Source organism: Neovison vison, chromosome 2, assembly GCF_020171115.1.
Source record: "Neovison vison isolate M4711 chromosome 2, ASM_NN_V1, whole genome shotgun sequence".
Lineage (NCBI taxonomy): Eukaryota > Metazoa > Chordata > Mammalia > Carnivora > Mustelidae > Neogale > Neogale vison.
The window spans coordinates 112,510,390-112,582,478 of record NC_058092.1 but is presented as its reverse complement, the minus strand read 5'-3'; positions in this window follow the sequence as shown (position 1 = coordinate 112,582,478).

Below are 72,089 nucleotides of genomic sequence, written 5' to 3'. Positions count from 1 at the left end.
TCTGGACAAAAATGCGCAGTCTGAAACACCCTGATCACCTCCATCCAGGCAGACACTAAAGTCAATGGTCCTGAGACAGAAAATTGAACCCGGCATGCCCCTAGGACACCATTAGAACCCAAGAATAGGTTTTCAGGCATCTGTCCTCAGATGGCTGTTCTCTAAAACCAAGTTATGATACAACATCTGTTCCCTGAGCCTTACAACAGAACATATCTTGTCCCCAGAAGGAAATACTCCCCATTCCAATGTCTCCATGGACATAAACCCACATTAGGACCCGACCGCAGGAGAGTACATTTCAATCAACCCCCTCTGTTGCTCGCCCAGAGCCAGCAGATCGAACCTGTCTTGTTACTAGGAGACAATTGGAATGGGAAGCGGGCTGCCCTGGCATCCATCCTTAGATGCCTGCTCTGGAGTCGCTCCATATGGGACATCCTGGAGCATTCCAACAGGTCTCAATTTTCCTGCAGAAAGAATCCTTCCTGTTTGGAGCATCTCACAACTCCCATCGTGGGAAAACCTACATGGCCTTGTGATAACCCCCCTTTTCAGGAAGAGGCAATCATGGCCAGAAACTCAAAACTGAGCCACCATCTGATCCTCTCCCAAACTTCAGATGCACGAGATCTCGATTCAGCACTGCAGAGCGTGCTCTGTTCGCTCCGAACCCTATGCCTAGCTTCTGTCCTCAGATTATTGTCCTCACACTCTTGGCCTACAGGCCCTCCAGTTTGGGAATTCCGGAGCCACAATGCAGCACTCTGCCTGCCCTCAAGAAGAAAAAAATTTGCCCTCTGGGGCTACCAAGAAACCCCAAATGAAGATCAAATTGCACGCCACTCGTCTGTACCCCAAATATACAGTCTACCCTGGGCACTAATGCCCTGTCTGACACAGCATGAGCCCGGACCTCCCGACATACACCCAGACAGCTGCCGCACCCTGAACATATTTGGACCCACCATGCCTTAGGTCCTCATCTCTTCCCAATCTCGGTTTTCATGTTTCAGAACCTAGACCTTATCTTCAATCACTGCCCAGGGGTGAATGTAATGCAGAAATCAGAACTCATCCTTCCCCATGGCAAGAAATATTGCGGATGTCATGTTGTCCAACATTCAGTGTAGGAGAAACCAGCGTGACACATGAGGCCCTGCCGACGCTTGAGGTCTTCGTTCGACACAAACACACATTGTGACCCTCAGTGTGAGCCCAGTCCTCAAGTAAGGAGTCTCAGTGACTGGACCAAGAGCCCGCTTATGGGGCTTGCCATGTCCCTAGACCCAATCCTTAACCAGAGTTCGGGCTGTCAAGTTGCCGTTCCCAGGGCTGTGCTCTGAATCCGACTTTGATGAGACAACAAAAGTTAAAAAGAAAAAAAAAAGTAAGGAAACACATCCCACAAAATGCACCCATACTCTTGGGATTGGGGCAGATCCCCAGAGAGGGACACTCGTCCATGGCCCTTTAGGCCACCTCGACATTCCACGGCCATCGTTGACAAAAAAGCCAGAGGCAAAAGCCTGAGCAAGCACCTCACACTTGCCCTTTGCTCATATCCCGAAGATGTCTCCTCACGGTCTGTAAAACGGGTCTGCAATACCTACGTCTCCAAACCTAAGCTGAGATTGTGTTTTCAGACTTCTGTCCCCACAGCCCTGACCCAACACCCTCCAGGCTGGGGCCTCTGGTGCCACAACTCAGGACTGTGCCTGTCCTCTCCAAAGGAATTCTGCCCATTCCATTGGCAACAACCCTACAAATTAGGAGAAACCTCCAAAGCCCCTGAGGCCATCCCAATAGTGTAGGCCTCCCAGGAAAAACAGGAATGATCTGACACTAGTGAACAACTGCCTCCACTCAGAACTATAGACAGATGTCCACAGAGAAGAAGATTGAACCAGACAGGACCATAGGCCCTAACTGGATCCATTGCTTTGGTTTCCAGGCATCTCTCATCAGAAGCCTGGTTTCCAATACTAGCATATGGGGGTTTCCTGACGCACCTATTAGAACATATGTCGTCTCCACGTGGGAAACTTGCTTTTTGGAGCTGTCTTAAAACCTCCGGCCAGGAGAATCCTTCAGGGCGCCAGCGCCACTACCCCATTCCAAGTCTCCATGGACACAAACCCACATTAGGGCCCATATGCAGAAGAGTCCATTTCAACTCAGCCCCCTTGGTTGCTCCCCCAGAGCCAGCATATCTTACCTGTCTTGTCACTAGTAGACAATTGGAATGTGAGCCGGGCTGCCCAGGCATCCATCCTTAGACCCTGCTCTGGAATCGTTATGTACGGGATGTCCTGGGGCCATCCAACAGATACTGACTGTCCTGCAGAAGGAATCCTTGTAGTTTGGAGCATCTCAGAACTCCCTTGTTGAAAACTCCATGGCCTTGTGATGCCCGGCCCCTTCATGAAGGGGTCATCATGGACAGGAATCCTATCCTGAGACTATGTCTGAGCCTCACCCTGATGTCAGATGCAAGGGATCTGCATTCAACTCTACAGAGAGTGCCTTCCATGCCCTCGCCCCAAAATCTAAGCCTAGCTTGTGTTCTCAGACTTCCATCCTCATACTCCTGGCCCAAAATGGCTCATGTTTGGCAATACTGGAGCCACAATGCAGCAATATAACTGCCCTCCAGAGGTGAAAAGTTGCCCTATGGGGCTACCCAGAAACCACAAATGAGGATCAACCTGCACGCCACTCTACTGTACCCCAGTTATACAGTCTGGGAATTAATGCCCTGACACAGGCTTATCCCAGACTTCCCGACCAACTCCCAGACAGCTGGCCTCACACTGAGCACAACGGACCCGCCATGGCCTTAGGTTGTTATCTCTTCCCAACCTCGTTTTTCAGGCTTCAGAACCTAGACCTTATCTCCAATCAATCCCCAGGGTTGAACGTGATGCAGAAATCAGAACTCATCCTTCCCCATGGCAAGAAATATTGCGGTTGGCATGTTGTCCAACATTTAGTGTAGGAGAAACCTTGCGGCACATGAGGCCCCGCCCATGCTTGTGGGCAGCATTGGGCACAAACACGCATTGTGACACTCAGCGTGAGCCCTGTCTTCAAGTAACGCCTCTCAGTGGCAGGAGCAAGAGCCCGCATATGGGGCTTATGATGCCCCTAGGCCCTGAATCTTAACCAGAGTTCATGATATCCAGTCACCTCTCCTCAGGGCTCTGTTCTAGAATCCCTCTTTTGACGGGAGACCTGGTTAGGATACAGAAAGGACTCCTACCATCCCAAGAATGACCCCTAACTCTTGGGATTGGGCCAAATCCACACAGCTTGGAGACTCATCCATGGCCCATGAGGCCAAACTGTCATTCCACGGCTATCGGTAACACAAAATCCAGAGACAAAAGCCTGAGCATGTGCCTCACACTCGCCCTTTGTTCATATCCTGAAGATGTTTCCTCATGGTCTGTAGATCGGGCCTGCCATACCTACGTCCTCAATCTTAAGGCGAATTTGTGTTTTCAGACTTCTGTCCCCATAGTCCGCGCCCATACACCCTCCAGGCTGGGGACCCTGGTACCACAAATCAGGACTTTGCCTGTTCTCTCCAAAGGAATTCTGCCCATTCCATTTGCCACAGCCATACAAATTAGGAGAGACCTCCAAAGTACCCGAGGCCATCCAAATAGTGTAGGCCGCCCAGGAAAAACAGAGGCAATCTGACACCAGCAGAGGTCTGCCTCCACTCAGACCCGTAGACAGATATCCATAAAGAAGAAGATTGAACTGGACAAACCCCTAGGCCGTAATCAGACCCATTGCTTTAGTTTCCAGGCATCTCTCCTCAGAGGCCTGGTTTCTAATACCAGCATATGGGGGTTTCCTGAGGCACCATCAGAGCAATTCTCATCTCCACATTGGAAACTTGCACATTGGAGCTGTGTAAAAACCTCAGGTTAGGAGAATCCTTCAGGGCCCCAGTGCCACCAACCCATTTCAAGGTCTGCATGGACAAAAACCCACATTGACACCCATTTTCAGGAGAGTCCATTACAACTCAACCCCCTCACTTCCTCTACAAGAGCCAACTGATCGAACCTGTCTTGTCACTAGGAGACAATTGGAATGCGAGGCGGGCTGCCAAGGCATACATCCTTAGAACTGTGCTCTGGAGTCCTTCCGCATGGGATGTCCTGGAGCACTCCAACAAGTCTCCATTGTCCTGCAGAAGGAATCCTTGCGGTTTGGAGCATCTCAAAACTCCCATCAGGGGAAAAACTCCATGGTCTCGTGTTGCTCTGTCCCCTTCATGAAAGGGCCATCATGGACAGAATGTCCAATCTGAACCAACATCTAATCCTCACCCTGACTTCAGATGCACGGGATCTTGATTCAGCTCTGCAGAGTGTGCCTGCCATGCCCTCGCCCCGAAACCTAAGCCTTTCTTGTGTTCTCAGACTTCTGTCCTCACACTCATGGCCGACAGGCCCTCCAGTTTGGGAATTCAGGAGACAAAGTGCAGCAGTCTGCCTGCGCTCCAGAAGAAAAATGTTGTTCTATGGGGCTACCTAGAAACCCCAAATGATTATCAAACTGTATGCCACTCGACTGTACCACAAGTATACAATTTACCTTGGGCACTAATGCCCTGTCTGACACAGTCTGAGCACCAACCTCCTGACTGACACCCAGACAGCTGGCTGCACACTGAGCGTATTGGACCTTCCATGGCCTTATCTCGTCATCTCTTCCCAACCTAGCTTTTCAGGTTTCAGAACCTAGACCTTAACTCCAATCAAGGACCAGGGGTGAACGTGATGCAGAAATCAGAACTCATTCTTCCCCATGGCAAGAAACCCTGTGGTTGACATGTTGTCCACCGTTCAGTGGAGGAGAAACCAGTGTGTCCAATGAGACCCCACCCTTGCTTGAGAGCCGAGAGGGCACAAACACGCATTGTGACCCTCAGCGTGAGGCCTGTCCTCAAGTAAGGTCTTTCAGTGGCTGGACCAAGAGATGGCATATTGGGCTTGCCATCTCCCTAGGCCCCAATTTTCACCCAGAGGTCGGGTTGCCCAATTGCCCCTCCCAAGGCCTTTGCTCTAGAATTCCTCTTTTGGTGGGACACCTGAGATAACAAAACAGAAATGACTTTCCCATCCCACATATTGACCCCAAACTCTTGGGAATGGGATTAATGCACAGAGAGGGAGACATGCCCATGGACCATGAGGCCTCCCTGACATTCCACGGCCATCGTTGACACAAAATCCAGAGACAAAAGCCTTGGCAAGCACCTCACACTCGCCCTTTTTGCATATCCTGAAGAGTTCTCCTCACTGTCTGTATATCGGGCCTCCCATAACTATGTCCCCAAACCTAAGCCAAGTTTGTGTTTTCAGATGTCTGTGCCCACAGCCCTGGCCCACACGCCTTCCATGCTTGGGCCCCTGGAGCCACACCTCAAAACTGTGCCTTCCCTCTTCAAAGGAATTCTGCCCATTCCATTGGCCACAACCTTGCAAATTAAGAGAAACCTCCAAAGTCAGTGAGGCGATCCCAATAGTGTAGGCCACCCAGGACAACAGGGGCGATCTGACAACAGCTGTGCAACTACCTCCAATCAGAACTGTAGACAGATGTCCACATAGAAGAAGATTGAACCGGATAGGCCCCTAGGGACCTCCCACTACTGCAAGTCGCCCTGGTCAAACAGGGCATTCTGACACAAGCTGAGCAACTACATCCACACAGACACACAGACAGATGTCCAAAGAGACAGAAGACTGAACCAGACAGGCATCTAGACTTAATCTGAACTCTTGCTTTGGTTTCCAGGTGTCACTCCTCAGAGGCCTGGGTTCGAAGAACAGCATATGGGGAATTTTTGAGGCACCAAACAGAACCTCTTTCATCTCCACATGGGGAGCTTTCTTATTGGAGCTCTATCAAACCCTTCAGGTTAGGCAAATTCTGCAGGGCCCCTGAAACACCAGCACATTATAAGGTCTCCATGGACACAAACTCTCATTATGACCCATCCTCAGGAGAGTCCATTTGAACTCAGCCCCCTGGGTAGATTTCCCCAGAGCTAGGAGATCAACCATGTCTTGTTGCAAATAGGCAATGGGAATGCAAGGTATGCTGTACAGGCATCCATCCTTTGAACCCTGCTCTCCAGTCCGTCCATATGGGACATCCTGCAGCCATCCTACAGGACTCCACTGTCCCGCAGAAGGAAATCTTACGGTTTGGAGCAACTAAAAAACTGAGCGTGGGAAAACCCCCTTGGCCTCATGATGTCCCCGCTTCATGAAGGGGCCATCATGGACACAAACTCCATCATCATCCATCGTCTGATAATCACCCTGAATTCAGATGCAGGAGATCTCGATTCAGCTTCTGCAGAGTGAGCCTGTTGTGTCCTTGGCCCCAAACTTCACCCTAGCTTGTGTTTTCAGACTTCCGTCATCATACTCCTGGCCCACAAGCTCTGCCGTTTGGGAATTCTGGGGCCACAATGAAGCACTCTGCCATCCCACCAGAAAAAAAAAAAAAAAAAAAACCCTTGTCCATGGGGTTGCCCAGAAACCCCAAATGAGGATCAAACTGCTTGAATTAGGTCATCATCCCTTCCCAAAGTGGGTTTTCAGACATCAGAAGCTAAAACTTATCTCCAATCACTGCACAGGGGAGAACCTGATGCACAAGTCAGAACTCCTCCTTCCCCATGGCAGGAAACCTTGATGTTGGCAGTGAGTCAAACCTTCAGTGTAGGAGAAATTTTCATGGCCCATAAGATTATGCCCATGCTTGAGGGATGCCTTAGGAACAAACACGCATTGTGACCCTCAGTGTGAGTCTCTTATTCAAGTAATGCCTCTCAGCGGCTGGACCAAGAGCCTGCATATGGAGCTTGCCATGCCCATAGGGACCCAGGTCTAACAAGATGGCAGGTATTCCAGTTGTCAGTACCGACTGCTCTACTCTAATATCTCTCTACTGGGGGGACATCTGTGGCAGAAAACAGTATTCTTCCCTTCCCACAGAATGACCCCAAACAATTGGGAGCTGGCAAATCACCAGAGAGGGAGACTCTTCCACAGCCCATGAGACAACACCTACATTAAATGGCCATTGTGGACACAACACCCAGAGACAAAAGCCTGAGCGACTGCCTCCCACTTGCCCTCCTTTCATATCCAGAAAAGCTCCCCTCAGGGACTGGAGATCAGGCCTGCCATAACCTTGGCCTCAAACCTGAGCCACGTTTGTGTTTTCGGACATCTGTCCCCACAGCCCTGGCCCACACAGCCTCAAGGCTGGGTCCAATGGAGCCACACCACAGGACTGTGCCTTTTCTTTCCTAGGAAACTGTGCCCATTTCATTGGCCACAACCCTACAGAATAGGAGAAACCTCAAAACCCCCGAAGACATCCCACTACTGTAAGCCACCCTGGACAAACAGGGGCAATCTGACACAAGCTGAGCAACTACCTCCATGCAGACTCGCAGACAGATATCCAAATAGACAGAATATTTAACCGAATAGGACCCTAGGCCCTAATCTGTACGCTTACTTTGGTTTCCAGGTGTCACTCCTCAGAGGCCTGGGTTCAAAGACCAGCATTTGTGGCTTTACTGAGGCACCAAACAGAACACCTCTCATCTCCACATGGGAAGCTTCCTTGTTGGAGCTGTGTCAAACCCTTCGGGTTGGAGAATCCTGCAGAGTCCCTGAGCCACCGCCACATTCCAAGATCTCCATGGTCATCAACCTACATTATGAACCATCCTCAGCAAAGTCCATTTAACTCAGCCCTTTGGGTATCTTGCCCAAGAGCCCACAGATTGAACCTGCCCTGTCCCGAGCAGCCAGTGGGAATGTGAGGTGGCGTTTCCAGGCATCCATGCTTAGACCCCTGCTCTCGAGTCTTTCCTCATGGGGCATCGTGGAACCACCCAATAGGACTCGACTGTCCTGCAGAAGGAAACCTTGAGGTTTGAAGAAGCTCACAACTCCCAGTGTAGGGAAACCTCCCTGGCTTCATGAAGCCCCCACTCCATTCAGGAAGGGGCCATCATGGACACAAACTCCAGCCTGAGGCAACGTCTCCTACTCGCCATGACCTCAGATGCAGGAGATCTCGATTCAGCCTCTGCAGAGTGTGCCTGCCGTGCTCTCGGCCCCAAACCTAACACTAGCTTGTGTTTTTCAGACTTCCTTCCTCACACTCCTGGCAAACAAACCCTCAGATTGGAAATTCCGGAAACACAATGCAGCCCTCTGCCTGCCCACCAAAGAAAAACGTTGCCTTATGGGGCTTTCCAGAAACCCCAAATGAGGATCAATCTGCTTGGGCCTTGACCGCACCCCGATTGGATAGGCTGCCTTGGGCACTAATGCTCTGTCTGACACAGCCTGAGGCCAGACGTCCCAAAAGACAAGGAGACAGCTGGCCACACACCTAGCACATTGGACACGCCATGGCCTTAGGCTGTCATCTCTTATCAACCTGAGTTATCAGATATCTCAACCTAGAAATTATATCAAATCCTCCACAGGGGGGTACCTGAAGCACAAATCAGAACTCCTCCTTCCCCATGGCTGTAAAGCTTGCTGGTGGCATGGAGTCACACCTTCAGGGTAGGGGAAACCTTCATGGCCCCTGAGGCCATGCTCAAACTTGAGTGACGCCTTGGGCAGAAACTCGCATTTTGACCTTCAGCGTGAGCCCCATGTCGAAGTAAGGCCTCTCAGGGCCTGGACCAAGATCCCCCATATGGGGCTTGCCTATCCTCTATGTTCCCAATCCTCACCAGAGTTCGAGTTTTCCAGTCGCCCGTACCTGTGGCTCTGCTCTGGAATCCCACTCTTGGAGAGACACCTGAGCCAGACAACAGGACTCCACCCTTCCACAAAATGACCCAAAACTCTTGGGAGCTGTGCCAAATTGTCAGAGAGGGAAATTCGTCCATAGCCCCTGAGGCCACCCCTACAATCCACGGCTATCCTGGACACAACATCCAGAGACAAAAGCCTGAGGGAACACCACCCACTCTCCCTTCTTTCATAAGCTGAGGAGCTCCCGTCTCGGTCTGTAGATCCAGCCTGCCATACCCTCGGCGCCACACCTAAGCCAAGTTTGTGTTTTCAGACCTCTGTGCCCATAGTCTGGACCCACACAACCTCCAAGCAAGGGCCTCTGAAGCCATACCGAAGGACTGTGCCTGTTCTCTCCAAAGAAACTGTGCCCAATCCATTGACCACAACGCTACAGGTTAGGAAAAACCTCCAAGGCCCCTGAGTCATTCCCAATAGTGTAGGCTTCCCTGGACAAAGAGGGGCACTCTGACACCAGCTGAGCCACTATCTCTGCTTATACACGTAGACAGTGTCTCCAGAGACAGAAGATTAAAACAGAGAGGCCCCTAGACCCTAATCTGAACCCTAGCTTTAGTTTCCAGGTGTCCCTCCTCAGAGGACTGGTTTCAATGACCAGCATATGGGGCTTTTCTGAGGCACCAAACCGAATCTCTCTCGTCTCCAAATGGGAATGTTTATTATTGGAGCTGTATAAAACCCTTTGGGTAGGCCAAATCTGCAGGGCCCCTGAACCACAAGCATATTCCAAGGTCTCCATGGACACAAACCCACATTATGACCCATCCTCAGGATTGTACATTTGAACTCAGCTCCCTGGGTAGCTTGTCCCAGAGGCAGCAGATCAAACATGTCTTGTCGCTAATAGCCAATGGGAATGCTAGGCATGCTGTACAGGCATCCATCCTTCGAACCCTGCTCTCCAATCCTTTCGTATGGGACATCCTAGAGCCATCCAACAGGACTCAACTATCCCTCAGAAGGAAACCATGTCATTTGGAGCAACTCACAAACTCAGTGTGGGAAATCTTCCTTGGCCTCATGAGGCCCCCGCTTCATGAAGGTGTCATCAGGGATACAAACTCCAGCCTCAGCCAACGTCTAATCCTCATCCTGACTTCAGGTGCAGGAGATTTTGATTCAGTCTCTGCAGAGTAAGCCTGCCATGTCCTTGGCCCCAAACCTCAGCCTAGCTTGTGTTTTCAGACTTCCGTCCTCACACTCCTTTCCCACAAGCTCTCCTGATTGGGAATTCTGGGGTCACAACGAAGCACTCTGCCTGCCCACCAGAAGAAAAAAATTGTCTATGACATTGCCCAGAAACCCCAAATAAGGATCAACCTGCTCGGCCCTCAGCAACATCCCAATTGCATATGCTACCCTAAGCACTAATGCTCTGTCTTACATAGCCTGAACCCAGACCATCTGACAGACACCAAGACAACTGGCCGCACACCCAGAACATCAGACCTGCCATGGTCTTAGGCCATTCATCCCTTCCCTTTGACCTGCGTGTCTTTCTTGAGTTATTTTCTGAGGCTGTGTCTGACTGTGCATTTTTTCTGGAGTGGCCTATGAATTTGGGGTGGGTTCAGGGGCCTTGCAGTTTTCTCCTAATCTGGCAGCTTTGGGAAACTGAGACGGGCAGAGTTTCCTCGGGAGAGCAGGCCCAGTGATGTGGTGTGGTCCTGGAGGTCCCATCTTGGAGTGCAAGTGGGTCAGGACTTTGGTTCCAAAGTCTTCAGACACAAACTCGTGTAAGAGTTAGGGGCGAGGTGATGGCAGGCCCGATCTGCAGACCCTGAGGGCAGCTCTTTGGAATTTGAAATTCGGAAGGCTGGGAGGCAGCAGCACAGGCTTTTCTGTCTGGATTTTTTGTCTAAGATGGCCACGGAATGGAGGGGTGGCCTCATGGGTCCATGTGAGATTCTACCCGGCACCCAAGAGTTTGGTTTCTTTTGGGAGGATGGGGGGAGTGTGGTTTTCCGTGTCAGGGATCCCATCCAAACAGGCATTCCATAAATAGGTTCTGGGTCTGGGAGCCTGGAAAACCCCAACAAGGCTTAGGATTTGGGCCTAGGTGCATGACAGGCCTGCTCTGGGGGGGTCTGGTCCAGCTCCCGAGGGGCCTTGTTGGAAAGGGGTCTCAGTCTGAGCGTCACAATGCCTGTTTGAGCCCAGATGCCCATCCTGAGTTGGAGGGGTCTCATGGTCCATGCACCTGGCTCCCACTCTAAGGGTAGAACAGCCATCTCAACATTCAGTTTTACTGCCATGGGGAAGGAAGAGTACTCTTTTGGGCTTCAGTGTGCCCCATGGGCAGGAATTTGAGCTATGTTCTGGGACAGGTACCTGAATACCCAGATGGCTTCGAAATGAGGTCCTTGGGTTGAGGAGGTACCCACCTGCAGGATATGGGGCCCACTGTCTGGGTGGCTGACAGGAGGTCAGGCTCGAGCTGTGTTTAACAGAGCATTCGTGCAGAGGGTGGCCTAAGATGTTGGGGTGCCATTGAGAGCTGTGCAACTGGATCCTCATGTGGGGTTTCTATGCAGACCCATAGGGCACTTCTTCTTTCTGGTTGGCAGGCATAAGGCTGCGTTGTGGCTCCAGAATCCCCAATATGGAGGGCTTGCAGGCGAGGAGGAAAACACAAGCTAGGGTGTTAAGCTCAGTGCCGAGCACATGGGCATTCCAATATACAGCGGTTGCTTCGAGATCTCAAGCACCTGGTGAGGGCAGATGTCTGATCACACTGGAGTTAGTATCCATGATGGCCAACGAATGGTGGATTGGCCTCAAGGAGCCTTGGAGGTTTTCCCAAGCTGGAGCTTGTGAGCTTCTCCAAACATCAAGGTGTCCTACAGCGGGACAGGAGAAGTCCACTTACAGGGCTCCAGGGTCCCCCATATGGAAGATCTGATACCAGAGTTCTGTGAATGGATTCCTGGGAAGCCAACCTCGCGTTACCATTGCAGCCGAGGAACAGGGAAGGCTTGATTCAATGACACTGACTCCAAGTTCCAAGTGATCTGCTTTGATGGAAGTTCTCAGTCTAACGGATCCCAATGCTGCTTGGTGTCCAGTGAGACCATAGAATGTGGTGGTGGTTCTCTGACCATGCAGAGTTTTCTATCCTGAGGATTAGACCCTGTACCCAGGACCCATGCTTCCTTCCCGGGACAGGAGGCGTTCTCTTGTATGGCTCACAGACCACAGGTTGGACCATATATTGAGTTTCCAGAACAGGCCTCTTGGGGAGAGGGGCCTCAAAATCTGAGCTAAGTTTCTGATGAGGTCCTAGGGGTATGGCAGGTTCAATCTTTGGACTCAGTGACATTGGCCTGCGTTTCTTCCTGGAGGTAGGTGCTGAGGCTGTGTCAGACTGTGCATTTTTTCCAGAGCAGCCTATGAAATTGGGGTGGACTCAGGGGCCTTGCAGTTTTCTCCTAACCTGGATGGTTTGGGAAACTGAGACGGGCAGAATTTCCTCAGGAGAGCAGGACCAATGATGTGGTGTGGTTCTGGAGGCCCCATCCTGGAATGCATGTGGGTCAGGAATTTGGGATCAAAGACTTCAGACAAAAACATGGGTAAGAGTTAGGGGCGAGGTGATGGCAGGCCCGATCTGTAGACCTTGAGGGCAGCTCCTCGGGTTTGAAATTCAGGTGGATGGGAGGGAGGAGCACAGGCCTTTCTGTCTAGATTGTGTGTCTAGGTTGGCCATGGAATGGAGGGGTAACCTCATGGCTCCATGGGTTATTCGTCCACTCTGGGAATTCTGCCTGGCACCCAAGTATTTGATGTCTTTCTGGGGAAGAGGAAAACGCTGTTTTCAAGCGCAGGTTTCCTGTCCAAACAGGGAATAGGGATGGGTTCTGGGTCCAGGCTCCTGGAAAACCGAACCAAGGCTTAAGATTTGGGCTTTTGGGCATGAGAGGCCCACTCTGTGGGCTCCTGGTCCACGTCCCGAATGACCTTGTTTGAAGAGGACCTCAGGCTGAGGGTCACAATGCCTGTTTGTGCCCAGCTGCCCATAAGGGGTGGGTGTGGTCTCATGGGACATGCCCTGGCTCCCAATCTGAGGGTTGGACAGCCATCTCAACATTAAGTTTTCCTGCCATGGGGAAGGAGAAGTACTCTTTGTGCTTCAGGGTTCCCATGGGCAGGAATTTGAGCTAAATTCTGGGACAGGAACCTGAATACCCAGGTTGGTTCGAGATGACGGCCATGGGCCAAAGCAGGACCTACCGGCAAGATATGGGGCCCGCTGTCTGGGTGGCTGACAGGAGGTCAGGGTTCGAGGTGTGTCAGACAGAGCATTCATGCAGAGGTTGGCCTATGATATTGGGGTGCAGTTGAGAGCCATCTACTGGATCCTCATGTGGGGTTTCTGTGCAGAACCTTAAGGCACTTCTTTCTGGTGAGCAGGCAGAAGGCTTCATTGTGGCTCCAGAATTCTCAATGTGGAAGGCTTGCAGGCAAGAAGTGTGAGGACAGAAGTCTGAAAACACAAGCTATGGTTAAGCTCAGTGCCGAGCACATGGCCATTCCAATGTACCGCGGTTGTTTCGAGATCTCTAGCACCTGAGTATGGGCGAGGTTCAGATGTCTGCTCATGCTAGAATTTGTATCCATGATGGCATACGAAAGGTGGGGTGGCCTCCAGAAGCCTTAGAGGTTTTCCCAAGTTGGAGCTTGTGAGCTGCTCCAAACATCAAGGTGTTCTACTGCGGGATATGGGTAGTCCACTTAGAGGGCTCCAGGGTACCCCATATGGAAAGATTCAATAGCAGAGCTCTCTGAATGGAGGTTTGGGAAGCCCACCTCACATTACCATTGCAGCCGAGGAATAGGGCAGGCTAGATTCGTTGTGTCTGGTTCCAGGTTCCTAGTGATCTGCGTTGATGATGCAGTCAGTCTAACGGGTTCTCAGCGTTCTCAGTCTAACGGGTCCCAATGCTGCTCGGTGTCCAGGGAAAACTTAGAATGGTGGTGGTGGTGGTGGTGGCCCTGGGTCCAGGTAGGTTTCTCCTACCTGATGGTTAGTCCCGGTTCCCAGGAGCCAGGTTTCCTTCTCAGGACAGGTGGGTTTCTCTTGTATGGCTCACGTACGACATGTTGTACCATATGGTGGTTTTCCAGAACAGACCTCTGGGTACAGAGGCCTGAAAACCTATGCTAGGCTTCCAGTGAGGTCCTGGGGCATGGCAGGTTCAAACTTCAGACTCACGGCCACTGAGCTGCATGTCTTTCTGGAGGTAAGTCTGAGTCTGTCAGACTGTGAATTTTTACCAGATTGGCCTAAGAAATTCGGGTGTCTCAGGTGCCTTGCAGGCTTATGCTGATCTGGAGGATTTGGGCAACTGAGACGGGCAGACTACCCTCGGGAGAGCAGACCGAGTGACGTGCTGTGGTTCTGGAGGCCCCATCCTGGAAGGCATGTGGATCAGGGATTTGGGACCAAAGTCTTCAGACACAAACTTGGGTAAGAGAGGAGAGGTGATCACAGTCCCGATCTGCAGACTCTGAGGGCAGATCCTTGGGATTTGAAATTCAGGCGGCTGGTAGGCAGGAGCACAGGCTTTTCTGTCTGGATTGTGTGTGTAGAATCACCACGGTATGGAGAGGTGGCCTCATGGGTCCATGGGATATTCTACCTCTCTGGGGATTCTGTCCAACACCCAAGAGTTAGGTGTCTTACTGGGGGAAGGGGAGAGTGTGGTTTTCCCTGTCAGGAGTCCCGTTCAAACAGGCATTCCACAGATGGGTTCTAAGTCTGGGAGCCTGGGTAACACCACCAAGGCTTCGGTTTTGGGCCTAGGGGCATGACAGGCCCTCTCTGTGGCTCCTGGTCCAGCTCCCGAGATGGCTCGTTGGAAAGGGGTCTCAGTCTGAGGGTCAAAATGCCTGTTTATGCCCAGCTGCCTATCCTCAGTGGGCATGGTCTTATGGGCTTGGCTCCCACTCTGCTGGTTGGACAGCCATCTCAACATTCAGTTTTCCTGCCATTTGAAAGGAGGAATACTTTTTTGGTCTTCAGGTCCCCCATGGGCAGGAATTTGAGCTAAGTTCTGGGACAGGAAACTGAATACCCAGGTTGGTTTGATATGATGGCCTCGGGTCAAGGCTGGACCCACCTGCAGGATATGGGGCCCTCTATCTGGGTGACTGACAGGAGGTCGGGCATCGGGCTGTGTCAGAGCATTTATGCAGAGAGCGACCTAGGATATTGGGGTGCTCTTGAGGGCCATGCAGGAGGATCCTCATGGGGGTTTCTGCGAAGACCCATAGTGCATTTCTTCTTTCTGGTAGGCAGGCAGAAGGCTGTGTTGTGGCTCCAGAATTTCTAATATGGAGGGCTTGTAGGCAAGAAGTGTGAGGACGGAAGTCTGAAAACACAAGCCACAGATAAGCTCAGTACCGAGCACATGACCGTTCCAATATGCCACAGTTGTTTCGAGATCTCCAGCACCTCAGTTTGGGCGAGTGTCGGATATCTGCTCACACTGGAGTTTGTATCCATGATGGTCAACGAATTATGGGGTGTCCTCAAGAAGCCTTGGAGGTTTTCCCAAGCAGGACCTTGTGAGCTGCTCCAAACAGCAAGGTGTCCTACTTTGGGACAGAGGAAGTCCGCTTAGAGGGCTCCAGGAAAGATTTGATAGCAGAGCTCTCTGAATGGAGGCCTGGGAAGCCTTCCTTGCATTACCATTGCAGCTGAGGAACAGGGCAGGCTTGATCTGCTGGTTCTGGTTCCAATTTCTAAGTGATCTATGTTGACGGATGTTCTCAGCCTAATGGTTCACAATGCTGCTTGGTGTTCAGGGAGACCTAAGAATGTGGTGGTGGATCTGCGGCCATGCAGGATTCTCCTACCTGAGGGTTAGACCCAGTTCCCAGGAGCCAGGTTTCCTTCTCGGTACAGGAGGGGTTATCTTGTAAGGATCAGGGACCACATGTCGGACCATATGTTGAATTTCAAGAACAGGTCTCTGGGCACAGAGTGCTGAAAACTTAAACTAGGGTTCTGATGATGTTCTAGGGGCATGTCAGGTTCAACCATCAGACTCAGGGACTTTGACCTGCATGTCTTCCTGGAGGTAGGTGCTGAGGCTATGCCAGACTATGCATTTTTTCGAGAGTGGCCTATGAAATTGGGGTGGGCTCAGAGGCCTTGCAGGTTTCTCCTAATCTGGAGAGTTTGGGCAACTGAGACAGGTAGAGTTTCCTCGGGAGAGCAGGCCCAGTGATGTGGCGTGGTTCTCGTGTCTCCATCCTGGAGGGCATGTGACTAAGGGCTCTGGGACCAAAGTCTTCAGACAAAAAATGGGGTAAGAGTTAGGGGCGAGGTGATGGCAGGCCCGATCTGAAGATCCTGAGGTCAACTCCTCAAGATTTGAAATTCGTGAGGCTGGGAGGCAGGAGCAAAGGCTTTTTTGTCTGGATTGTGTCTAGGATGGTCTCAGAATAGTGGAGTGTCCTCATGTGTCCATAGAAGATTCTTCCTATCTGGGGATTCTGCCCAGCACCCAAGAGTTTGGTGTCTTATTGGGGGAAGGAGAGAGCACAGTTTACCGTGTCAGGGTTCCTGTCAAAACAGGGATTCCAGAGATGGGTTCTGGGTCCTTGTCCATGGATAACCACACAAAGGCTTAGGATTTGTGCCTAGGGACATGACAAGCCGGCTCTGTGGGTTCCTGGTCCAGCTCACACGGGGACTTGTTGGAAATAGGTCTCAGGGTGAAGGTCACAATGCCTGTTTGTGCCAGATTCCCATCCTGAGTGGGCGTTGTCTCTTGTTCCATGGACCTGGGTCCTAATCTGAAGGCTGGACAACCATCTCAACGTTTAGTTTTCATGCCATGGGGAAGGAGGAGTACTCTTTTCTGCTTCAGGTTCCACCATGCCCAGGAATTTGTGCTATGATCTGGGACAGGTACCTGAATACCCAGGTTGGTCGAGGACTCAGGTCAAGGTAGGTCACACCTGCAGGATATAGGGCTTCTATCTGGGTGGCTGCCAGGAGGTCGGGGCTCAGGCTGTGTCAGACAGAGCATTAGTGCACAGGGTGGCCTATGATATTGGGGTGCCATAGAGAGCCGTGCAGGTGGATCCTAATGTGGGGTTTCTGCACAGACTGATAGGGCACTTCTTCTTTCTGGTGGGCAGGCAGAAGGCTGCATTTTGGCTCCTAAATTCCCAATATGGAGGGCTTGCAGGCAAGGAGTGTGAGGACAGAAGTCTGAAAACACAAGGTACAGTTAAGCTTATTGGCAAGCAAATGGCTGTTCCAATGTGTAGCAGTTGTTTTGAGATCTCCAGCACCTGAGTATGGGCAAGGGTCAGATGTTGGCTCACGATGGTGTTTGTATCTATGATGGCCAACGAACAAAATATCCAGCACCTGAGTAGGGATGGATGTCAGATGTTTGTTCACACTGGAGTTTGTGTCTATGATGACCCAAAAATGAAGGACTGGCATCAAGAGGCCATGGAGAATTCCCCATGCTGATGCATGTGTGATGCTCCAAATAGCAAGGTTGTTTTTTCTACTGGACAAATGGAGTCTGGTTTGTTTGCTTCAGGGTCCCCCATGTGAAAAGTAAGGGTAGCAGAACTCTTCTGCATGGATGATGGAAAGCATACCTCCATTGACCAATGCAGCTAAGGAACATGGCAGGATCGTTCTGGTGGCTCTGGGGCGAAATATCAAGGTCTTCAGTTTACATGGAATCTCTTGCAGATGGGTCACAATGCTGGTTTGTTACCAGGTAGATCTTAGAATGTGTTGGTGGCTAAGGTGCCATGCAGGATTCTCCTACCATGGGGTTTAATACAGGTCAAAGAGCATGGTTTCCTCTGGGGACAGGAGCTGTATTGTTGTGTGGCTCAGGGACTACATGTTGTATCATAAGTTTGTATTCCAGAATAGGCCGCTGAAGTCAGATGCCTGGCAATCTAATCAAGGGTTCCAAAGAGGTCCTAGGGGCATGACAGGTTCAATCTTCAGACTCAAGACAGTTGTCTTGTGTACCTGCTTGGATGTAGATGATCAGGGTGTTTCAGACTGTGCATTTGCATCCACAGAAGCCTCCAATATTGTGGTGGGCTCAGGGGCTTTGCAGATTTCTAATAATCTGGAGGGTTTTGGCAACTGTGATGGTCAACGTTTCCTTGGGGATGGCAGGCACAGTCCTGTGGTTTGGATCCAGAGACTGCATCCTGGAGGGCATGTGAGCCATGATTTTGGGAGAGGAGTCTGCAAACACAAATTCGGGTTAGGGTTAGTGGTGAGGTTTTCACAGGGCAATGCATAGACCTGGAGGACTGCTCGTCAGGAACAGTAATTTGGGTGACTTGAAGGCAGAAACACAGGCTTTTTTATCTGGATTGTGTTTCCAGGATGGCCTCGGAATGCAGGTGTTGTCTCATGGGTCCATGGGAGATTTTTCCTCTCTAAGGATACTGGCGGTTCCCAAAAGATTGATGGCTTTTCAGGGTGGGAAGAGTGCTGTTTTCCATCTTAGGGTTGCCCCAAAACAGGGATTCCAGAGACGGGCTCTGGGTCTTGGCGAATGGAAAATCCAACCAAGTGTTAGGATTTGGGCCTAGGGGCTTACCAGGCCTGCAACGTGGGATCCTGGTGGTGCACTGAGAGGGCTTGTTTGAAAGCATGCTCAGGCTGAGGGTCATAATGCCCTCAGTTTGTGCCCAGGGAGGACCTCGGGAGTGGGCGTGGTCCCATTGCCCATGTGCTGGCTCCCACCCTGAGGGATGGACACACATTCCAATGGCCAGGTTTCCAGCCATGGGGAATGAGTAGTTCTCTATTGGGCTTCAGGTTTCCTTATTGGAAGGGATTCTAGCAAAGGTCTGAGGACAGATGCCTGAATACCATGAATGGGTAGAGATGACAGATTTGGGCCATGGCCTTTCTCAAAGGCTGGATACGGGCCCCGCTCTACGTGTGGTTGACACGAGGTCTGGGCTCAGGCTGTCAGACACAGCACTAGTGGCCATGGCAGCCTATATATCGGGGTTCCCTCAAGGACCGTGCAGATTGATCCTCATGTGGGGCTTCTAGGCAGACTCTCCAAGCACTTCTTTCTATGGGCCAGGCAAAATGCTGCGTTTTGGCTCAAGAATTCCATATCAAGAGGGCTTGGGGACAAGTAGGGTGAGAATGCAATTGTAAACACCAGCTACGCTTAAATTCAGTGCCAAGTGGAAGTCAGTTCCAATGTGCAGCGACTTATATGAGATATACAGCACCTGAGTAAGGGCAGATGTCAGATGTTGGCTCACACTCGAGTTTGTGTCTATGATGAACAACAAATGGAGGGGTGGCTTCAAGAGGCCATGGAAGATTACCTACGATTAGGATTGTGAGATTCTCCAAACAAGGTTTCCTTCTAATGGATAGGATGGATCTGGTTTGTTTCCTCCAGGGTTCCTCATGTGGAAAGTTTGGCTAGTAGAGCCCTCCTGCGTGGATGACTAGAAATTAGCATCCAATGTCCACTGCAGCTGAGGAACATGACAGGTTCGTTTTGGTGGTTCTTGGGCCAAGTATCAAGTCCTTGAGTTGACATGGAATCTCTTGCAGAGGTGTTCCAATACTGGTTTGTTAACAAAGGTCTTAGAATGTGCTAGTGTCTAAGGGGCCATGAAGGGTTCTCCTACCCTTAGGGTTTGGCACAGGTAAGAGCAGTTTCCTCCTTGGGAGAGGAGATGTTCTGTTTTTTAGCTCAGGGTACATATGTTGTATCCTAACTTGGTATTCAAGAACAGGCCTCTGAGTACAGATGCTTTACACCTAATCTAGGGTTTCAATGATGTCCTAGGAGCACGTCAGTTTCAATTTTCTAAGGACCATTGACTTGGGTGTCTGTCTGGATGTAGGTGATCAGGGTGTTTCAGACTGTGCCTTTGCATCCAGAGCCAATTCTAATATTGGGGTGGGCTCAGGGGCCTTGCAGGTTTCTCCTAATCTGGAGGCTTTGAGCAACTGTGATGGGCACAGTTTCCTTGGGTATGGCAGGCCCAGTCCTGTGGTGTGGCTCCAGAGACCATGTTCTGGAGGGCATGAGAGCCATGGTTTTGGGAGGGAAGTCTGCAAACACTAATTTGGGTTAGAGTTAGTGGCGAGGTGATCGGAGTTCCAATGCATAGACCTAGAAGGCAGCACGTCAGGGACTATAATTGGGGTGACTAGAAGGCTGTAGCACAGGTTTTTCTATCTGGATTGTGTGTCTTGGATGGGCTCGGAATGTAGGTGTGGTCTCATGGTTCAATGGGAGACTTTTCCTCTCTTTAGGATCCTGGTGGTTCTCCATAGATTGGTAGCTTTTTCGGAGAAGAAAAGAGTGCTCTTTTCCATATTAGGGGTGCCCCAAATCAGGGATTCCAGAAAAGGCCTCTGGGTCTGGGCACCTGGAATATCCCACCAAGGGTTAGGATTTGGGCCTAGGGGTGATCCAGGCCTGCAGTACAGGATGCTAGTGGTGCAACTGAGAGTGCTTTTTTGAAAGCTTGCTCAAGGTGAGGGTCACAATGCCTCTTAGTGCCTAGGGTGGCTCTCAGGAGTGGGTGTGGTCTCATTGGCTATACAGGTGGCTCCCACTTTGAGGGTTGGAAACCCATCCTAACAGCCAGGCTTTCTGCCATGGAAAGAGGAGTTCTCTATTGTGCTTCAGGTACCCCCATTGACAGGGTTTCCAGAAAAGGTCAGGGGAAAGGTGCCTGAACACCAAGATGTGTAGAGATGACGGACTTGTGCTATGGCCAGTCTCACATGTTGGTAATGGGGCCCACCCTCTTGGTGGCTGACACTATGTCGGGGCTCATGCTCTGTCAGACCCAGCACTAGTGGCCAGGGCAGTCTATAAATCGGGGTTCCCTTGAGGGATGAGCATCTTTATCCTCATGTGGGATTTCTGGGAAGACTAACCAGGCACCTCTTCTTTCTATGGGGAAGTCATAATGCTGCATTGTGGCTCCAGAATTCCCTAACATGAGGTCTAGGGGACTAGTAGGCTGAGGATAGATTTGTAAAAATAAGCTAGGGCTCAGTTCAGTCCCAAATGGAAAGCAGTTCCAATGTGCAGCGGCTTATTCCACATATCCAGCAGCCGATTAAAAGCAGATGTCAGATATTTGCTCACACTGTACTTTGTGTCTATGATGACTGACAAATGCAGGGGTGGCATCAAGAGGCCATGGAGGATTTCCCACGCCAAAGCTTGTGAGATGCTCCAAACAGCAAGGTTTCTTTCTATAGGACAGTTGGAGTCTTGTTTGTTTGCTCCAGGGTCCCCCATGTGGAAAGTATGGGTAGCAGAGCTCTCCCACATGGATGCCTGGAAAGCACAACTCCATTGACCTTTGCAGCTTAGGAATATGACAGGTTCGTTCTGGTGGTTCTGGGACGAAGTACCCAGGCCTTGAGTTGACCAGAAACTCTTGAAGTTTGGTCACAATTCTGGTTTGTTATGAGGGAGTTCTTAGAATGTTCTGGTGGCTAAATTACCATGCAGGATTCTCGCACACTGAGGGTTTGGCACAGGTCAAAGAACACGGTTTCCTTCTTTGGAAAAGAGATGTTCTGTTGTGGGGCCCAGGGAAAAAGTGATGTATCCTAACTTGGTATTCCAGAACAGGCCCCTGAGGACAGATGCCTAAAATCCTAATCTATGGTTCTAATAAAGACCTAGGGGCATGTCAGGTTCAATCTTCTGACTCAGGAATATTGAATTGGCTGTCTGCCTCGATGTAGGTGATCTGTTGTTTCAGACTGCGCATTTGCATTCAGAATGGATGCCAATATTGGGGTTGGCTCAGGGGCCTTGCAGGTTTCTCCTAATCTGGAAGGTTTGGGCAACTGTGATGGGTAGAGTTTCCTTGGTGATGGCAGCACAGTCCTGTGGTGTGGCTCCAGAAACACCATCCAGTTGGCCAATTGATCCATGTTTTTTGGAGAGAAATCTGCAAACACAAATTCAGGATTGCGTTAGTGGTGTGGTGGTCACAGGCCCAATGTGTAGACCTGTAGGGAAGCTCCTCAGGAACTGTAACTGGGGTGATGGGAAGGCGGTAGCACAGACTTTTCTATCAGTATTGTGTGTCTAGGATGGCCTTGGAATGCAGGTGTGGTCTCATGAGTCCATGGGACCTTTTCCTCTCTAAGGATCCTGAAGGGTCCCCATAGTTTGATGGCATTTTCAGAGAAAGGAAGATTGCAGTTTTCCACCTTAGGGGGTGCCCCAAAACAGGGATTCCAGAGGTGGGCTCTGGGTTTGGACGCCTGGAAAATCCCACTAAGTGTTAGGATTTGGGCCTAGGGGCATAACGGAACTGTAATGCAGGACCCTGGTGGTGTAACTGAGAGGGATTGTTAGAAAGCATGCTCAGGCTGAGGGTCACAATGCCAGTTTGTGCCCAGAGCGGCCCTCAGAAGTGGGCGTGGTCTCAGTGGCCAGGTAGCTGGATCCGACTTTGAGGGTTGGACACACATCCCAACAGCCAGTTTTCCTGCCATGGGGAAGGAAGAGTTCTCTATTGTGCTTCAGCTTCCCTCATTGGCAGGGATTCCAGCAAAGGTCCGGGGACAGGTGCCTGAATACAAAGGATGGTTAGAGATGATGGAAGTGTGCCATTGCTGGACCAACATGCTAGATAGGCAGCCCGCTCTCTGGGTGGTTGACACTAGGTCAGGGCTCAGGCTCTGACAGGCACAGCACTAGTGGCCAGGGCAGCCTATATATCGGGGTTCCTTTGAGGGCCGAGCAGATTGATCCTCATTTGGCGTTTCTGGGCAGACTCACCAGGAACTTCTTCTTTCTATGGGGTAGGCAGAATGCTGCACTGTGGCTTCAGAATTCCCTATCAAGAGGCTTTAGGGACCGGTATGGTGAGGATAGAATAGTAAACACAGGCTATGGTTCAATTCCGTGCCAAACAGAAGGCAGTTCCAATGTGCAGTGGCTAATTCTAGATACCCAGCACCTGATTAAGTTCGGATATTAGATGTTTGCTCACACTGGAGTTTGTGTTTATGATGACCAACAAAAGGAAGGGTGGCGTCATGAAGCCATTGGAGGATTTCCCATGATGAGCTTGTGAGTTGCTCCAAACAGAAAGGTTTCCTTCTACTGGACAGGTGAAGTCTGGTTTGTTTTTTCCAGGGTCCTCCATGTGGAAAGTTTGGTTAGCAGAGCTCTCCCGCATGGATGTCTGGAAAGCACACCTCCATTGACCATTGCAGCTGAGGAATATGGCAGGTTCATTCTGGTGGCTCTGGGGCAAAAGACCAAGGCCTTGTTTGAAATGGAATCTCTTGCAGATGGGTCACAATGATGGCTTGTTACCAGGGAGTTCTTAGAATGTGCTAGTGGCCAAGGTGTGGGGCAGGATTCTCCTACCCTGAGGGTTTGTCACAGGTCGAAGAGCACGATTTCCTTCTCGGGACAGGAAATGTTCTGTTGTGTAGTCCAGGTACAACATGTTGTATCTTAAGTTGGTATTCCAAAACAGGTCTCTGAGGACAGATGCCTAAAATCTTAATCTAGGGTTCCAAGAGGTCCTAGGGGCATGTCAGATTCAATCTTGTGACTCAGGACCATTGACATGGTTGTCTGCCTGGATGTAGGTTATCAGGGTGTTTCAGACGGTACATTTTCTTCTAGACCAGCTGCCAATATTGGGGTAGGTTCAGGGGCCTTGCAGGTTTCTCCTTATCTGGAAGGTTTGGGCAACTCTGACGTGCACAGTTTCTTTGGGAATGGCAGTACAGTCCTGTCGTGTGGCTCCAGAGACCCCATCCTGAAGGGCATATGAGTTATGGTTTTGGAGAGAAATCTGTAAACACAAATTCAGGTTAGGGTTAGTAAAGTGGAGGTGGCAGACCCAATGAAAAGACATGGAGGGCAGCTTGTCAGGAACTGTAATTAGGGTGATGGGGAGGTGGTAGCACTGGCTTTTCTATCTGGATTGTGTATCCAGGATGGCCTCTAGATGTGGTCTTATGGGTCCATGGGAGACATTTCCTCTCTAAGAATCCTGGTGGCTCTCCATAGTTTGGTGGCTTATTCGGTGAAGGAAGAGTGTAATTCTCCATGTTAGGGGTGTCCCTATACAGGGATTCCAGAGCTGGGCTCTGGGTCTTGGTGCCTGGAAAATCCCACCAAGGGTTAAGATTTGAGGATAGGTGCATACGAGGCCTGCAATGAAGGATCCTGGTGGTGCAACTGAGTGGGCTTGTTTGAAAGCATGCTCAGGCTGAGGATCACAATGCCTGTTTGTGCCCAGGGCAGCCTTCATTTTGTGTGTGGTCTCATTGGCCATGGAGCTGGCTCCCACTTTGAGGGTTGGACACCCATCCCAACAGACAGATCTCCTGCCATTGGGAAGAAGGAGTTCTCTATTGTGCTTCAGGTTCCCCCTATGGCAGGGATGTCAGCAAAGGTCAGGGGACAGGTGCCTGAATACCAAGGATGGGTAGAGATGACGGACATGGACTATGGCTGGTCCGACATGCTTGATATGTGCACCGCTCTCAGTGTGGCTGACACTAGGTCTGGGCTCAAGGTCTGTCAGACATAGCACTAGTGGCCAGGGAAGCCAATATATCGGGGTTCCCTTGAGAGCCGAGCAAATTGATCCTCATGTGGGGTTTCTGAGCAGACTCACCAGGAACTTTTCTTTCTAGGGGGAAGACCAGAATGCTGCATTGTGGCTCCAGAATTCCCTATCAAGAGGGCTTAGGGTCCATTCAGGTAAGGATTGAATTGTAAACACAAGCTATAGTTCAATTCAGTGCCAAGCAGAAGGCAGTTCCAATGTGAAGTGGCTTATTCGAGATATCCAGCACCTGAGTAAGGCAGAATCAGATGTTTGCTCACACTGGAGTTTCTGTCTATGATGACCATCAATTAGAGGGGTGGCGTCAAGAGGCCATGGAGAATTTCCCAAGCTGAGGCTTGTAAGATGCTCCAAACCGCATGGCTTCCTTCTATTGGACAGGTGGAGTCTGGTTTGTTTGCTCCAGGCTCCTCCATGTGAAAAGATTTGGTAGCAGAGCTCTCCCACATGGATGCCTAAAAAGCATACCTCCATTGACCATTGCAGCTGAGGAACATGGCAGGATCATTCTGGTGGCTCTGGGGCAAAGTACCAAGGCCTTGAGTTGACATGGAATCTCTTACAGATGGTCCGCATGCTGGTTTGTTACCAGGGAGATCGTAGAATATGCTGGTGTCTAAGGTGTCATGCAAGACTCTCCTACCCTGAGGGTTTGGCAAAGGTCGAAATGCATGGTTTCCTTCTGGGGACAGGAGACATTCTGTTGTGGGGCTCAGGGACCACCTGTTGTATCATAAGTTGGTATTCCAAAACAGGCCTCTGAGGACAGATGTTTGCGAACTGAATCTAGGGTTCCAATGAGGTCCTAGGGGCATATCAGGTTCAATCTTCTGAACTGAATGCCTCTAGGAATTCAATGGTACCCTTGTTGAGATTTTCAGGCGCCTGTCCCCAGAGGCCTGTTCTCCAATAGCACGTTATATTCCAACATGTGGTCCCTGAGCCACACAACAGAACCCCTCCTGTCCCCTGAAGGATACCTTGCTCTTGGTAGCTGTGTCCAAGACTCACTGTAGGAGAATCCTGCATGACCCCTGACCACCCCAACATTCTAACATCTCAATGGATACAAACCAGCACTGTGATCCAACAGTATGAAGCACCATGTCAACTCAGGCTGCTTGGAACTTCGCACAAGAGTCACCAGATCGGGGACGCCTGGGTGGCTCAGTGGGTTAAGCCACTGCCTTCGGCTCGGGTCATGATCGAGTCCCACGTCGGGCTCCTTGCTCGGCAGGGAGCCTGCTTCTCCCTTTGCCTCTGCCTGCCTCTCTGTCTGCCTGTGCTCACTTGCTCTCTCTCCCTCTGTCTCTGACAAATAAATAAATAAAATCTTTAAAAAAATAAAAGAGTCACCAGATCGAAACTGTCATATTCCTCAGCTGCAATTTTCGATGGAGATGTGCTTTCCAGGAATCCACGTGGGACAGCTCTGCTACCCAAACTTTGCATATGGGGGACACAGGAGCAAACAAACCAGACAACCCCTGCCCAGTAAAAGGAAACTTTGCTGTTTGGAGAATCTCATAAGCCCCACCGTGGGAAATCCTCCATGGACTCGAGATGCCACCCCTCCATTTGGCCGTCTTCATAGACACACACTCCAGTGTGAACAAACATCTGACCTCCGCCTTAACTGCTGGATATCTCGAATCAGCTACTGCATGCTGGAACTGCCTCCTGCTTGGAACTGAATTGAACCATACCTTGCGTTTATAATTCCATACTCACCCTCCTGGTCCCCAAACCCTCTTGATAGGGAACTCTGGATCCATAATGCAGCATTCTGACTACCCCACAGAAAGAAGAAGTACCTGGTGAGTCTGCCCAGAAACCCCACATGAGGATCCACCTGCATGGCCATCAACAGCACCCTAATATCATATGCCGCCATGGGCACTCAGGCTCAGTCTGACAGCCTGAGCCACGACAACCAGAGAAACACACAGACAGAGGGCCCCTTATTCAGCAGGTGGGTCCTACCGTGAGCCAAAGCCATCATCTCTAGTCAACATGGATATTCAGGCATCTGTCCCCAGACTGTAGTTCAAATCCCTGCCTATGGGGGAATCTGAAACACAAGAGTACTCCTCATTCCTGATGGCAGGAAACCTGGCTGTTGAGATGTGTGTCCAACCTTGAGAGTGGGAACAAGCTGCCTGGCCCATGAGACCACAGACACTCTTGGGAGCCGCCCTGGGCACAAACAGGCATTGTGACCCTTAGCATGAGCCTGCTTTCATACAAACACCCTCAGTAGCTGGAACAGGAGCCCACAGAGTGGAACAGCCGGGTCCCTAGGTCAAGATGCTCACCATCGTGTGTGTTTTCCTGGTGCCCAGACACATAACCTGTCTCTGGAATCCCTGTTTTGGGGGTCCCCTGAGACGGAAAACAACAGTCTTCCCTTCTCCCAGAGAAACCAAACACTTGGGAGCTTGGCAGAATCTCCAGAGATGAAGATACTCCCATGGCCTAATGAAGATATCCCTACCTTTTGCAACTGTCCTAGACACACAATCCCAACAGAAAATTCTGCGCTACCACTACCATGACACCTTAATTTTAGTACACTATAAGCTGCCCTCAGGGCATGCAGAATTGGCCTGCGATCACCTTGGCCCTCCCCTAAACCCAGTTCGCCTTTGCAGAGTTCTGTCCGCAAAACCCTGGCACACATGCCTTCCAGGATGGGGCCTCTGGTCCCACACTGGAAAAGTATACCTACTCTCCTGAAGGAATCTGCTCTTCACTGTTGCCCAAACCCTTAAAATAAGGAGCAAAATACAAAGCCCCTGAGCCCACCTGAATTTTGAAGAGCAAAATTCAGGACCAAATGTGCTTTCTGACACACCATGAGCACCTGCCTCCAGCAGACATCCAAGTCAAAGGCATTGAGTCAGAAGACTGAACCTGGAATGCCTCTCAGAATTCATTAATACCCTAGTTGATATTTTCAGGCATCTGTCCCCAGAGGCTTGTACTTTAACACCAACTTATAATCCAAAATGTGGTCCCTGAGCCACACAACAGAACCCCTCCTGTTCCAGAAGGATACCTTGTTCTTGGTAGCTGTGTCCAAGACTCAGTGTAGGAGAATCCTGCATGGATCCCTGACCACCCCAACATTCTAACATCTCCATGGATACAAACCAGCATTGTGATCCAACACCATGAAACTCCAGGTCAGCTCAGGCCGCCTGGAACTTCACCCCAGAGCCACCAATTGAAACTGTCATTTACCTCAGTTGCATTTGTCAACGGAGGTGTGCTTTCCAGGCATCCATGAGGGAGAGCTCTGCTGCACAAACTTTCCATATGAGGGACCCTGGAGCAAACAAACCAGACTCCCCCGTCGAGTAGAAGGAAAACTTGCTGTTTGGAGCATCTCACAAGCCCCAGCGTAGGAAATCCTCCATGTCCTCCTGATGTCACCACTACATTTGGTGGTCATCCTAGACACAAACAACAGTAAGAACAAACATCTGACATCCGCCCTAACACAGGTGCTGGAATCTCGAATCAGCCACTGAACACTGGAACTGCCTTTGCTTGGCACTGAATTCAACCATAGCTTGTGTTTACCATTCCAACCTCATCTTCCTGGTCCCCAATTCCTCCTTATAGGGAACTCTGGGGACACAACACAGTTTTATGCCTACCCCACAAAAGGAAGATGTGCCTGCTGAGTCTGCACAGAAACCCCACATGAGGATCCACCTGCATGGTCATTGACGGCACCCTAATATCATAGGCCGCCATGAACACTCGGGCCCTGTCTGACACTGCCTGAGTCACGACCTCCAGTCAGGCACAAGGATAGTGGGCCCCATAACCTGCTGATGGGTCCTGCCTTGCCCCGAATCCATCACTTCTACTCAACCTAGATATTCAGGCATCTATCTCCAGACCATAGATCAAATCCCTGAATACGGGGTATCCAGATGCACAAGAGTACTCCTCCTTCCTGATGGCAGGAAACCTGGCTGTTGAGATGTGTGCCCAATCCTCAGAGTGGCAACCAGCTGCATGGCCAATGAGACCATGGCCACTCATGGTAGCCACCCTGGTCACAAACAGGCATTGTGACCCGCAGCATGATCCTGCTTTCAAACAAATCCCTTATTAGTTGGACCAGGAGCCCACAGAGTGGGCCTGCCAGGTCCCCAGGACCAAATCCTCATGCTTGTTCATGTTTGCCAGGTGCCCAGACCTAGAACCTCTCTCTGGAATCCCTCTTTTGGGGGTCCTCTGAGACGGAAAGCTGCAGTCTCCCCTTCCTCCAGAGACACCAAACACTTGGGAGCCGGGTAGAATCCCCAGTGACCAAGAATCTCCCATGGCCCCATGAAGCCAACCCTGCATTTTGCGAACATCCTGGACACAGTCCAGACAGAAAAACCTGCGCTATTGCTTTCATGACATCTTAATTGCAGAACACTATGAGCTGCCCTTAGGGCCTGCTGATCGGTCTTGTGAACACCTCTGCCCTCACTCTAATGCTAGTTTGCATTTGCAATTTCTGTCCCCAAAGCCCTGGCCCACACGCCATCCAGGATGGGGTCTCTGGTCCCAAACTGGACGAGTGTGCCTAGGCTCCTGAAGGTAAGTGTCCTTCACTGTTGCCCAAACCCTTAAGATTAGGAGCAATCTAATTTCAAATCAGAGCCCACCTCAATTTCAAAGAACGCTCTGGGCCCAAATGGCATTCTGACACACAATGAGCCCCTGCCCCCAGGCAGACATCCAAGTCAAAGGCTCTGAGTCAGAAGATTGAACCTGACATGGCTCTAGGACTTTATAGATACCCTAGCTTAGGTTTTCAGACACCCGTCCTGAGAGTCCTGTTTTCCAATACCAATTTATATTACAACATGTAGTCCTTGAGCCACACAACAGAACCCCTGCTGTCCCCAGAAAGATACCTTGATCTTGGTAGCTGTGTTCAAGAATCAGTGTTGGGGAATCCTGCATGGCCCCTGACCACCCCAACATTCTTACATCTCCCTGGATACAAACCAGCATTGAGATCCAACAGCATGAAATTCCATGTCATCTCAGCCCCTAGAACTTCGTCCCAGAGCCACCAGATCGAACCTGCCTTGTTCCTGAGCTGCAATGGTCAATGGAGGTGTGCTTTCCAGGAATCTATGCGGGAGAGCTCTGTTACCAAAACTTTCCATATGCGGGAAACTTGAGCAAACAAACCAGACTCCCCCTGTCCAGTAGAAGGAAACTTTTCTGTTTAGAGAATCTCACAAGCCGCAGCCTTGGAAAACCATCATGGCCTCTTGACGCCACCCCACCATTTGTCCATCCTCATAGACACAAACTCCAATGTGAGCAAAAATCTGACATCCGCCCTTACTCAGTTGTGGGATGTCTCAAATCAGCCATGCACACTGGAACTGCCTTCTGCTTGGCCTTAAATTTAACCATAGCTTGTGTTCACAATTCCATCCTCACCCTCCTGGTCCCTAAGCCCTCTTTGTAGGAAATTCTGGAGCCACAACGTAGCATTCTGCCTGCCCCATAGAAAGAAGAAGTGCTCGGTGAGTCTACCCAGAACCCGCACATGAGGATCCACCTGCATGGGCATCAGCGACACCCTAATATCATAGGCTGCCATGGGCATTAAACATCTGTCTGACACAGCCTGAGCCACGACCTCCAGTCAGCCATGCAGACAGTGGGCCCCATATCCTGCAGGTGGGACCTGCCATGGCCCAAAACCATCATCTCTGCTCTACCTGGTTATTCAGGCATCTATGTCCAGACCATAGCTCAAATCCCTGCCTGTGGGGGAACCTGAAGCACAAGAGTTCTCCTCCTTTCTGGTGACAGGAAATCTGGACTGTGAGATGGGTGTCCAACCCTCAGAGTGGGAACCAGGTGCTTGGGCCTTGAGATCACAGTCACACATGGGAGCAGCCCTGGGCACAAACAGGCATTGTGACCCTCAGCATGAGCCTGCTTTCCTACAAACGCCATCGGTAGCTGAACCAGGAGTCCACAGAGCAGGCCTGCCAGGCACCTGTCCCGAGAGGCCTGTTCTCCCATACCATCTTATGTAACAATATGGGATCCCTGAGCCCCACAACACACCCTTCCTGTCCCCAGAAGTATACCTTGCTTTTGGTAGCTGTGTCCAAGACTCAGTGTAGGAGAACCCGGCATGGCCCCTCACCTCCAGCATCTCCCTGGAAACAAACCAGCAATGTGATCCAACAGCATGAAACTCCATGTCAACTCAGGCAGCTTGGAACTTTGCTCCAGAGCCACCAGATCGAACCTGCCATGTTCCTTGGCTGCAGTGGTCAATGGAGTTTTGCTTTTCAGGTATCCATGCGGGAGAGCTCTGCTACCCAAACTTTCCATATGAGGGACACTGATGCAAACAAACCAGACTACCCCTGTCAATTAGAAGGAAAACTTGCTGTTTGGAGCATCACACAAGACCCAAGGTGGGAAATCCAACCATGGCCTCGTGATGCCATCCCTCCATTTGGAGGCCATTGTAGACACAAACTCCAGTGTGAACAAAGTTCTGTTATGTGCCCTAACACAGGTGCTGGAATCTCGAATCAGCCACTGAACACTGGAACTGCCTTCGCTTGGCACTGAATTGAACCGTAGCTTGTGTTTACCATTCCAACCTCACCCTCCTGGTGCACAATCCCTCTTGATAGGAAACTCTAGGGACACAACACAGTTTTCTGCCTACCTTACAGAAGAAGAAGTGCCTGGTGAGCCTGCATGAAAACCCACATGAGGATCCACCTGCATGGCTATCGACAGGACCCTAATATCTTTGGCCGCCATGGGCACTGAGGCTCTGTCTGACACAGCATCAGCCACGACCCTCAGTAAGCCAGGAAGACAGTGGGCTCCATATCCTGCAGGTAAGATCTGCCATGGCCTAAAGCCATCACATCTACTCAAACTGGATGTTCAGGCATCTCTCCCCAGACCATAGCTCAAATCCCTGCCTATGGGGGAAACTGAAGCACAGGTGTACTCTTCCTTCCAGATGACAAGAATCTTGGCTGTTGAGATGAATATCCAACACTCATAGTGGGAACCAGCTGCATGGCCGATGAGACCATGGTCACTCATGGGAGCTGCCGTGGGCACAAACAGACTTTATGACCCTCACCGTGAGCCTGCTTTCAAATAAAATCCCTCAGTAGCTGGACCAAGAGCCTGCAGAGCAGGCCTACCAGGTCCCTAGGGCCCAATCCTCACCCTCGTTCATGTTTTCCAGGCGCCCAGACCCAGAACCTGTCTCTGGAATCCCTCTTTTGGCGGTCCCCTGAGACAGAAATCAGCAGTCTTCCCTTCCCACAGAGACACCAAACTCTTGGGAACTGTGCAGAATCCCCAGAGACGAGGAATCTCTCATGGACCCGTGAAGACACCCCTACATTTTGTGACCATCCTGGACACACAATCCAGACAGAAAAGCCTGTGCTACTGCCTCCATGACATCTTAATTTCAGTACAATATGAGCTGCCTCAGGGCCTGCAGATCGGACCTGTGATCCAGTCGGCCCTCACCTAACCCTAGTTTGTGTTTGCAGATTTTTGTCCCCAAAGCCCAGGCCCACATGCACTCCAGAATGGGGTCTGTGGAGCCACACCGGACAAGTGTGCCTACCCTCCCAAAGGAAATTCTGCCCTTCACTGTTGCCAAAACCCTCAAGTTTAGGAGCAAAGTGCAAAGCCCCAGAGCCCATCTCAATTCCAAGGAAAACTCTGGACCCAAATGTGCATTCTGACACACAATGAGCACCTGTCTCCAGGCAGACATCCAAGTCAAAAGCCCTGTGCCAGAAGATTGAACCTGACATGCGTCTAGGACTTCACTGATACCCGAGATTAGGTTTTCAGGTGCCTATGCCCAGGGGCCTGTTACCCAATACCAACTTGTATTCCAACATGTGGTCCCTGAGACAAACAACAGAACCCCTCCGGTCCCCAGAAAGATATGTTGCTTTTGGTTGCTGAGTTCAAGACTCATGTAGGAGGATTCTGCATGGGCCCCTACCACCCCAACATTCTAATGTCCCCTACATACAAAGCAGCACTGTGATCCAACAGCATGAAACCCCATGTCAACTGAGGCCTCTTGGAGCTTCGTCCCAGAGGCACCAGGTCGAATATGCCATGTTCCTCAGTCTCAATGGTCAATGGAGTTTTTCTTTTCAGGCATCCATTCGGGAGAGCTCTGCTACCGAAACTTTCCATTTGGGGGACCCTGGAGCAAACAAACCACACACCCCCCATCCAGTAGAACTAAACCTTGCTGTTTGGAGCATCTCACAAGCCCCACCGTGGGAAATTCTCCATAGCCTCTTGATGCCACCCCTCCATTTGGCGGTCATCAGAGACAAAAACTACAGTGTGAGCAAACATCTGACATCCACCCTTAGTCAGGTGCTGGATATCTCGAATCATCCACTGCACGCTGGAACTGCCTCCTGCTTGGAACTGAATTGTACCATACCTTGCGTTTATAATTCCATCCTCACCCTCCTGGTCTCCAAACCCTCTTGATAGGGAATTTTGGAGCCACAACTCATCATTCTGCCTACCCCACAGAAAGAAGATGTGCCTGCTGAGTCTGCCCGAAACCCCACATGAGGATCCACCTGCCCGGCCCTCGATGGCACCCTAATATCATAGGCCGCCATGGGCACTCAGGCTCTGTCTGACACAGCCTGAGTCATGAAGTCCAGACAGCCATGCAGACAATGGGCCGATATCCTGCAGGTGGGCCCTGCCATAGACTGAAACCATCATCTCTACTCAACATGGGTATTCAGGCATCTTTACCAGACCATAGCTCAAATCCCTGCCTATGGGGGACCCTGAAGCACAAGAGTACTCCTTATTCCCGATGGCAGGAAACCTGGATGTTGAGATGGGTGTCCAACTCTAAGAGTGGGAACCAGCTACATGGCCCATGAGACCATGGTCACTCATGGGAGATGCCCTGGGCAAAAACAGGCATTGTGACCCTCTGAGTGAGCCTGTTTTCAAACAAACGCCTTGGGGAGCTGGACCAGGAGCCTGCAGAGCGGGCCTGCAGGTCCCTAGGGCCAAATGCTCACGATCGTTTGTGTTTTCCTGGTGCCCTGACCAAGAACCTGTTTCTGGAATCTCTTCTATTGAGTCCCCTTAGACGGAAAACAGCAGTTTTCCCTTCTCTCAGAGACAAAAAAACTCTTGGGAGCTGGGTAGAATCCCCAGAGATGAAGAATCTCCCATGGCCTAATGAGGTCATCCCTATCTTTTCCGAGTGTCCTGGAAAAACAATCCCGAAACAAAAGCCTCCACTTCTACGTCCATGACACCTTAATTTCACTACTCTATGAGCTACCCTCAGGGCCTGCAGATTGGGCCCGTGATCACCTCAGCCCTCACCCTAACCCTAGTTCACCTTTGCAGATTTCTGTCCCAAAAGTGCCTGCCCCACATGCCCTCGAAGATGGGGCCTCTGGGGCCATGCCAGACAACTGTGCCTACCCTCCCAAAGGAAATTGCCCTTCACTATTGCACAAACCCTGAAGATTAGAAGCGATCTACAAAGCCCCTGAGCTGGGGCAACCCAGACGGAACAACTCCAGAGCAGAGTTCTAAGGATGGATGCCTGGGCAGCCAAACTCTCATTCCAATTGTCTCCTAGCGACAAGACAAGTTCGATCTGCTGCTTCTGGGGAGCAACTGTGGGACTGAGTTGAAAAGGACTCTCCTGTGGATGGGTCATAATGTGGTTTTGTCTCAAAGGATACCTTGGAATGAGGCAGAGGCACCAGGGCCCTGAAGGATTCTCTTAACTGGAGGTTTTGACACAGCTCCAATGAGCATGGTTCCCATGTGGAGACAAGAATTGTTCTAATGGGTTCCTCAGGAAATCCCCATATGCTGGTATTGGAAACCAGGCCTCTTACGAGAGATGCCTGGATACCAAAGCAATGGATCCAATTGGGGCCTAGGGGTTTGTCTTGTTCAATCTTCTTCTCTGTGGACATTTGTCTATGGGTCTGAGTGGAGGTAGTTCCTCAGCTTGTGTCAGATCGCCCCTGTTTGTCCCAGGTGGCCTACGCTTTGGGATGGCCTTGTGGATGTTGGAGGTTTCTCCTAATTTGTACGGCTGTGGCAAATGGAATGGGAAGAATTCCCTTGGAGAGAACAGGCACAGTCCTGAGGTGTGGCTCCAGGGGGTTTACCCTGGAGGATGTGTAGTCCAGGGCTGTGGGTACAGAAGTTTGAAAACACAAACTCGGCTAAGGCTTGGGAGCAAAGATATGGCAGGCCCGATCTACAGACCTTGAGGATGACTCTTCGGCATATGAACAAAGGGCAAGGGTGAGGTGCTTGCTCAAGCGTTTGTCTCTGGATTTTGTGTCAGCAATGGCTGTGGAATGTCGGGGAGGCTTCATGGGTCGTGGACGAGTCTCCCTCTCTGTGGATTTGGCATCATCCCAAGAGTTTTGGGCCAATGTGTGGGATGGGAGGAGTCCTTTCTGTGTTTTTTACCTCAGCTGTTCCACCAAAAGAGGGATGCCAGAGCAGAGCCCTGGTGAGGTGCAACTGGACAACCTGAACTCTGGTTAAAAATTGGGGCCTAAGGACATGGCAAGCCCGATACACCATCTCTTTGTCCAGCCACTGAGAGGCCTTACTTGAGGACAGGATTCATGCTGAGGGTCACAATGTGTGTTTGTGCTCTCGTGGCGCTCAACATGATCCAGGGCTCATGGGCCACGCTGGTTTCTCCTATACTGAACTTTGGACAAGATGCCAACCACAATGTTTCTTGCCATGGGGAAGGAGTTCTGATTTCTGCATCATGTTCACCCCTGGGCAGTGATTGGAGTGAAGGTGTAGGTTCTGAAGCCTGAAAACCGAGGTTGGTAAGAGATGACAACCTAAGGCCATGGCCGGTCCAATGTGCTCAGTGTGCCACCAGCTGTCTTTGTGTCAGTCGGGAGGTCTGTGCTAAGGCATGACAGGTAGGGCTTTAGTGCCCAGAGTAGACTGTATAATTGGGATACAGTTGAGTTGCGTGCAGGTTCATAATCAATTGGGTTTTCTGTGTAGCCCCGTAAGGCAATGTTTTTCTTCTGCAGGACAGGCAGAATGCTGCACTGTGACTCCGGAATTCCCAAACTGGAGGTCTTGTGGGCCAGGAGTGTGAGGGCAGAATTCTGAGAACAGAAGAGAGGCTTAGGTTTTGGGGAGAGGGCATGGAAGGCACACTCTGCAGAGCTGAGTCGATATCTCATGCTTCTGAAGTCAGGGCGAGGATCAGACGTTGGCTCAGGTTGGAGTTTCTGTCCATGATGGCCCCTTCTTGAAGGGGTGGGGCATCACGTGGCCATGGAGATTTTCCCATATTTGGAGTTGTGAGATGCTCCAAACCGCAAGCATTCCTTCTGCGGGACAATTGAGACCTATTGAATGGCTGCAGGACGTCCCATACAGAACGACTCCAGATCACGGTTATAAGAATGGATGCCTGGGCAGCCCACCTCTCATTCCAATGGTCTCCTGTGACAAGACAGGTTTGATCGACTGTCTCTTGTGGAGAAAGTGAGGGGGTTGAGTTCATATGGACTCTCCTGAAAATGGGTCCTAATGTGGGTTTGTGTCCATGGAGACCTCGGAATGGAGCGGTGGCACCGGCGCCCTGAAGGATTCTCCCAACCGGAGGTTTTGAAACAGCTCTAACAAGCAAGTTTCCCATGTGGAGAAGAGATTTGTTCTGATTGGTACCTCCGGAAACCCCCATATCCTGGTATTGGATACCAGGCCTCTGAGGAGAGATGCCTGGAAACCAAAGCAATGGATCCGATTAGGGCCTACAGGCCTGTCCGGTTCAATCGTCTTCTCTGTGGACATCTGTATATGGGTCTGAGTGAAGGTATTCCTCAGCTGGTGTCAGATATCCCTGTTTGTCCCAGGCGGCCTACACTATTGGGATGGCCTCAGGGACTTTGGAGGTTTCTCCTAATTTGTACGGTTGTGGCCAATGGAATGGGCAGAATTCCCTTGGAGAGGACTGACACGGTCCTAAGTTTTGGCACCAGCCCCCCCAGCCTGGAGGTTGTGTTGGCCCTGTCAGTGGGGACAGTAGTCTGAAAACACAAATTCCTCCTAGGTTTGGGGATGTAGGTATGGCAGACCCGATGTACAGACCGAGAGGAAAATTCTTCAGGATATGAACAAAGAGCAAGCTTGAGGCACTTGCTCAGGCTTTTGCCTCTGGATTTTGTGTCAACGATGGCCGTGGAATGTCAGGGTGGCCTCATGGGCCATGGATGTGTCTTCCTCTCTGGGGATTTGGCCAGAACCCAAGAGTTTAGGTGCATTCTGTGGGATGGGAGGAGTCCGTTCTGTTTTTTTACCTCAGGTGTCTCACTAAAAGAGAGATTCCAGAGCAATGTCCTGGGAAGGGGTGACTTGACAACCCGAACTCTGATTCAGATTGGGGGCCTAAGGGTACAGCAATCCCCATATGCAAGCTCTTGGTCTAGCCACTGAGAGGCCTTACCTGTGGATAGGACTCACGCTGAGGGTCACAATACTTGTTTGAGCCCAACCCAGCCCTCAAGCATGGGTGGGGCCTCATGAGCCTAGCTGCTTTCTCCTACACTGAACATTGGACAAAATGACAACCACAAGGTTTCTAGCCATGGGGAAGGAGGAGTTCTGATTACTGCATCACGGTCACCACTGGGCAGTCACTGCAGATAAGGTCTTGGTTCTGAAACCTGAAAACCGAGGTTGGGAAGAAATGACGTCCTAAGCCATGGTGGGTACGATGTGCTCAGTGTGTGGCCAGCTGTTTGGGTGTCGGTCGGGAGGTCCAGGCTCAGGCTGTGTCAGACAGGGCATTAGTGCCCAGGGTAGACAGTATAATTAGGGTAGAGTCTAGTGGCGTGCAGGCTGATCATTTGGTGATTCTGAGTAGCCCCATAGGGCAAAGTTTTTCTTCTGGAGTGTAGGCAGAGTGCTGCATTGTGGATCCTGTATTGCCAAACTAGAGTGTTAGTGGGCCAGGAGTGTGAGGACGGAAGTCTGAGAACACAAGCTAGGCTTAGGTTTTGGGGTGAGGGCATGGCAGGCACACTCTGCAGAGCTGAATCGAGATCTTGTGCATCTGAAGTCAGGACGAGGATCAGACGTTGGCTCATGTTGGAGTTTCTGTCCATGATGGAAGGGGAGGTAAACCATGAGAGACTATGGACTCTGAAAAACAGTCTGATGGGTTTGAAGTGGCGGGGGGTGGGAGGTTGGGGGTACCAGGTGGTGGGTATTATAGAGGGCACGGCTTGCATGGAGCACTGGGTGTGGTGAAAAAATAATGAATACTGTTTTTTCTGAAAATAAATAAATTGGAAAAAAAATGGGGATGGGCATCACAAGGCCATGGAGGTTTTCCCACGATGGGAGTTGTGAGTTGTTCCAAACCATAAGGATTCTTTCTGCAGGACAATTGAGACCCGTTGGATGGCTCCAGGATGTCCCATATGGAACTACTCCAGAGCAGGGATCTAACGATGGATGCCTGGGCAGCCTGCCTTGCATTCCAAGTGTCTCCTAGCATCAAAACAGGTTTGATCTGCTGGCTCTGAGGGAGCAACCGAGGGTGCTGAGTGGAAATGGATTCACCTGCAGATGGGTCCTAATGTGGGTTTGTGTCCATGAATACCTGGGAATGGGGTGGTAGCACCAGGGCCCTAAGGATTCTCCTAACCGGAGATTTTGACAGCTCCAATGCACAAGTTTCCCATGTGGAGACAAGAAGTGTTCTGATGGGTGCCTCAGGAATCCCCCATATGCTGGTATTGGAAACCAGGCCTCTGAGGACAGAAGCCTGGAAACCAAAGCAATGGATCCGATTCGTGCCTAGGGGCCTGTTCTTTGCAATATTCTTCTCTGGGGACATCTGTCTACGGGTCTGAGTGGAGATAGGTGCACAGATGGTGTCAAATTGCCCATTTGTACTGGGCGGCTAACACTACTGGGAAGGCCTCGCGGACTTTGCAGGTTTCTCCTCATTTGTACGGTTGTGGCTAATGGAATGGGCTGAATTCCCTTGGAGAAGGCAGGCACAGTCCTGAGGTTTGGATTCAGGGGCCCCAGCCTGGAGGGTGTGTGGGCCAGGGCTGTGAGGACAGAAGTCTGGAAACAAAAACTTGGCTTATATTTGGGGACGTAAGTATGGCAGGCTCGATCTACAGACCGTGAGGAGAACTCTTTGGGACATGAGCAAAGGGTGAGTGTGAGGCACTTGCTCAGGCTTTTGGATTTTGTGTCACCAATGGCCATGGAATGTCCTGGTGGACTCATGGGCCATTGAGGAGTCTTCCTTTCTGGGGATTTGAACCGATCCCAAGACTTTGGGGTCATTCTGTGGGAAGGGAGGAGTTCGTTCTGCTTTTTTGTTTTGTTTTATTTTGTTTTGTTTTTTGTTTGTTTTTGTTTTTGTTTTTCCCCTCAGGTGTCTCACTAAAAGTAGGATTCAAGAGCAGAACACTGGGGAGGGGCATCTGGACAGCCCAATCTCTGGTTAAGAATGGGGGCCTAGGGGCTTGGGAAGCCCCATATGCTGTTTTTGGTCCAGCCACTGAGAGGCCTAACCTGAGGACAGGGCTCACGATGAGGGTCACAATGCGTGTTTGTGCCCAATGCTGCCTTCATGCATGGGTGGGGACTCATGAGCCACACTGGTATCTCCTACACTGCACTGGACAACATGCCAACCACAAGCTTTCGGGCCATGTGGAAGCAGGAGTTCTGATTTCTGCTTCACGTTCAACCCTTGGCAGAGATTGGAGATAAGGTATAGGTTCTGAAGCCTGAAAACCATGGTTGGAAAGAGATGATAACCTAAGTCCATGGCGGGTCCCATGTGCTTAGTGTGCGAACACCTGTCTGTGTGTTGGTCAGGAGGTCCGGGCTGAGGCTGTGTCAGATAGAGCATCAGTGTCCAGGGTAGACTATATAATTGGGATATAGTCAAGTGGCGTGCAGGCTGATCCTAATTTGGGGTTTCTGGGTAGCCCCAGAGGGCAACGTTTTTCTTCTGGAGGGCAGGCAGAGTGCTGTATTGTGGCTCCGGAATACCAAACTGGAGGGCTTGTGGGCCAGGAGTGTGAGGACGGAAGTCTGAGAACACAAGAGAGGCTTAGGTTCTGGGCGAGGGCTCTGAAGAGCTGAATCGAGATCCCATGCATCTGATGTCAGGGTAAGGATCAGACGTTCGTTCAGGTTGGAGTTTCTTTCCATGATGGCCCCTTCCTTAAGAGGGGTGGGGCAACATGAGGCCATGGAGTTTTTCCCTCGATGGGAGTTTTGAGATGCTCCAAACCTCAAGGATTCCTTCTGCGGGAGAATTAAGACCTGTTGGATGGCTTGAGGACGTCCCATATGGAATGACTCCAGATCAGGGTTCTAAAAACTGATGCCTGGGCAGCCTGCCTCACATTCCAATTGTCTCCTAGTGACAAGAGAAGTTTGATCTGCTAGCTCTTGGGGAGCAACCGAGAAGGCTAAGTTGAAATGGACTCTCCTGAAGATGGTTCATAATATGGGTTTGTTTCCATGGAGACCTTGGAATGGGGCAGTGGCACCGAGGCCCTGAAGTATTCTCCTAATAGGATTTGACACACCTCCAAAGAGCAAGTTTCCCATGTGGAGACGAGATTTTTTCTGATTGGTGCCTCAGGAATCCCCCATATGCTGCTATTGGAATCCAGTCCACTGAGGAGAGATGCCTGGAAACCAAAGCAAGGGATCCGATTAGAGCCTAGGAGCCTGTCTGGTTCAATCTTCTCACGGGGGACATCTGTCTATGTGTCTGCATGGAGTTAGTTGCTTAGCTGGTGTCAGATCGCCCCTGTTTGTCCTGGGTGGCCTACACTATTGGGATGGCCTCAGACACTTTGGAGGTTTCTCCTAATTTGTACGGTTTTGGCCAAAAAAACGGGCAGAATTCCCTTGGAGAGGGTAGGCACAGTGCTGGGGTGTCACTCTGGGGACCCCAGCCTGAAGCGTGTGTGGGCCAGGGCTGTGGAGACAGAAGTCTGAAAACACAAACTTGGCTTAGGTTATGTCGTAGGTATGGAAGTCCTGATGTATAGACCGTGAGGAGAACTCTTTGGGATATGAACAAAGAGCAAGTGTGAGGCACTTGCTCAGGCTTTTGTCTCTGGTATTTGTGTCACTGATGGCTGTGGAATGTCAGGGTGGCCTCAGGGGCCATGCATGAGTCCCCCTCTCTGGGGATTTTGCCCAATCCCAAGAGTTTGGGGTCATTCTGTAGGACGGGAGGAGTCCTTTCTGTTTTGTTTTGTTTTGTTTTACCTCAAGGGTCCCAACAAAAGAGGTATTCCCGAGGAAAACCCTGGGGAAGGGCGTCTGAAAAACCTGACCTCTGGTTAAGAATTGTGGCCTAGGGGCATGGCAAGCCCCATATGTGGGCTCTTGGTCTAGTCACTGAGGAACCTTACTTGAGGACAGGGCTGAGGGTCACACTGCATGTCTTTGCCCAACGGGTCCCTCAAGCATGGGCAGATCCTCATGGGTCCCACTGGTGTCTCCAAGACTGAACTTTGGACAAAATGCAAACTACAAGGTTTCTTGCCATGGGGAAGGAGCAGTTCTAATTTATTCATCACATTCACCCTTGGGCAGTGATTGGAGATAAGGTCTAGGTTCTGAATCCTGAAAACCGAGATTGGGAAGAGATGATGACCTAAGGCCATGGAGGGTCCATGTGCTCAGTGTGTGGCCAGCTGTCTGGGTGTCGGTCGGGAGGACTGGGCTCAGGCTGTGTCAGACAGAATATTAGTGCCCAAGGTAGACTGTATAATTGGGGTAGAGTTGAGTGGTGGCCAGGTTGATCCACATTTGGGGTTTCAGTGTAGCCCCATATCGAAAAGTTTTTCTTCTGGAGAGCAGGCAAATTGCTGCATTGTGACTCTGTAATTGCCAAACTGGAGGGCTTTTGGGCCAGGAATGTGAGGTCGGAAGTCCGAGAACACAAGCTAGGCTTAGCTTATGGGACGATGGCACAGCAGGCACACTCTGCAGAGCTGAATCTAGATCTTGTGCATCAGAAGTCAGGACGGGGATCAGACGTTGGCTCAGATTGGAGTTTCTGTCCATGATGGCCCCTTCATGCAGAGGTGGGGTCATCACGAGGCCATGAGGTTTTCCCACGATGGGAGTTGTGAGATGCTCCAAACCGCGAGGATTCATTCTGCAGGACAACTGAGACCTGTTGGATGGCTCCAGGAACTCCCATACGGAAAACCCAGAGCAGGGTTTTAAGGATGGACTCTTGGGTAGCCTGCCTCACATTCAAATTGTCTCCTTGCAATAAGACAGGTTCTATCTGCTGGCTCTAGGGGAGCAACCGAGGGGGCTGAGTTGAAATCGACTCTCCTGCAGATGAGTCATAATGTGTGTTTGTGGCTAGTGGGACCTTGGAATGGGGCTTGGCACCAGGGTCCTGAAAGTTTCTACTAACTGGAGGTTTTTACACATCTCCAACGTGCAAGTTTCCCATATGGAGACGAGATTTGTTCTGAAGAATGCCTCAGGAAACCCCCATATGCTGGTATTGGAAAGCAAGCCTCTGAGGAGAGATGCCTGGAAACCAAAGCAAGGGATCCAATTAGGGCCTAGGGGCCTGTCTGGTTCAAACTACTTCTCTGGGGATATCGGTCAATGGGTCTGAGTGGAGGTAGTAGCTCTGCTGGTCTCAGATCATCCCTGTTTGGCCCGGTCGGCCTACACTATTGGAATGGCCTCAGGAACTTTTAATGTTTCTCCTAATTTGAAAGTTTGTGGCCAATGAAATGGGCAGAATTCTCTTGGAGAGGGCAGGCACAGTCCTGAGGTATGGCTCTAGGGGCCCCAGTCTGGAGGGTGTGTGGGCCAGGGTGGTGGGGACAGAAGCCTGGAAAAAAATGGGTAAGTTTGGGGATGTAGCTATGGCAGGCCCCACCTACAGACTGTGAGGAGACCTCTACGGGATCTTCTTTTCTTGGGACATCTATCTAGGGGTCTGAGTGGAGGTAGTTGCTCAGAAGGTGGCAGATTGCTCCTGTTTGTTCGGGACGGCCAACACTCTTAGGATGGCCTCGGGGAATTTGGAGATTTCTCCTGCTTTGTTCTTATTGGAGCCATCCCGACATTTCATGGACATCATTGACATAAAATCTAGACAAAAGCCTGAGAAAGCACATCACACTCCCTCTTTGTTCATATCCCAAAGAGTTCTCCTCATGGTCTGTAGATCAAGTATGTCATACCTTCGTCCCCAAACCTAAGCCGAGTTTGTGTTTTCACACTTCTGTACCCACAGTCCTGGCCCACATACCCTCCAGGCTGGGACCCCTGGAGCCACACCTCAGGACTGTGCCTGCTCTCTCCAAAGAATTCTGCCCATTCCATTGGCCACACCTGTTCAAATTAGAGGAACCTCCTAAGTCCCCAAGGCCATGCCAATAGTGTAGGCCGCCCTGGACAAACAGGGGTGATCTGCCACCAGCAGAGCAACTGCCTCCACTCAGACCTGTAGACAGACGCCCCCAGAGAAGAACATTGAACCCAAAAGGGCCCTAGACCCTAATCGGATCCATTGCTTTGGTTTCCAGTCATCTCTCCTCAGAGACCTGGTTTCTAATACCAGCATTTGGGGTTTCCTGAGGCACCAATCAGAACAAATCTCATCTCTATATGGAAAAGTTGCTCTTTGGAGCTGTGTCAAAACCTCGGGTTAGGAGAGTCCTTCAAGGCCCTGGTGCCACTGCCCCATTCCAAGGTCTCCATGCACACAAACCCACAGTATGACCCATTCGCAGGAGAGTCCATTTCAACTTAGTCCCCTCGGTTGCTCCCCTGAGCCAGCTTATTGAACATGTCTTATGGCTAGGAGACAATTGGAATGTGAGGAGGGCTGCCAGGCATCCATCCTTAGAACCGTGCTCTGGAGTCGTTCTGTATGAGATGTCGCGGAGCCATCCAATAGGTCCCAATTGTCCCACAGAAGGAATTCTTGCGGTTTGGAGCATCTCACAACTCCCATTGTGGGAAAACCTCCACGGCCTCCTGATGCACCCCTTTCATGAAGGGGCCATCATGGACAGAAACTCCAACCTGAGCCAACGTCTGTTCCTCGCCATGACTTCAGATGCCCGAGATCTTGATTCAGCTCTTCAGAGTGTGCCTTCCCTGCTCTTGCCTAGAAATCTAAGCCTAGCTTGTGTTCTCAGACTTTTGTCCTCACATTCCTGGCCCACAAGCCCTCCAGTTTGGGAATTCCGGAGCCACAATGCAGCAATATAACTGCCATCCAGAAGAAAAATGTTGCCTATGGGCCTACCCAGAAACACCAAATGATTATCAATCTGCACGCCACTCACTGTACCCCAATTATACAGTCTACCCTGGGCACTAATGCCTTGTTTGACACAGCCTGAGCTGGGACTGACACCAGACAGCTGGTCGCACAGTTAGCACATCGGACCCGCCATGGTGTTAGGTCGTCATCTCTTCCCAACCTCGGTTTTCAGGCTTGAGAACCTAGACCTTATCTCCAATCACTGCCCAGGAGTAAACTTGACGCAGAAATCAGATCACTTCCATCCCCATAGCAAAAACCCTTGTGGTTGGCACGTTGTCCAATGGTCAGTGTAGAAGAAACCAGTGTGTCAGTGAGGCCCTGACCATGCTTGTGGGCTGCGTTGGGCACAAACACGCATTGCCAAACACAGCGTGAGCCCTGTCCTCAAGTAAGGCATCTCAGTGGCTGCAAAAAGAGCCCACATATGGGGGTTGCCATGCCTCTAGGTCACCATTCTTTTTTTATTTTATTTTATGTATTTATTTGACAGAGAAATCACAAGTAGATGGAGAAGCAGGCAGAGAGAGAGGGAAGCAGACTCCCCGCTGAGCAGAGAGCCTGATGCAGGACTTGATCCCAGGACCCCGATATCATGACCTGAGCCGAAGGCAGCGGCTTAACCCACTGAGCCACCCAGGCGCCCCTAGGCCACCATTCTTAACCAGAGGTCGGGATGTCCAGAACCCCACCCCAGGGCTCTGTTCTGGAATCCCTCTTTTGGTGGGACACCTGAGGTTAAATAAATAAATAAATAAGTAAAAACAGAAAGGACTCCTCCCATCGAACTGAATGACCCCAAAACTTGGATCGGTCCAGATCTCCAGAGAGGGAGATACCTCCAGTGCCCATGAGGTCAACTTGACATTCCATGATAATCTTTGACAAAAAATCCAGAGACAAAAGCCTGAGCAAGCACATCACACTCGCCCTTGGTTCATATCCTGAAGAGTTCTCCTCATGGTCTGTAGATTGGGCCAGCCATACTTACGTCCTGAAACCTAAGCCGAGTTTGTGTTCTCAGACTTCTGTATCCACAGCCATGGCCCACAAACCCTCAAGGCTGGGGACCCTGGAGCCACACCTCAGGACTGTGCTTGCCCTCTCCAAGGGAATTCTGCCCATTCCATTGGCAAAACCATACAATTTAGGAGAAATCTCCAAAGTCCCTGGGGCCATCCCAAAGTGTAGGCCGCCCGGGACTAACAGGGGCGATCTGACACCAGCTGAGCAACTACCTCCACTCAGACCCGTAGACAGATGTACACAGAGAAGATTGAACTGGACAGGCATTGAGGCCCTAATCAGATACATTACTTTGGTTTCCAGGCATCTCTCCTCATAAGCCTGGTTGCCAGTACCAAATTATGTGTGTTCCTCCGGCACCAATCAGAACAAATCTCGTCTACACATGGGAAACTTGCTCTAATGTAAGGGTCTGCTCCTCCCAGAGGAACTTGCTTGTGGACCCTGAATGTAACGGTGGGGCAGACTGAGTGGAGACATCCAATCAGTAAGCCGTATGTATATCCACTGGGAAAATTGGAATTCAATTGGCCACCTGTGTAGGGGCGGGGCTTAACCACCCCCATAAAGGTTGCTCTGCCAGGCTGTCAAGGGGGGGGCTGCTTCAGGAGAGCAGCGGTTGCTACAGGAGCGGTGAAGTCGGCGGAGAGCAGTGAAGTCCGCGGAGAGCGGTGAAGTCGCGGAGAGCGGTGAAGTCGGCGGAGAGCGGTGAAGTCGGCGGAGAGCGGTGAAGTCAGCGGAGAGCGGTGAAGCGGTGCAGAGAGCGGTGGAAGTCGGCGGAGAGCAGGGGAGTCAACGGTGAATAGAAGAGCTGTAACAGCTCTTGTAAGAGCTACAACCATGTTTGCAGTCTCCAGTCTCCCCCGGGCCCCAAGCCGCCGCCTGCAGCCTCAAGCCGCCTGCAGCTTCCAGCGGTCTAGCCTCCGGCGGCGGCCCCGAGTGCCGCCGCCTGCAGCCTCCGGCGTGGGCCCCGAGCCCCGCCGCCTGCAGCCTCCAGCGTCTGGCGGCGGCGGCCCCGAGCGCCACCGCCTCCAGCCTCCAGCTTCCGGCGGTCTAGCCTCCGGCGGCGGCCCCGAGCACCGCCGCCTGCAGCCTCTGGCGGCGGCCCCGAGCACCACCGCCTGCAGCTTCCAGCCTCCGGCGGCGGCCCCCAGCGCCGCCGCCTGCAGCCTGCAGCCCCCGGCGGCGGCCCCGAGCGCCGCCGCCTGCGGCGGCTCAGCAGTCCAGTTGTCAGCGGTCCATTGACGCCTGCGGTCCTGAGACATCTGCGGTCCAGTTGTCAGCGGTCCCTCGACGCCTGCGGTCCTGATGCCTACAGACCCTAGATGCCAGCAGTCGGTCCTGACACCTGCAGCCCCTAGATGCCAGCGGTCTGGAGGCATGAGCAGCCCTGAGATGCCAACGGCCCCTAGACACCAGCAGCCTCGCTGCAAAATGCCTCGCCACCCCCGAACCACAAGTGGCCTTGTCCGCAGTGGTGGCTTCCTCCGGGTGGAAGCCTGGTCAGAGTAGCATCGTGGGGAGCAGAGTCTGTGTCATCTGGGTTGTCCTCCTTGTCATTGTTGCTTCTTTGTCATTGGGAGTGGCATCATCCAGGAAATGGTCTTGTCCAGAACAGCCTCTTCTTGGGAGCGGCCTTGTCCGGGGAGCAACTTCATTGAGCAGTGGCCTTGTCTTGGGAGCGGCCTCTTCTTGGGAACGGCTCCAATCATGGAGCGGCCTCATCTGTGGAGCAGCAGCGTCATCTAGAGCGGCCTCGTCCAGAGTGGCCTTCTTGGAAGTGACCTTGTTGGGTTCATCGTCACCGCCTTTTCGTAAGAGGTAGCTCTGACTGGTTGTTTGATTCCTGATGCTTGGCGCGAAATAAAGTTTTGCTTGACCTTCGCTTTGTATCAGTCTCGTTCCTTTGATCACGGACCCTAACACTCCTCATAAGCCTGGTTTCCAGTACCAAATTATGTGTGTTCCTCCGGCACCAATCAGAACAAATCTCATCTACACATGGGAAACTTGCTCTGTGGAGCTGTGTCAAAACCTCCGGTTAGGAGAAAGCTTTAGGTCCCCGGATCCATATCCCCATTCCAAGGTCTCCATGGACACAATCCCAAATTATGACCCATCCTCAGGAGAGTCCATTTCAACTCAGCTTCCTTGGTTGCTCCCCCAGAGCCAGCAGATCGAACCTGCCTTGTTGCTAGGACACAAATGGAATGTGAAGTGGGCTCTCCGCGCATCCAACCTTAGAACACTGCTCTGGTGTCGTTCTGTATGGGACGCGCTAGAGCCATCCAACAGGTCTCGACTGTCCCTCAGCAGGAGTCTTTGCAGTTTGGAGCATTTTACATCTCCCTTCGTGGGAAAACCTCCATGGCCACATGTTGCCGCCCACCTTCATGAAGGGGGATCATGGACAGAAACTCCAACCTGAGCCAACGTCTTATCCTCGCCCTGACTTCAGATGCACGATATCTCCATTCAGCTCTGCAGAGTGTGCCTGCCGAACCCTCAACCCAAATCCTAAGTCTAGCTTGTGTTTTCAGACTTCCATCCTCACTCTCCTGGACCACAAGCCCTCCAGTTTGGGAAATCTGGAGCCACAATGCAGCACTCTGTATGTCCTCTAGAAAACAAATGTTGCCTTTTGGCTACCCAGAAACCAAAAATGAGGATCAAATTGTACTCCATTCGATTGTACCCCAGTTATACAGTCTAGCCTGGGCACTAATGCCGTGTCTGACACAGCCAGAGCCTGGACATACCAACAGACACCCAGACAGCTGGAGCCACACCTCAGGACTGATCCTGCCCTCTCCAAGGGGATTCTGCCCATTCCATGGGCCAAAACCCTACAGAATAGGAGAAACCACCGAAGTCCCTTAGACCATCCCCATAGTGTAGGCCATCTAGGACAAACAGGGGCGATCTGCCACAAGCTGAGCAATGACCTCCACTCAGAACCATTGGCAGATATCCCCAGAGAATAAGATTGAAGTGGACAGGTCCTTAGGCCCTAATCAGATCTATTGCTTCATTTTCCAGGCATCTCGCCCCAGATGCCTGATTTCCAATACCAAATTATGGGAGTTGCTGAGGCACCAATTAGGACAAATGTCATCTCACATGAGAAACTTGCTCTTTGTAGCTGTGTCAAAACCTCCAGTTAGGAGAATACTTCAGGGCCCTGGACCCACCGCCCCATTCCAAGGTCTCCATGGACACGAACCCACATTATGACCAATCCTCAGGCGAGTCCATTTCAACTCAGCCCCCTCGGTTGCTCCCCCAGAGCCAGCAATCCGAACCTGCTTGTCTTTAGGAGACAATTCGAATGTGAAGTGGGCTGCCAAGGCATCCATCGTTAGAACCATGCTCTGGAGTAGTTCCTTATGGGACGTCCTGTATCCATCCAACAGGTCTCGACTGTCCCACAGATGGAATCCTTGAGGTTTGGGGCACCTCACACTCCCACCGTGGGAAAACCTCCACGACCTCATGATGCACCCTCACCTTCATTAAGGGGCCATCGGGGACAGAAACTCCAACTTGAGCCAACGTCTGATCCTTGCCCTTACTTCAGATGCACTAGATCTCGATTCAGCTCTGCAGAGTGAGCTTCCCATGCCCTCGCCCCGAAACCTAAGCCTAGCTTGTGTTCTCAGCCTTCTGTCCTCACACTCCTGGCCCATAAGCCCTCTGATTTGGGAATTCTGGAGACACAATGCAGCACTCTGCCTGCCCTCCAGAAAGCCCTATGGGGCTACACAGAAACCCCAAATGAGGATCAACCTGCACGTCACTCTATTGTACCCCAATTATACAGTCTATTCTGGGCACTAATGCAATGTTTGACACAGCCTGAGCCTGGACTTCGCGAACAACACCCAGAGAGCTTGCCACCCAGTGAGCACATCGGACCCGCCATGGCCTTAGGTCGTCATCTCTTCCCAACCTCGGTTTTCAGGCTTCAGAACTTAGACTTTATCTCTACTCACTGCACAGGGTCAATGAGATGCAGAAATCAGAACTCATATTTCCCCATGACAAGAAACCTTGTGGTTGGAATGTTGTCCAACGTTCACTATAGGAGAAAGCAGTGTGACCCATGAGGCCTCGCCCATGCTTAAGAGCTGCAATGGGCACAAACACACATTGTCACCCTCAGCTTGAGCCCAGTCCTCAAGTAAAGCCTCTCACTGGCTGGACCAAGAGCCCGCATATGGGGCTTGCCATGTCCCTATTCTACCAATCTTAACCAGATGTGGAGATGATGAGTCACCCCTACTCTGGGCTATGCTCTGGAGTTCCTCTTTGGTGGGACACCTGAGGCAAAAAAATACAGAAGTGACTCCTACCATCCACAGAATGGCCCTAAACACTTGGGATCGGGACAAATACCCAGAGAGAAAGACTCGTCCATGGCCCGTGAGGGGACCCTGACATTCCAGGGCCACCGTTGACACAAAATCAGGAGACAAAAGCCAGAGCAAGCGCCTCACACTCGCCCTTTGTTCATAGCCCGAAAAATTCTCCTCACGGTCTGTAGACCAGTCCTGCCATACCTAGGTCCGCAAACCTAAGCCGAGTTTGTGTTTTCAGATTTCGGTCCCCACAGTCCTGGCCCCCACACCTTCCAGGCTGGGGCCCCTGGAGCCACACCTCAGGACTTTGCCTGCACTATCCAAAGGAATTCACCCATTCCAATGGCCACAACCCTACAGAATAGGAGAAAGCACCAATGTCCCAGAGACCATCTTAATAGATTAGCCCACCTGGGACAAACAGGGGCGATCTGACACAAGCTGAGCAACGACCTCCACTCAGAACTGTAGACAGATATCCCCAGAAAAGAAGATTGAACTGGACAGGCACCTAGGTCCTAAGTGGATCCATTGCTTTCATTTCCAGGCATCTCTCCTCAGAGGTATGGTTTCCAATACCAGCATATGGGGGTTTCCTGAGGTACCAATCAGAATAAATATCGTCTCCACATTGGAAACTTGCTCTTTGGAGCTGTGTCAAAACCTCCAGTTAGGAGAAACCTTCAGGTCCCCGGAGACACCGCCCCATTCCAAGGTCTCCATGGACACAAACCCACATTATGACTCATGCTCAGGAGAGTCCATTTCAACTCAGCCCCTTCAGTTGCTCCCCCAGAGCCAGCAGATCCAACCGGCCTTGCTGCTAGGAGATGATTGGAATACGAGTTGGGATGCCCAAGCATCCATCATTAGAACCGTGCTCTGGAGAAGTTACTTATGGGATATACTGGATCCATCCAACAGGTCTCGACTGACCCGAGGATGGAATCCTTGTGGTTTGGAGCATCTCAAATCCCACCATGGAAAAACTCCATGGCCTCGTGATTGCCCCCCACACATTCATGAGGGGGCCAGCATGAAAAGAAACTACAACATGAGCCAACGTCTTTTCCTGCCCTGACTTCAGATGCACGAGATCTCGATTCAACTCTGTATAGGGTGCCTCCCGTGCCCTCACCCCAAAACCTAAGCCTAGCTTGTGTTCTCAGACTTCTGTCCTCACACTCCTGACCCACAAGCCCTCCAGTTTGGGAATTCTGGAGGCACACTGCAGCATTCTGACAGCCCTCCAGAAAAAAACAAAACAAAACAAAACAAAACAAACAAACAAACAAACAAAAAAAGTTGCTCTATGGGGCTATCCAGAAACCCCAAAGGAGGAAAAACCTGCACGGCTCCTGACTGTACCCAAATTATACAGTCTAGCCTGGGCACTAATGCCCTGTCTGACAAGCCTAATCCCGGAAATTGCGACCGACACCCAGACAGTTGGCTGCACATTGAGCACATTGGACCCACCATTTCCTTAGGTCGTCATCTCTTCCCAACCTCGGTTTTTAGGCTTCAGAACCTAGACTTATCTCCGTTCACTGCCCAGGGGTGAATGTGATGCAGAATCAGAACTCTTCCTTCCCCATGGCCAGAAACCTTTTGGTTGGCATGATGTCCAACATTCAGTGTAGGAGAAAGCAGCGTGGCCCATGAGTACCCGCCCATGCTTGTGGGCCGCGATGGGCACAAACACACATTGCTACCCTCTGGTTGAGCCCTGTCCTCAGATAAAGCCTCTCAGAGGCTGGACCAAGAGCCTGCATATGGGGCTTGCCATGCCCCTAGGCCCCCAATGTTAACCAGATGTCGGGTTTTCTAATCCCCCCTCCCCAGGTCTCTGCACTGGAATCTTTCTTTTGGTGGTACACCTGACGGAAAACAAAACAAAACAAAACAAAACAAAATAAAACAAACAAAAAAAAACCACGAATATACTCTTTCCATCCTAGAAAATGTAGCCAAACTCTTGAGTTCGGGCCAAATCCCCAGAGAGGGAGACTCGTCCATGGACCATGAGGACACCCCAACATTCCATGGCCGTTGTTGACACAAAATCCAGATAGAAAACCCTGAGCAAATGTCTCACACTCCCCTTTGATCATGTCCCGAAGAGTTCTCCTCATGGCCTGGAGATAGTGCCTGCCATACCTATGTCCCCAACCTAAGCAGAGTATGTTTTTTCAGACTTCTGTCCCACATCCCTGGCCCACACACCCTCCAGGCTGGGGCCCCCGGACCACACTTCAGGAATGTGCCAGCCCTCAACAAGGGAATTCTGCCCATTCCATTGACCACAACCCTACAGATTAGGAGAAACGTACAATGTCCCTGAGGCCATCCCAATAGTGTTGACTACCTGGGCCAAATAGGGGCGATCTGACTAATCCTGAACAACTACCTCTAATAAGACCTGTAGACAGATGTCCCCAGAGAATCAGATTGAACTGGACAAGGCGCTAGGCCCTAACAGGATCCATTGTTTTGGTTTCCAGGCATCTATCCTCAGAGGCCTGGTTTCCAATACCAACATACGGGGCTTTCCTGAGGCACCAATAAGAAGAAAATGTCATTTCAACATGGGAAACTTGCTCATAGGAGCTGTGCCAAAACCTCCCGTTAGGAGAATCCTTCATGGCCCCATAGCCACTATGCCATTTCAAGGTCCCCATGGATTCAAACCCACATTAGGACCCATATAAAGGTGACTCCATTTCAACTCAGCCCCCTCGATAGCTCCCACAGAGCCGGAAGATCAAACCTGACTTGTCACTAGGAGAGAACTGGAATGGGAGGCGGGCTGTCCAGGTATCCATCCTTTGAATCCTGCTCTGGAGTCGTTCCATATGGAACAACCTGGAGCCATGCAACAGGTCTCAACTGTCTTGAAGAAGGAATCCTTGTGGTTTGGAGCATCTCACAACTCCCACTGTGGGAAAAAAATCTATGCCTTGCTAGACCATCCCCCTTCAGGAAGGGGATATTAAAGACAGAAACTCCAACCAGCCCAATGTCTGATCCTAGCCCTGATTTGAGATGCACGAGTTCTCGATTCAGCTCTGCAGAGTGTGCCTGCCATGCCCTCGCCCCAAAACCTAAGCCTAGCTTGTGTTCTCAGACTTCTGTCCTCACACTCCTGGTCCACAAGCCCCTCATTTTGGGAATTCCAGAGTCACAATGCAGCATTCTGCTTGTCCTCCAGAAGTAAAATGCTGCCATATGGGGATATCCGGAAACATAAAACTAGTATCAACATGTATTCCAAATGTACCCCAATGATAGAGTCTACCCTTTTCACTAATGCACTGTCTGAAACAGCCAGAGCCCACACCTCCCAACAGGCACTCAGATAGCTAGCCGTACACTGAGCACATCGGATCTGCCAGGGCCTTAGGTCATCATTTCTTTCCAACCTTGGTTTTTGGGCATCAGAACCTAGACCTTTTCTCCAATAACTGCCTAGGGGTGAACGTGATGCAGAAATCAGAACTCCTCCTTCCCCATGGCCAGAAACCTTGTGTTTGGCATGTTCTCCAATGTTCAGTGTAGGAGAAACCAGTGCGGCCCATGAGGCCCCGTCCATGTTGAGGGCCGCATTGGGTACAAACACGCTTTACGACTCTCAGCATGAGCCCTGTCCTCAAGGAAGGCCTCTCAGTGGCTGGACCAAGAGCCTGCATATGAGGCTTGCCATGCCCCTAGGCCCCCAATCTTAATCTGATGTCGGGTTGTCCAGTCGCTCATTCTCAGGGCTCTGCTCTGGAATCCTTCTTTTGGTGGGACACCTGATGTTAAAAACAAAGAAACAAATAAATAAACAAACAAAAACCAGAAAGGACTCCTCCCATCCCACAGAATGTACCCAAAATCTTGGGATCGAGCCAAATCCCCAGAGAGTGACTCATCCATGGCCCATTAGGCCACCCCTACATTCCATGTCCATCGTTCACACAAAATCCAGAAACAAAACCCTGAGCAAGTGCCTCACACTCACCCTTTGTTCATATCCCAAAGAGATCTCCTCACGGTCTGTAGATTGAGACTGCCATATTTACTTCCCCATATCTAAGCGGAGTTTGTATTCTCAGATTTCTTTTTTTTTTTCCAAATTATTTATTTTCAGAAAAACAGTATTCATTATTTTTTCACCACACCCAGTGCTCCATGCAAGCTGTGCCCTCTATAATACCCACCACCTGGTACCCCAACCTCCCACCCCCCCGCCACTTCAAAACCCTCAGACTGTTTTTCAGAGTCCATAGTCTCTCATGGTTCATCTCCCCTTCCAATTTACCCAAAAGCACATACCCTCCCCAATGTCCATAACCTTCCTCCCTTCTCCCAACCCCCCTCCCCCCAGCAACCCACAGTTTGTTTCGTGAGATTAAGAGTCACTTATGGTTTGTCTCCCTCCCTATCCCATCTTGTTTCATGGATTCTTCTCCTACCCACTTAAGCCCCCATGTTGCATCACCACTCCCTCATATCAGGGAGATCATATGATAGTTGTCTTTCTCCGCTTGACTTATTTCGCTAAGCATGATACGCTCTAGTTCCATCCATGTTGTCGCAAATGGCAAGATTTCGTTTCTTTTGATGGCTGCATAGTATTCCATTGTGTATATATACCACATCTTCTTGATCCATTCATCTGTTGATGGACATCTAGGTTCTTTCCATAGTTTGACTATTGTGGACATTGCTGCTATAAACATTCGGGTGCACGTGCCCCTTTGGATCACTACGTTTGTATCTTTAGGGTAAATTCCCAGTAGTGCAATTGCTGAGTCATAGGGCAGTTCTATTTTCAACATTTTGAGGAATCTCCATGCTGTTTTCCAGAGTGGTTGCACCAGCTTGCATTCCCACCAACAGTGTAGGAGGGTTCCCCTTTCTCCGCATCCTCGCCAGCATCTGTCATTTCCTGACTTGTTGATTTTAGCCATTCTGACTGGTGTGAGGTGATATCTCATTGTGGTTTTGATTTGTATTTCCCTGATGCCGAGTGATATGGAGCACTTTTTCATGTGTCTGTTGGCCATCTGGATGTCTTCTTTGCAGAAACGTCTGTTCATGTCCTCTGCCCATTTCTTGATTGGATTATTTGTTCTTTGGGTGTTGAGTTTGTTAAGTTCTTTATAGATTTTGGACACTAGTCCTTTATCTTGATATGTCGTTTGCAAATATCTTCTCCCATTCTGTCAGTTGTCTTTTGGTTTTGTTAACTGTTAACTTTGCTGTGCAAAAGCTTTTGATTTTGATGAAATCCCAAAAGTTCATTTTTGCCCTTGCTTCCCTTGCCTTTGGCGATGTTCCTAGGAAGATGTTGCTGCGGCTGAGGTTGAAGAGGTTGCTGCCTGTGTTCTCCTCAAGGATTTTGATGGATTCCTTTCTCACATTGAGTTCCTTAATCCATTTTGAATCTATTTTTGTGTGTGGTGTAAGGAAATGGTCCAATTTCATTTTTCTGCACGTGGCTGTCCAATTTTCCCAACACCATTTATTGAAGAGGCTGTCTTTTTTCCATTGGACATTCTTTCCTGATTTGTCAAACATTAGTTGATCATAGAGTTGAGGGTCTATTTATGGGCTCTCTATTCTGTTCCATTGGTCTATGTGTCTGGTTTTGTGCCAGTACCATGCTGTCTTGATGATGACAGCTTTGTAATAGAGCTTGAAGTCCAGAATTGTGATGCCACCAACTTTGGCTTTGTTTTTCAATATCCCTTTGGCTATTCGAGGTCTTTTCTGTTTCCATATAAATTTTAAAATTATTTGTTCCATTTCTTTGAAAAAGATGGATGGTACTTTGATAGGAATTGCATTAAATGTGTAGATTGCTTTAGGTAGCATAGACATTTTCACAATATTTATTCTTCCAATCCAGGAGCATGGAACATTTTTCCATTTCTTTGTGTCTTCCTCAATTTCTTTCATGAGTACTTTATAGTTTTCTGAGTATAGATTCTTAGCCTCTTTGGTTAGGTTTATTCCTAGGTATCTTATGGTTTGGGGTGCAATTGTAAATGGGATTGACTCCTTAATTTCTCTTTCTTCTGTCTTGTTGTTGGTGTAGAGAAGTGCAACTGATTTCTGTGCATTGATCTTATATCCTGACACTTTACTGAATTCCTGTATAAGTTCTAGCAGTTTTGGAGTGGAGTCTTTTGGGTTTTCCACATAGAGTATCATATCATCTGCGAAGAGTGATAATTTGACTTCTTCTTTGCCGATTTGGATGCCTTTAATTTCCTTTTGTTATCTGATTGCTGAGGCTAGGACTTCTAGTACTATGTTGAATAGCAGTGGTGATAATGGACATCCCTGCCGTGTTCCTGACCTTAGTGGAAAAGCTTTCAGTTTTTCTCCATTGAGAATGATATTTGCAGTGGGTTTTTCATAGATGGATTTGATGATATTGAGGTATGTGCCATCTATCCCTACACTTTGAAGGGTTATGATTAGGAAGGGATGCTGTACTTTGTCAAATGCTTTTTCAGCATCTATTGAGAGTATCATATGGTTTTTGTTCTTTCTTTTATTGATGTGTTGTATCACATTGACTGATTTGCGGATGTTGAACCAACCTTGCAGCCCTGGAATAAATCCCACTTGGTCGTGGTGAATGATCCTTTTAATGTACTGTTGAATCCTATTGGCTAGTATTTTGGTGAGAATTTTTGCATCTGTGTTCATCAAGGATATTGGTCTATAGCTCTCTTTTTTGATGGGATCCTTGTCTGGTTTTGGGATCAAGGTGATGCTGGCCTCATAAAATGAGTTTGGGAGTTTTTCTTCCATTTCTATTTTTTGGAACAGTTTCAGGAGAATAGGAATTAGTTCCTCTTTAAATGTTTGGTAGAATTCCCCCGGGAAGCCATCTGGCCCTGGGCTTTTGTTTGTTTGGAGATTTTTAATGACTGTTTCAATCTCCTTACTGGTTATGGGTCTGTTCAGGCTTTCTATTTCTTCCTGGTTCAATTTTGGTAGTTTATATGTTTCTAGGAATGCATCCATTTCTTCCAGATTGTCAAATTTGTTGGCGTAGAGTTGCTCATAGTATGTTCTTATAATAGTTTGTATTTCTTTGGTGTTAGTTGTGATCTCTCCTCTTTCATTCATGATTTTATTTATTTGGGTCCTTTCTCTTTTCTTTTTGATAAATCTGGCCAAGGGTTTATCAATTTTATTAATTCTTTCAAAGAACCAGCTCCTAGTTTGGTTGATTTGTTCTATTGTTTTTTTGGTTTCTATTTCATTGATTTCTGCTCTGATCTTTATGATTTCTCTTCTCCTGCTGGGCTTAGGGTTTCTTTCTTGTTCTTTCTCCAGCTCCTTTAGGTGTAGGGTTAGGTTGTGTACCTGAGACCTTTCTTGTTTCTTGAGAAAAGCTTGTACCGCTATATATTTTCCTCTCAGGACTGCCTTTGTTGTGTCCCACAGATTTTGAACCGTTGTATTTTCATTATCATTTGTTTCCATGAGTTTTTTCAATTCTTCTTTAATTTCCCGGTTGACCCATTCATTCTTTAGAAGGATGCTGTTTAGTCTCCATGTATTTGGGTTCTTTCCAAACTTCCTCTTGTGGTTGAGTTCTAGCTTCAGAGCATTGTGGTCTGAAAATATGCAGGGAATGATCCCAATCTTTTGATACTGGTTGAGTCCTGATTTAGGACCGAGGATGTGATCTATTCTGGAGAATGTTCCATGTGCACTAGAGAAGAATGTGTATTCTGTTGCTTTGGGGTGAAATGTTCTGAATATATCTGTGATGTCCATCTCATCCAGTGTATCATTTAAGGCCTTTATTTCCCTGTTGATCTTTTGCTTGGATGATCTGTCCATTTCAGTGAGGGGAGTGTTAAAGTCCCCTACTATTAGTGTATTATTGTTGATGTGTTTCTTTGATTTTGTTATTAATTGGTTTATATAGATTGCTGCGCCCACATTGGGGGCATAGATATTTAAAATTGTTAGATCTTCTTGTTGGACAGACCCTTTGAGTATGATATAGTGTCCTTCCTCATCTCTGATTATAGTCTTTGGCTTAAAATCTAATTGATCTGATATAAGGATTGCCACTCCTGCTTTTTTCTGATGTCCATTAGCATGGTAAATTCTTTTCCACCCCCTCACTTTAAGTCTGGAGGTGTCTTCGGGTTTCAAATGAGTTTCTTGGAGGCAACATATAGATGGGTTTTGTTTTTTTTATCCATTCTGATACCCTGTGTCTTTTGATTGGGGCATTTAGCCCATTAACATTCAGGGTGACTATTGAGAGATATGATTTTAGTGCCATTGTATTGCCTGTAAGGTGACTGTTACTGTATATTGTCTCTGTTCCTTTCAGATCTACCACTTGTAGGCTCTCTCTTTGCTTAGAGGACCCCCTTCAGTATTTCCTGTAGAGCTGGTTTGGTGTTTGCAAATTCTTTCGGTTTTTGTTTGTCCTGGAAGCTTTTAATCTCTCCTTCTATTTTCAATGATAGCCTAGCTGTATATAGTATTCTTGGCTGCATGTTTTTCTCGTTTAGTGCTCTGAAAATGTCATGCCAGCTCTTTTTGGCCTGCCAGGTCTCTGTGGATAAGTCAGCTGCCAATCTAATACTTTTACCATTGTATGTTACAGACTTCTTTTCCCGGGCTGCTTTCAGGATTTTCTCTTTGTCACTAAGGCTTGTAAATTTTATTATTAGGTGACGGGGTGTGGGCCTATTCTTATTGATTTTGAGGGGCGTTCTCTGAACCTTCTGAATTTTGATACTCGTTCCCTTTGCCATATTGGGGAAATTCTCCCCAATAATTCTCTCCAGTATACCTTCTGCTCCCCTCTCTCTTTCTTCTTCTTCTGGAATCCCAATTATTCTAATGTTGTTTCGTCTTATGGTGTCACTTATCTCTCGAATTCTCCCCTCATGTTCCAGTAGCTGTTTGTCCCTCTTTTGCTCAGCTTCTTTATTCTCTGTCATTTGGTCTTCTAGATCGCTAATTCTTTCTTCTGCCTCATTTATCCTAGCAGTGAGAGCCTCCATTTTTTATTGAACTTCATTAATAGCTTTTTTGATTTCAACTTGGTTAGATTTTAGTTCTTTTATTTCTCCAGAAAGGGCTTTTATATCTCTGGAGAGAGTTTCTCTAATATCTTCCATGCCTTTTTCAAGCCCGGCTATAACCTTGAGGATTGCCATTTTGAACTCTAGATCTGACATATTACCAATGTCTGTATTGATTAGGTCCCTAGCCTTCGGTACTGCCTCTTGTTCTTTTTTTTGTTGTGAATTTTTATGCCTTGTCATTTTGTCCAGCTAAGAGTATATGAAGGAGCAAGTAAAATACTAAAAGGGTGGCAACAATCCCAGGAAAATATGCTTTAACCAAATCAGAAGAGATCCCAAATCGTGAGGGGGGATTTCTCCCCCCTCGCGATTGTGTGAGGGATCTCCTCTGATTGGGATCTCCTTTGATTGGGATCTCCCAATCTCTTCTGATTGGGATCTCTTCTGATTTGGGGATAAAAGAGGTTCAAAAAGAAAGAAAGAAAAAAAAAAGAAAAAAATAATTAAAAAAAAGAGATTGAGTTAAATATTCAATCAAGAATTTAAAAAAGAATTAAGAAAAAAGATTGAAGAGATTAGGATCTCTTCTGATTTGGGGATAAAAAAAGGTTCAAAAAGAAAAAAAGGAAAATAATAATTAAAAAAAAGAAAATGAATAAACAAAAGTATAAATAAGAAAAATATATATATTAGATAATCTAGTTAAAAAACGTTAAAAGAGAAAAGGGTAAAAGTTATAAAAATTTTTAGCAGAAGAAGAGAAAAAAAATGAAAAAGAAAAAAATTAAATTAACTGCAAGACTGAAAAATCACAGGCAGAAAGCCATGAGTTCCGTGGTTTGTTTTCTCCTCCTCTGGGATTCTGCTGCTCTCTCCTTGGTATTGAAACTGCACTCCTTGGTAGGTGAACTTGGTCTTGCCTGGATTTCTTGTTGATCTTCTGAGGGAGGGGCCTGGTGTAGTGATTCTCAAGTGTCTTTGCCCCAGGCGGAATTACACCGCCCTTACCAGGGGCCGGGCTGAATGATCTGCTCGGCTTTGCTTTCAGGAGCTTTTGTTCCCTGAGCACTTTCCGTAGAGTTCTGGAGGACGGGAATACAAATGGCGGCCTCCTGGTCTCCCGCCTGGAGGAGCCGAGAGCCCGGGGCCCCGCTCGCCTGTGCGCCCTCAGCGAACAGCTCCCAGTAACTCGCGTCTGCCCAACCTCCGGCCGCGCTCCGAGCTCACCGAGCTTGCGACCTGTTCAAGGCAACTCCAAGCTGCGAGCTTACTGTCGGCTCTGTCTCTGCAGCCGGCTTTCCCGTTCCAATATCTGCAAGCTCTGTGACACTCGGACACCCCCGATCCTTCTGTGACCCTGCAGGACCTGAGGTCACGCCGACCCTGTGTGGGCTTTGCCCCAGTTTAGCCTCCGGAACGATGTCCCTCAGCGGAACAGACTTTTAAAAGTCCTGATTTTGTGCTCCGTTGCTCCGCCGCTTGCCGGGAGCCGGCCCCTCCCCCCGGGGTCTGTCTTCCCGTCGCTTTGGATTCACTTCTCCGCCAGTCTTACCTTTCAGAAAGTGGTTGTTTTTCTGTTTCTAGAATTGCTGTTCTTCTTCTCCTTGATCTGCCGATGTATTTGCAGATGTTTGCAATCTTTAGATAAGCTCTCTAGCTGATCTCCTGCTAGCTGAGGTAGTCTCAGCCTGCTACTTCTCCGCCATCTTGACTCCTCCCCCTGTATTCTCAGAATTCTGCCTTCACAACCTTGGCCCACAGACCCTCAAGGAAGAGGCCCCTGGAGCCACACCTCAGGACATCGCCTGTCCTTTCCAAGGGAATTCTGTCTATTCCATTGGCCGCAACCCTACAGATTAGGAGAAACCTCCATAGTCCCCGAGGTCATCCCAATAGTGTAGGCCACCCAGGACAAACAGGGGCGATCTGTCAAGCTAAGCACCTACCTCCCCTCAGACCCATAGACAGATAGCACCTGAGAAGAAGACTGAACCGGACAGGCACCTAGGCCCTAATTGGTTCCATTGCTTTTGTATCCATGCATCTCTCCTCAAAGGCCTGGTTTTCAATACCAGCTTATGGGGGATGCCAGAGGCACTCAACAGAACAAATCTCGTCTCCACATAGGAAATGTACTCTTTGGAGTTCTGTCAAAACCTCCATTTAGGAGAATCCTTCTGGGCCCCAGATCCACCACCCCATTCCAAGGTCTCCATGGACATAAACAGACATTATGGCTTATACTCAGGAGAGTCCATTTCAACTCAACCCCATCGGTTACTCCATCAGAGCCAGTCAATCGAACCTGCCTTGATGCTAGGAGGCAATTGGAATGGAAGGCGGGCTGCCCAGGCATCCATTCTTAGAACCCTGCTCTGGAGTTTTTCCCTATGGGATGTCCTGGAGCCATACAATAGGTCTCGAGTGTTCCACAGAAGGAATCACTGTGGTTTGGAGCATCTCACAACTCCCACCATGGGTAAACCTCCATGGCATCGTGAGACCCTCCCCTTCATGAAGGGGCCTTCAGGGAAAGAAACTCCAACCTGAGCCAACGTCTGAACCTTGCCCTGGCTTCAGGTGCACGAGGTTGCGATTCAGCTCTTCAGAATGTGCCTGCCGTGCCCTCCCTCCAAAACCTAAGCCTAGCTTGTGTTCTCAGACTTCCGTCCTCACACCCCTGGCCCACAAGCCCTCCAGTTTGGGAATTCCGGAGCCAAATGTAGCACTCTGTCTGCCCTCCAAAAGAAAAACATTGCCCTATGGGGTTTCCCAGAAACCCCAAATGAGGATCAACCTGCATGCTACTCGACTGTATCCTGATGATACAGTCTACCCTGGGAACTAATGCCCTGTCTGACACAGCCTGAGCCCCCACGTCCCGACTGACACCCAGACAGATGGCTGCACAATGATCACATCGGTCCCACCAGGGTCTTAAGTCGTCATCACTTCCCAACCTCGGTTTTCAGGCTTCAGAACCTAGACCTTATCCCCAGTCACTACCCATTGGTAAACCTCATGCCGAAATCAGAACTCCTCCTACCCCTTGGCCAGAAACCTTTTGGTTGGCATGTTTACAACGTTCAGTGTAGGGGAAAACAGCATGGCCCATGAGGCCCAGCCCATGGTTGAGAGCCGCATTGGGCACAAACATGCTTTGTGATGATCATCGTGAGCCCTGTCCGCAAAGAAGGCCTCTCAGAGGCTGGACCAAGAGCCCGCATATGGGTCTGGCCATGCACCTAGGCCACCAGTATTACCCAGATGTCGAGTTGTCCAATCGCCCATCCCCAGGGATCTGCTCAGGTATCCTTCTTTTGGTGGGACACCTGAGGTAAAAAAAACAGAAAGGGCTCCTCCCATCTCACTGAATGACCCCAAACTTTTGGAATCAGGCCAAATCCCCGGAGAGGGAGATTCATACAAGGCTCTATGGGACACCCCTACATTCCACGGCCATCGTTCACACAAAATCCAGAGAGAAAAGCCTGAGCAAGGGCCTAACACACGCCCTTTATTCATATCCTGAAGAGTTCTCCTCACGGTCTGTAGATCGGGCCTGCCATACCTTCGCCCCCAAGCCTAAGCGGAGTTTGTGTTTTCAGATTTCAGATTTCCCAAAACCCTGACCCACGCACCCTCCAACCTGGGGCCCCTGGAGCCACATCTCAGTACTGTGCCTGCCATCAACAAGGGAATTTTGCCCATTCCATTGGCCACAACCCTGCAGATTAGGAGAAAACTCCAAAGGCCCTGAGGCCATCCCAATAGTGTAGGCCGCCTGGGACAAAAAGGGGTGATCTGACACAAGCTGATCAACTACCTCCACTCAGACCTGTAGATAGATGTCCCCAGAGAAGCAGATTGAACCGGACAGGCCCCTAAGCCCTAATTGGATCCATTGCGTTGGTTTCCAGGCATCTTTCCTCAGAGGCTTGGTTTCCAATACCAGCATATGGGGGTTTCCTGATGCACCAATAAGAACAAATGCCGTCTTCACACGGGAAACTTGTTTTTCAGAGCTTTTTCAAAGCCTCCAGTTAGGATAATTCCTCAGGGCCCCTAGCCACCGCCCCATTCCAAGGTCTCCATGGACTCAAACCCACATTATGATGAATATCAGGGGACTCCATTTCAACTCAGCACCCTCAGTTGCTCTCCCAGAGCCAGCAGATAGAACCTGCCTTGGTGCTAGGAGACAACTAGAATGGGATGTGGGTTGCCCAGGCATCCATCCTTAGAGCCCTGCTCTGGAGTTGTTCCATATGGGACGTCCTGGATCCAACCAACAGGTCTCCACTGACCTGCAGAAATATTCCTGTGGTTTGGAGCATCTCACAACTTCCATCATGGGAAAACCTTCATGGCCTCATGATACCCTCCCTCTTCATGAGGGGCCATCATGGACAGAAACTCCAAACAACCCAAAGTCTGATCCTCGCCCTGACTTCAGATACTAGCTTTCTCGATTCAGCTCTGCAGAGTATGCCTGCCATGCCCTCGTCCAGAAACTTAAGCTTAGCTTGTGTTCTCAGACTTCCGTCCTCACACTCATGGCCCACAAGCCCTCCAGTTTGGGAATTCCAGGCCACAGTGCACTATTCTGCCTGTCTTCCAGAAGTAAAATGTTGCCCTATGGGGATACCCAGAAACCCCAAATGAGGATCAACCTGCACGCCACTCGACAGCACCCCAATGATACAGTCTACCCGGGGCACTAATGGCCTGTCTGACACAGCCTGAGCCCAGATGTCTCGAACGACACCCAGACGACTGGCCACACACTGAGCACATCGGACCCGACAGGGCTTTGGGTCAGCATCTCTTCACAACCTCGGCTTTCAGGCTTCAGAATCTAGACATTATCTCCAAGCATTGCCCAGGGGTTAACGTGATGCGGAAATTAGAACTACTCCTTCCCCATTGCCAGAAACCTTGTTTCTCGCATATTGTCCAACTTTCAGTGTAGGAGAAACCAGCGTGGACCATGAGACGCCGCCCAAGCCTGAGGGCTGTGTTGGGCAAAACACACTGTGGGACACTCAGTGTGAGCCCTGTCCTCATTTAAGGCTTCTCAGGGGCTGGAACAAGAACCCGCATATGGGGCTTACCCTGCCACTAGGCCCCCAATCTTAACCACAGCTCAGATTGTGCAGTCAACCCTCCCCAGGGCTCTGCTCTGAAATCCCTCTTTTGGTGGGACACCTGAGTTAAATAAATAGATAAATAAATGAATAAATAAATAAATAAATAAAACAGAAAATACTCCTCCCATGCCACAGAATGTCCCCAAAATCTTCGGTTAGGGCCAAAACCCCAGAGATCGAGACTGTTCCATGGCCCATGAGGCCACCCCAACATCCCATGGTCATTGTTGACATAAAATCCAGAGACAAAAGCCTGAGCAAGTGCCTCACAATCACCTTTTGTTCATAAACTGAAGAGTCCTCATGGTTTGTAGATTGGGCCTGCCATACCTACATCCCCAAACCTAAGCGGAGTATGTGTTTTCAGATTTCTGTCCGACAGCCCTGGCCCACACACCTTCCAGGATGGGACCCTGGAGTCACACCTCAGGACTGTGCCTGCCCTCTCCAAGGGAATTCTGCCCATTCCATTGGCCTCAACAGTACAGATAAGGAGAAACCTCCAAAAGCCTTGAGGCCATCCCAATTGTGTAGGACGCCCTGAAAATAGGGGCTATCTGATACAAGTTGGGCATCTTCCTCAAATCAGATTTGTAGTCAGATGTCCTCAGAGAAGCACATTGAACTGGACAGGACCCTAGGCCCTAATCGGATCCATTGCTTTGGTTTCCAGTCATCTCTCCTCACAGGCCTGCTTTTCAATACCAGCATATGGGGATTTCCTGAGGCACCAATAAGAACAAATGTAATCTCCACATGGGAACCTTTCTCTCTGGAGCTGTGTCAAAACCTCTGGTTAGGAGAATCCTTTAGGGTCCCTTAGCCCCGCCCCATTCCAAGGTCTCCATGGACTCACTCACATTATGACACATCCTCAAGAGAGTCCAATTCAACTCAGGCGCCTCGCTTACTCCCCGAGAGCCATCACATAGAACTTGCCTTGTCACTAGGAGACACTGGAATGGGAGGCGGGCTGCCCATTCATCCATCCTTTGAACCCTGCTCTGGAGTCAACCGACATATCTTGACTGTCCTGCAGTAGGAATCATTGCGGTTTGGAGCATCTTACAACACCCATCGTGGGAAAACCTCCATGGACTCGTGAGATCCTCCCATCTAAGCCTAGCTTGTGTTTTCAGACTTCTGTCCTCACACTCCTAGCCCAGAAGCCATCCAGTTTGGGAATTCTGGAGCCACAATGCAGAACTCTGCCTGCCTGCCAGAAGAAAAATGTTGCCCTATGGGGCTACCCAGAAACCCCAAATGAGGAACAACCTGCATGCCACTCTACTGTACCCCAATGATACAATCTACCCTGGGCACTAATGCCCTTCTGACACAGCCTGAGCCTGCACCTCCCGACTGACACGCAGACAACTGGCCACACACTGAGCACATCGGTCCCACCAGGGCCTTAAGTCGTCTTCTCTTCCCACCCTCGGTTTTTGGGATTCAGAACCTAGACCTTATCTCCAATCACTGCCCGGGGTGAACGTGATGTAGAAATCAGAACTCCTCCTTCCCCATGGCAAGAAACCTTATGGTTGGCATGTTGTCCAACATTCAGTGTAGGAGAAACCAACGTAGCCCATGAGGCCCTACCCATGTTGAGGGCTGTGAGGTCACAAATACGATTTGTGACCCTACGCATGAGCCCTGTCCTCAAGGAAGGCCTCTCAGAGGCTGGAACAGGAGCCCACATATGGGGCTGGCTATGCCCCTAGGCCACAAATCTTAATGAGAGGTGGTTGTCCATCGCCCATCCACAGGGATCTGCTCTGGAATCTCTCTTTTGATGGGACATATGAGTTAAAAACCAGAAAGGCCTCATCCCATCCCATAGAATATTAGTGGCGAGGTGATTGCAGGCATAATGAGTAGATCTGGAAGGCAACTCATCATGAACTGTAATTAGGGTGACTGGAAGGAGGTAGCACAGGCTTTTCCATCTGCACTGTGTATCCACGGTAGCCTCGGAATGCAGGTGTGGTCTCATGGGTCTATGGGAGACATTTCCTCTCTAAGGATCCTGGTGGATCTCCATAGTTTGGTCGCTTTTTTGGGTAAGAGAAGAGGGCTGTTTTCTGTCTTATGGGTGCCTCTAAACAGGGATTCCAGTGACGGGCTATAGCTCAGGGCGCCTGGAGAATTTTACGAAGGGTTAGGATTTGGGCCTTGGGGTGTAGCAGGCCTACAATGCGGGGACCTGGTGGTGCAACTGAGAAGGCTTGTTTGAAAGCATGCTCAGGCTGAGGGTCACAATGCCTGTTTGTGCCCAGGGCGACCCAAAGGAGTGGACGTGGTCTCATTGGCCACGAAGCTGGCTCCCACTTTGAGGGATGGACACCCATACCAACTGCCAGGGTTCTGCCATGAGGTAGGAGGAGTTTTCTATCAGGCTTCAGGTTCCCCCATTGGCAGGGATTCCAGCAATGTTCTGGGGACAGATGCCTGAATACGAAGGATGCATAGAGATGACAGACTTGGGCCATGGCCGGTCCCATATGGTATATATGGGGACTGCTCGCTGGGTGAGTGACACTAGGTCGGGGCTCAAACTCTGTCAGACACAACACTAGTGGCCAGGGCACCCTATAAATTGGGTTCCCTCAAGGGCTGAGCAGATTGATCCTCATGTGGGGTGTCAGGCCCTACTCAACAGGATCTTCTTCTTTCTATGAGGAAGGCAGAATGCTGTATTGTGGCTCCAGCATTCCCTATCAACAGGGAAGGGGGACAGTAGGGGTAGGATGGAATTGTAAACACAAGCTACGGTTCAATCAGTGCCAAGCGGAATGCAGTTCCATTGTGCAGCAACTTAGTCAAGGTATCCAGCACTTGAGTAAGGGCCAATGGCAGATGATTCCTCACAATGGATTTTGTGTCTATGATGACTGACAAAGGGAGGGGTGGTATCAAGAGGCCATTGGAGGATTTCCCACGCTGACGCTTGTGAGATGCTCAAAAAAGCAAGGTTTCCTTCCACTAGACAGGTGGAGCCTGGCTGGTTTGCTCCAGTGTCCCCCATGTGGAAAATTTGGGTAGGAAAGCTCTCCCACAGGGATGCCTGGAAAGCACACTTCCATTGACTAATGCAGCCGAGGAACAAGGCAGGATTATTCTGAAGGCTCTGAAGCGAAGTACCATGGCCTTGAGTTGACATGGAATCTCTTGCAGATGGCCTCAATGCTGGTTTGTTACCACGGAGTTCTTAGAATATGCTGGTGGCTAAGGTGCCATTCAGGATTCTCCTACCCTGAGGGTGTGACAAAGGTCAAAGAGCACGGTTTCCTTCTCGGGACAGGGGATGTTCTGTAGTGTGGCTCAGGGAACACATGTTGTATCATAAATTGGTCTTTCAAAACAGGCCTCTGAGGACAGATGCCTGAAAACATAACCTAGGGTTCCAGTGAGGTCCTAGGGGCATATCAAGTTCAATATTCTGACTCAGGACCATTGACTTGGCTATCTGCCTGGATGTGGGTGATGAGAGTGTTTCAGACTGTGCATTTGCCTCCAGAGCAGCCGACAATATTGGGGTGAGCTCAGGGACCTTGCAGGTTTCTCCTAATATGAAAGTTTTGGGAAACTCTGATGGGCACAGTTTCCTTGTGGATGTCATCACAGCCCTGTGGTGTGGATCCGGAAACCCTATCCTGGGGGGCATGTGAGAAATAGTTTTGGGAGAGAAGTCTGTAAACAAAAATTTAGATTAGGGTTAGTGGTGTGGTTATCACAGTCCCAATGTTAGTCCTGGAGGGAAGCTCTTTAGGAAATGTAACTAGGTTGACTGGGAGGTAGAAGCACAGTCTTTTCTATCTGGATTGTGTGTCCAGGATGGCCTCAGAATGCAGTTGTGGTGTCATGGGTCCATGGGACACAATTCCTCTCTAGTGGCTCTTTATAGTTTGGTGGCTTTCTCCAGAAAGGGAAGAGTGCTGTTTTCCATCTTAGGGGTGCCCAAATACTGGGATTCCAGAGACAGGCTCTGAGTCTGGGCACTTGGAAAATCCCACCAAGGGATAGTATTTGGGCCTAAGGGCATACCAGGTGTGAATGCGGGATTCTGGTGGTGCAACTGAGAGGTCTTTTTTGAAAGCATGCTCAGGTTGAAGGTCACAATGCCTGTTTGTGCCCAGGGCGGCTCTCAGGAGTGGGCGTGTTCAATTTGGCCTTGCAGTTGGCTCCCACTTTGACGGTTGGACACCCATCCCAACAGCCATATCTTCCTCCCTCGGGGAAGGAGCAGTTCTCTATTGTGCTTCAGGTTCCCCTTTGGCATGGATTCCAACAAAGGTCTGGGACAGATTCCTGAATACCAAGGATGGGTAGTGATAATGGAGTAGGGTCATTGCCAGTCTCACATGCTAGATATGGGTTTGGTTCTCTGGGTGGTTGACACGAGACTGGGACTCAGAGTCTGTGAAACACAGCACTAGTGTCCAAAGCAGCCTCTAAATTGGGGTTCTCTTGAAAGTGGAGCAGATTGATCCTCATGTGGGGTTTCTGGGCAGTCTCACCAGGCACGTCTTCTTCCTATGGGGAAGGCAGAATTCTGCATGTGGCTCTAGAATTCCCAATCAAGAGTCTTTGGGGACCAGTAGATGAGTATGGAATTGTAAACAATGCTATGGTTCAATTCAGTACAAGCAGAATGAAGTTCCGATGTCCATGTCTTATTCGAGATATCCAGTACCTGAGTAAGGGCAGATGTCAGATATTTCCTCCCACTGGAGTTTGTGTCTAAGATGACCAATAAATAGAGAGGTGGTGTCAAGAGGCCATGGAGGATTTCCCAAACTGAGGCTTGTGAGATGCTCCAACAGCATGGTTTCCTTCTACTGGACAGTTGGTGTCTGGTTTGTTTGCACCAGGTTCCCCCGTGTGGAAAGATTGGGTAGTAGCGCTCCTCTGCAGGGTTGCCTAGAAAGCACACCTCCATTAACCATTGCAGCTGAGGAACATGGCTGGTTCATTCTGGTGGCTCTGGGGCGAAATACCACGGCATTCAGTTTACATGGAATCTCTTGAAGTTGGACTACAATGCTCTTTTGTTACCAGGAAGATCTTAGAATGTCCTGGTGGCTACTGTCCCATGCAGGATTCTCCTACTCTGGGCGTTTGGCATAGGTCGAAGAGCCCCGTTTCCTTCGGGGGACAGGAAATGTTCTGTTGTGTGGCTCAGGTATCACATGTTTTATCACAAGGTGGTATTCCAGTACAGACATCTGTGGCCAAATGACTGAAAACCAAATCTAGGGTTCTAGTGAGGTCCTATGGGCTTGTCAGGTTCAATCTTTTGACTCAGAAACTTTGACTTGGCTGACTGCCTCGATGTAAGTGATCAGGTTGTTTCAGAGTGCACATTTGCGTCCAGAGCAGCCTCCAATATTGGTGTGGGTTTAGGGGCCCTGCAGGCTTCTCCTAATATAGAAGTTTTGGGCAACTGTTTCCTTGGGGATGGCAAGCACAGTCCTGTGGTGTGGCACTTGAGACCCCATCCTGGAAGACATGTGACCCATGGTTTTGGGAGAGAAGTCTGAAGACACAAATTCGGGTTTGGGTTAGTGGCAAGGTGATTGCTGGCCCAATTCATAGACCTGTGGAGCAGCTCGTCAAGAACTGTAATTAAGGTGAGTAGAAGGCCGTAGCACAGTCTTTTCTAACTGGATTGTGTGTCCAGGATGGCCTAGGAATGCAGGTATGTTATCCTGGCTCCATGGGAGATTTTTCGCTCTAAGGATCCTGCCAGCTCCCCATAGTTTGGTTGGTTTTTCGGGAAGGGAAGAGTGCTGTTTCCCATTTAAGGGTGCCCCAAAACAGGGATTCCAGAGACGGGCTCTGGGTTACGGCACCTGGTAAATCCCACCAAGGGTTATGATTTGGGCCTAGGTCCATAACAGGCATCCAATGCGGGATCCTGTTGGTACAACTGAGAGGTCTTGTTTGAAAGCATGCTCAGGCGGAGGGGCACAATGCATGTTTTTGCCCAGGGCGGCCCTCAGGATTGGGCATGTTCTCATTGGCCATGCAACTCGTCCCCACTCTGTGGGTTGGACACCCATCCCAACAGCTAGGATACCTGCCATGGAGAAGGAAGAGTTCTCTACTGTGTTTCAGGATTCCCCATTGGCTTGGATTCCAGCAAAGGTCTGGGGACAGATGTATGAATACTAAGGGTGGTTAGAAATCATGGACCAGAGCCATGTCCGGTCTCATATGCTGGATATGGGGTCTGCTCTCTGGGAGGCTGACACTAGGTTGGGACTCAGGCTCTGTCAGACACAGCACTAGTGGCCAAGGCAGCCTATAAATTGGGGTTCTCTCAAAGTCCATGCAGATTGATCCTCATGTGGGGTTTCTGGGCAGACTCACCAGGACCACCTTCTTTCTATGGGGAAGGCAGAATGCTGCACTGTGGCTCCAGAAGTCCCTATCAAGAGTGTTTGGGGACCAGTAGGGTGAGAATGTAATTGTAAACTCAAGCTACAGTTATATCCAGTGTCAAGCAGAAGGCAGCTCCAGTGTGCAGAGGCTGATTTGAATATCTGGCACCTGAGTAAGGGCAGAGGTCAGATGTTTGCTCACGTTGGACTTTGTGTCTATGTTGACCGACAAATGGTGGGGTGGTTTCAACAGGCTATGGAGGATTTCCCACGCTGGGGCTTGTGAGATGCTACAAAAAGCAAGGTTTTCTTCTAACGGACAGGGGGAGTCTGGTTTGTTTGCTGCAGGTCCCCCATGTGGAAAGTTTAGGTAGCAGAACACTCCCGAATGGATGCTTGGAAAGTACACCTCCATTGTCCATTGAAGCGGAGGAACATGGCAGGTTTGTTCTGGTGGCTCTGGGGCGGAGTACCAAGGCCTTGATTTGACATGGAGTCTCATGAAGACGGGCCACAATGCTGGTTTGTTACCAGAGAGATCTTAGAATGTTCTGGTGGCTAAGCGCCGTGCAGGGTCAATCTACCATGACGGTTTGACACAGGTTCAAGAGCACGGTTTCCTTCTGGGGACAGGTGATGTTCTGTTGTATTGCTCAGGGGCTACATGTTGTATCAAAAGTTGGTATTTCAAAACAGGCTCCTGAAGACAGATGCCTGAAAACCTAATCTAGGGTTCCAATGAGGTCCTAGGGGCATATCAGGTTCAATCTTCTGACTAAGGTCCATTGAGTTGGCTGTCAGCCTGGATGGAGGTGATCAGGGTGTTTCAGACTGCTCATTTGAACCCAGAGCAGCCACCAATATTGTGGTGGGCTCATTGACCTTGCAGGTTTCTCTTAATCTGGAGGGTTTGGGAATAAGTAAAGGGCACAGTTTCCTATGGATGACAGGCACAGTCCTGTGGTGTGGATGCAGAGACACCAACCTGAAGGGCATATGAGCCATGTTTTTTTGAGAAAAGTCTGCAAACACAAACTCAGGTCAGGGTTAATTGCAAGGTGATCGCATTCCCAATGCATAGACCTGGAAGTTAGCTCTTCAGAAAATGTAACTAGTGTGACTAGAAAGCGGAAGCACAGGCTTTGCTATCTGGAATGTGTGTCCAGGTTGGCCTCAGAATGCAGGTGTGGTCTCCCGGCTTCACAGGAGATTTTTCCTCTCTAAGGATCCAGGTGATTCCTTATAGTTTGGTGGCTTTTGCTGGGAAAGGATGAGTGCAGTTTGCCATCTTAGGGATGCCCCAAAACAGAAATTCCAGAGACGGGCTCTGGTTTTGGGCACCTGGAAATCCCACCAAGGGTTAGGATTTGGGCCTAGGGGCATACCAGGCTTACAATGCAGGATCCTCGTTGTGCAATTGAGAGGGCTTGTTTGAAAGCATGAGGTGAAGGACTTGGGCCCTGATCTGTCTCAGAGTGCCTGGTGAGTCTCCCCAGAAACCCCACATGAGTATCAATCTACTCAGCCCTCTAGGGAACTCCGATGTTTAGGCTGTCCTGGCCACTAGTGCTGTGTCTCACAGAGTCTGAGCCCCGACCTAGTGTCAGCCACCCAAAAAGCGGGCCCAATATCTAGAATGTGGGAGGGGCATGGCCCAAGTCCATCATCTCTACCCATCCTTGGTATTCAGGCACCTGTCCCCTGAAAGTGGGAGCCGACGTCAATGTTCCTGAGTCAGAAGATTGAATCTGCCATGCCTCTAGGACCCCATTGGAACACTAGATTAGATTTTCAGGCATCTGTCCTCAGAGGCCTGTTCTGGAATACCAACTTATGATACAACATGTGGTCTCTGAGCCACACAACAGAAAATCTACTGTCCCCAGAAAGACACCGTACTCTTTGACCTGTGCCAAACCCTCAGGGTAGGAGAATACTGCACGGCACCTTAGCCACCAGCACATTCTAAGATCTCCCTGGTAACAAACCAGCATTGTGGCCCATTTGCAAGAGATTTCATGTCAACTCAAGGCTTTGGTCCTTCCCCCAGAGACACCAGAATGACCCTGCCATGTTCCTCAGCTACAATGCTCAGTGGAGGTTTGCTTTTCAGGCATTCATGCAGGAGTGCTCTGATAACCAAATTTTCCACATGGGGGTACCTGGACCAAA